Source organism: Zingiber officinale, chromosome 6A (genome assembly GCF_018446385.1).
Source record: "Zingiber officinale cultivar Zhangliang chromosome 6A, Zo_v1.1, whole genome shotgun sequence".
NCBI classification, from domain to species: domain Eukaryota; kingdom Viridiplantae; phylum Streptophyta; class Magnoliopsida; order Zingiberales; family Zingiberaceae; genus Zingiber; species Zingiber officinale.
In genome coordinates, this window is record NC_055997.1 from 149632172 (window position 1) to 149693607 (window position 61436).

General features: G+C 43.0%; 3 protein-coding genes across 4 annotated transcripts; all 3 read right to left on the reverse strand.

The window, feature by feature from the left end:
- Window positions 1-1775: 1775 nt before the first annotated feature.
- LOC121998724 (pentatricopeptide repeat-containing protein At2g34400-like) lies at window positions 1776-5057 on the reverse strand. Of its 2 annotated transcripts, none has more exons than XM_042553758.1 (3): window positions 4064-5057; window positions 2292-3725; window positions 1776-2198 (listed from the first exon to the last, which is right to left on the reverse strand). In XM_042553758.1, the coding sequence occupies exons 1-2, from the start codon at window positions 4948-4950 to the stop codon at window positions 2780-2782; spliced, it is 1833 nt and encodes a 610-aa protein (XP_042409692.1). In that variant the 5' UTR covers window positions 4951-5057; the 3' UTR covers window positions 1776-2198; window positions 2292-2779. The 2 variants fall into 2 exon arrangements, with proteins under 2 accessions (XP_042409692.1, XP_042409691.1); XM_042553757.1 differs by having other exon boundaries at window positions 1776-2201.
- Window positions 5058-26184: 21127 nt separating this feature from the next.
- LOC121995494 (disease resistance protein RPS2-like) lies at window positions 26185-28796 on the reverse strand. Its single transcript, XM_042549222.1, has 2 exons — window positions 26976-28796; window positions 26185-26535 (listed from the first exon to the last, which is right to left on the reverse strand). Exons 1-2 carry the CDS (start codon window positions 28794-28796, stop codon window positions 26185-26187), a joined length of 2172 nt encoding a protein of 723 aa, XP_042405156.1.
- LOC121995495 (disease resistance protein SUMM2-like) lies at window positions 28793-29671 on the reverse strand. Its single transcript, XM_042549223.1, has one exon. It carries the CDS (start codon window positions 29669-29671, stop codon window positions 28793-28795), a length of 879 nt encoding a protein of 292 aa, XP_042405157.1.
- Between the last annotated feature and the right edge of the window lie 31765 nt (window positions 29672-61436).

A 61436-nucleotide genomic window follows, 5' to 3' on the forward strand; every position in this document is an offset into this window, starting at 1 on the left:
CTAATACTTGACTCAATTATGAAATTCAAATCTAAAAATAAAAAATCTAATATAAAGAACTAACACCAGGAGTTAATGGCTTTTTTCACTCTATCTTGCCCTTACTAAAATCAAATATAGTTTTTCCTCCCAAAAGTCTTTTTTTTTACTTAATTTATTCATTTAATAGTGAGAGAAATTAAATACTGTTTTAATTATTCTTCCCTACGCTTGAGCACTTCTTCCCCGTCTAATATTTTCATTTTGAAAATCATTCTTCTGTTTGAGTTGCATATGTTAAGCATATAGCAAAGTTGATCTTTTGATCTGAAATTGAAGTCCTTATCCTATCTTAAGTGTACTTAAGAGTTTTTTGGAAAATGTCTTAGGCAACCGTTTACCTGTTTTACTGGACCTCGGTCCACTCATGGCTAAGTTTCTTTGGGCGACATTTTTTCGATGGACATTTCAGGAAAGATCCGAGGAGATGAAAGGAGTCCTCATTTCATCTTCATCTATTACCAGTCAGATTCTGATTAGTTGGCAATCTTTTGAATGAGAGGAATAATGAAAACTGAAATTCATTTTTTTTAATATCCGCCTTATACTCTTACTGCTCTAGGACAGTACGGGGATTCAAGGAAGACTTCCTCTAATAAAGGGGGAAAGGGAAGATATTCATTAAACCAAAAGCCAACCAAAGAACCGGAGCCGATACAGTTACGGTCAAGGTACCGAGACCAAGACAGTCATTAAAGCAGTAAGAATCGAACCGACCGGACAGAGATTGTCTTTTCCACAGACCAGAAAGCCAGGAATTGCTTCCATCACAGACCAGAGAAGGTCACCAACCTCAAAGCCGATAAGACCCCAAGACGCGACAACAACAAAAGGCATTTTCTTTCAAAGAATCCCTTATTAACTTGAAAATGACACCCTTCTCTTCTTACCTACGCTATTTAGCCCGATTCCCAATGTTATTTTTTAAAAATTTAATAAATATGTAGCTATTATATGCTAACCATAATTTGAAACATAAAACATTTACTTTAACTATTTGGCTAAACTGAGTAAATTTTTATCTTCTTCTCAAAGGCTAATGGAATCCTATCTTTTTTTCAACTGGACTTGTGATATTTTTCCTAATGCAAGTCTACAAGTAGAATCAAAGCTGTAAAATAGCACAGCTAAGTGCAACAAATACTTTTTGCATATATGATTATATGAGTGTCTACTACATGGATAATATATTGTACACAAACAATTTACAACTGGAATCAAATCAGTGGGCATGGCATGGAGCCCCAGATGCTGTCACGTCGATATCGACATGGTATTGGCCAGCATATAAAAATAGTATAAAGAGCTTTCTCTTAAAATTGCACCTAAGCCATCTTAACAAATTTCCAAATTTTGTAGCAATAAGCAAAATGATAGCTGCTATATATCAACATGAATATTGTTAAGAATCATATGAAATACAAAGTGGCTTGGGTAGAGTCAATGACAGTATTTAGCCAGATCTAGTGAATCCTAAAATCTATAGTTGCTACTTTTTCCTATCAAATTAGTAAAAATCAAATGCATTTATTAAGGCGCAAGTGAAGTAAATATATTAATATAAAATCACTATTATATCCTTAATAATTTTTAAAAATATATTCTAGAATTTTTTTTAATTAAACATAGACAAATATTCTACAAATCAATTCATTAATTTTTTTTTAAAAAAAAACTAAATCTAAATTCTAGTGCTGTAGTTAAGGTACTGCAAGAATTGTTAGGTTGACCTTTTGGGAAATATCAAGCTCTTATATCAAACAAACTGTACAAGTTTATACCACTGTTAAAGATAAAATGAATACAAATAACTAAAACCAAATGAACAGAAGAAACCAAAATTTATGGCCATGAGAAACCATTCTCTCGCAACATTTGTCTGTGTGAGATTGCTCATACGTTTCCATACTGCTTATAATTTCTTCGGCGGCTGAGGTGGCCGTATCGGTAAGCATGATTGCGGAACTCATGGTTGGTGTCCTTGCGTCTCCAATGAAGTTAGAAATCCCCAGAATTGGAGAGTCACATTGCAGCTTGCTCAGCAAAATGTAGTTAGAGAACTACAAAAACGTAACAGGTGCTTGCTTGATGGCGATAAGTAGATTCTGATTGAAGCGGCATTGTATCAGACAATCTTGGGTTATGTAAGGTTTAGGATCCTTCTAAAAGTATAGGCAATATTGTATCAGTTACGCCATAGACAGCATTTAAAAAAAAGGACTATAATCTCTATTGAGTTTGCACAAAAGTACCTGGGCAAGTAGTGGATCTGATCTCTGAGGCCGCTGAGAATGTGATCACAAATTTGAATTCTGGAAATCACAAGTATGATGTTTATCCAAGTCAAGGAGCAAGGAGATTTTTCTGAATAATCAGCAACAGAAGTTAGAATTTCAAAGGGCATAGTTTTTATTCTCTTATCTCATTGCAGCCATCAGTTTCAAACTTTTCAGGTATGCTTCAATTTTCTTTGATATCAAATGATTAGTAGCATAGCAGCTACCTCTATAATTTACATAACAAGAGTAATTCCACATCAGTTGCTGCTCTACAACTCTTTCAGGCATGCTCACTTTTCATCCTTAATGCTGTAATTGTGAGCCTAGGTTAAATATTAACCCAGTTCAGCTATCAAAATAGATCATATTCCTTCAGATAAAAATTTCTAGGATGGCTAAAACCTGAGGATTACCCTTCGCTAAAGAGCAATTACTACATGCATTGGTCTATACCAGCTAATTTAGTCAATCTTTGGAGGGTAACCTTCCATCTTCATCTCATCAACTACTAAGTCAATCATATCAAAAATCTCTGTAGCTCTGAGATGCATCCTGTCACCTGCATGGAATTCATGGACTTGGTCACTGACCTCGATCCAGCTGCAACCAGGAGTCTTCGCTACGCCCCTCTCCCTCATGAGCCCTATCATCCTGGCTGAATCCTTCCATCTCTTTGAGCCTGCAAACATTTTAGAAGAAATGACATAGTTTGCTGAGTTTGAAGGCTCCAATTCAAGGATCCTCTTTGCAATTTTCTCTCCTATTTTCGCATTCTTGTGATAGCGACAAGCACTAAGCATAGCTCCTAAGGCAACTGCATCAGGTTTTTGAGGCATTTTCTCCAGGAACTCCCATGCTTCTTCCAATAGTCCAGCACGTGCAAAAAGGTCGACCATGCAGGAATAATGCTCAATCTTTGGAACAATTCCATACGTTGACTGCATGAGACCAAACCAACGACGGCCTTCATCAACTAAGCCTGAGTGTACACATGCCGAAAGTAAACCTATGAACGTAATATCATCAGGTAGAAGCCCTTGCTTATCAGCAAGCATCTGGGAGAACAACGAAATAGACTCTTCGCCTTGCCCATTGAAAGCAAAAGCGGAGATGATAGCATTCCATGTGAATAGGTTCCTGTGAGGCAAGTTTTCGAAGACTTCCATAGCTCGAACTAAATTTCCACATTTTGCATACATGTCAACCAAAGCTGTTCCGACATAAACATTATTATATAGGCCATTTCTTGACGCATATGCATCAAGGGACATGCCTAGCTCTAGTGCCCCAACCGAAGCGCAAGCTGATAGAACACCTACAATTGTGATTTTGTCAGGTTCAATCCCTTTCTTCCTCATGGTGTGAAATAATTTAATGGCTTCATTCGATAGACCATTCTGAGCATACCTGTGTAGTTTTGACAAGCCAAACAATCAATCCAAGATTCTATATGCCACAATCTAACAAAAAAAAAAGTGTTTGTCTCCATTTACTAACCGTATAAAATGAACCAACAGAATTAACAAAAGTTTGCCTAGTTTATCAAAAAGGACATCATAATGTAATGCACAAGGATCTAATGAATACTTCTTTTCTGTTGATTGGATATTAGTTAAACCAATATAGAAAGGAGCAAGTCTTTGTTACTATGGCACCAAAGGTTTACCACAGTCAAATATTGTAATGAACTAGAGCAACAGCTATGGAATTTGGAAAGTGAGTTTCGAAAAAGGAATGATATGTACCCTGTGATCATTGCGTTCCATGCAACCAAATCCTTCTTTGCCAGTCGATCAAAAACCCTCCTTGCTGAGTCCAAATCCCCGCATTTACCATACATATCAATCATTGACGACCCAAGAAACGAGTTCAGGACCAATCCATACTCCCCCACCAGCTCCTCCAACCACATGCCCAAGCTCACGTCCCCCAAGTCCCCGCACGCCGCCAAGACACTCACCAGAGTGACCTCGTCCGGCTCGACCAGTCCTTCTGATCGCATCCTCCGGAACAGCTCCACCGCCTCCCCGGCGCAACCCATCTTCGCGTACCCTGAAAGCATCGAATTCCAGGAGACCGAATCTCTCACGGCGATTTCATCGAACAGCTTGCGGGCGAGGCCCACCTGGCCGCACCGCGCGTACATGGTGAGCAGAGAGTGCTGGACGTGGTCGACGTCTTGAAGGGCGAGCTTGACGATGGAGGCGTGGGCGGCGAGGCCGTGGTACAAGGACTGGAGGTTGGCGGCGGCGAGGAGAACGAAGGGGAAGGTGTAGTGGTCGGGCCGTAGGCCGGAGCGGAGCATGCGGAGGTAGAACTCGAGGGCGAGAGGAAAGCGTGAGTAGAGAGTGACAAGGGCGCGGATCACGAGGTTGAAGGAAAAGTCGTTGGGGCGGGGGTTCTGGGAAAAAAGGAGGAGGGAGTAGGGTAGGTCGCCGAGGAGGAGGAGCCTGGCGAGGAGGTCGTTGGGCTTGCGGACGGCGAGGGTGAGCATGTGGGCGTGGATCTGCTTGAAGCATCGGAGGGTGGTGCATTGCTTGAGCAGAGAGAGGATACGGTGGTGCCGGTGGCGAGAAGGAGAAGCATAGGAAGGCGGCGGCGGCGGCGGCTTTAGGAGTTTGGATTTGAGCATGGGCTTGGGCGAACATTCGACTCGCCCAACGAAAATAGCACAGCTGATACGTTTACTTGGGCAACCTTTTGACACAAACAACCAAACTTGTGATATTTTTGAAGTGTTTTACCGTTTAAGGATGGTCCGGTTGTACGAAGCTGCCACCGGTACATATTTATCACATTAGGTATCTTCTTGTTTTACATTTTATATGAAACACTATTTTCACGGCTCCAAACCGTGACCTAAGGTCACATACCTTTTAAATTTATAATTAAAAAAACTTAGGTGTCTAAATTTCCTCCAATTAATTTAGAAAGATAGACATGTTGAAAATATAAATCAGAATTAAAGTTATTTAATATTATGTGTATGAATATTGGAGGATTCATGAATGACTCTTTGGATGATGCATGTACATTATTTAATATTGGTTCATGTATTTATATAGATACATCTTGAGGTACTCCCTATAAATACCTTGTGTGTTTAACAATTTAGATATAAAGAAAATAAGAAGAATTAATTTCCTCTCATCTTTAGTGTTATAAACTTTTTTTTATGCTCTTCATCTGCTAACAAATTGGTATCAGAGTTGTCATTTGTGTTTGGAGATAAAGCTTGAAGGAAAATGTCGAATGGAACCTCATTTGTTGTTCCATCTCTTACCAAGGAAAATTATGATAATTGGTGCATAAGAATGAAGGCTTTGCTTGGATCATATGTAGTTTGGGATCCTGTGGAGAATGACGTTGATGAAAATGTGGTATCCATCAAGAAGAAGGACCAAAAGGCGCTCACTTTCATCCATTGAAGTTTGGATGAAAAGATGTTAGAAAGTTGCTACGGTAACTACTTCCAAGCAAGCATGGGAAACTCTTCAAGTTTCATTTAAAGGTGTTGATAAAATGAAGAAGGTACGTCTCCAAACATTGAGAGGAGAGTTTGAATCTCTACGCATGAAGGATTCCGAATTCATTTCGGATTATTTCTTAAGAGTATTGGCTGTCACAAATCAATTGAAAAGATATGGAGATGATATGAAAGATGATCGAATTGTTGGAAAATTTTTGAGATTTTTGGATCCAAGATTTAATTATATTGTGATTGTCATCGAAGAGTCTAAAGATCTAGACACCATGACCGTTGATGAACTTGTCGGATCTTTACAAGCACACGAAGAAAGATTGATAAAACCGGTTCAAGAATCAGTTGAACAAGCTTTGAAAGTAAAGCTATCATTGAAGGACACAAACTAAGGCACATCCCAAAGGGTTGTGGACGTGGAGGATCTCGAGGGCAGGGCCAAGGTTGAGGTCGTGGTCATGCAAGAGGTGGACGAGGTGACAAAAACACCGCATATAATAATGAGAGGAGTCAAAACTTCAATCAAAGAAGTCGTGGAAGAGGTAGAAGTCGTGGAGGCCATCAAATGAGGTATGATAAATTTGAAGTTGAGTGCTTTACTTGTCATCGTCTTGGCCACTATTCTTGGGAATGTAGAAATAATATGGAAGAGACAAACAATTTTGCGGAAACCAATGATGCAAAAGAAGATTTGGGCCTACTTTGCTTCTAGCTTGCAAAAATGATCAAGATGAGAATGAGAGTACATGGTATCTTGATTCTGGCGCAAGTAGCCACATTTACGGAAGGAGAAATTTATTCGTGGAACTTGATGAATCAACCGATGGAGATATAACTTTTGGCGACTCTTCGAAAGTTCAAGTGAAATAAAAATGTACGATTTTGATTCATTCAAAATATGGGAGTCATCAATTAATTTCCAATGTGTTTTATGTGTCGGCCATGAAAGTAACATTTTAAGTTTGGGCCAATTATTGGAAAAGAATTATGATATTCACCTAAAAGATAAATACTTGACGCTGAAAGATGATAGTGGAAGATTGCTTGCTAAGGTGCCCATGAAAAAGAACCAAATGTTTTTGCTAAATATTCAAAGTGATGTTCCTATGTGTTTGAAATCTTGTTTCAAAGATTCATCTTGGCTATGACACATGAGATTTGGGCATTTGAACTTTGATGAGCTGAAAATGATGAGCAAAGGAAGAATGGTGAAAGGGTTGCCTTTCATAAACCATCCTAATCAACTTTGTGAAGGATGTATTCTTGGCAAGCAAGCAAGAAAAAGTTTTCCCAAGGAGTCTTTAACAAGGGCTCAACATCCATTGGAGTTGATACACTCGGATGTGTGTGGACCAATCAAGCCATCATAACTTTGTGAGAATAATTACTGTTGGTTAGTCCTAGGAAAACGTACCGGTTCCACTGTACAAAAATTTTTTTTACAAGTGTCGAACCTTTCCTTAAATAACCTATTGTGTTCTTTAGAAGTTAAATTAGGAATCGCATACGGAACTTAACATTATTGATTCCAAATTTAACTTATCTGTTCTTAATGGTTTAGATTTGAATCGCAAGCGGAACTTAACACTATTGATTCAAATCTACCTAAGTTATTAATTCCATAAATATTAATTTTCAAAATTGGCTTCCAGGACTGCATGGCGAGGCACATGGCCTTCTTGGATATGGGAGCAACCACCACCGCCTAGGCAAAGCCTTTTAAGGAAAGTTAATATTTATTTCCTTAAATAACTCTAGGTTAACCAAAAAGAACAATCGAATCACAAATTCGAAAAAGAAGAAAACACAAACTCGAAAAAAAAACTATTTCAAAAACTCTAGAATCATATGCCTCTTGTGTTTGGTATTTCCATAAATAACTATACAAAGAAAACTAGTATGATGCGGAAAACAATTACTAGTTATACCTTTCTTTGTAATCAAAATAACCTCTTGATCTTCTACCGTATTCCTCTTCTTATCTCGGACGTTGTGTGGGCAACAATCTTCCGAGACGAGAGCCACCAAGCTCCTTCTTCTCCAAGCTAGATTAGGCCACCATTAATTCTCCATGAGAAGTAAAGGTCCAGCCACCACCACCAAGTTCCAAGGGATGTTAGAAACAACATCTTCTTTCTCCCCTTCTTCTCCTAGCTAGAACCGACCACCATGGACTTCCTTTATGTTGATGTCGCCGGCCACAAAGGAGGAAGAGAAAAGAAGGAGAAGAGGAGACCCTAGGGCGGGCCACACCAAGGAAGAAAAGAGAGGAAGAAAAGAATAGAGTTGTTAGCCATTAAGGCACCCCTACCCCCTCTTTTATAATCCTTGGTCTTGGCAAATAAGGAAATTTTAATAAAAACTTCCTTAATTCTTTTGCCATGAAAAAGAAAAAATTAATTAATTAAAATCAATTTTCTTTTTCCAATTACTTGGTCGGCCACTTTCTTCCCAAAACAAGGAAAGTTTTAATTAAAACAAGAATTAAAACTTCCTAATTTGTTTCCGAAAATTTATAAAAATTTCTCCAATAATTTTTCCCTTCATGGTGATTTGTAAAAGAAAATTTTATAAATTAAAATCTTTCTTTTAAACATTGTGGATAATTTCCAAAAAGGAAAGTTATCTTTAAAAATTAAAATCTCTTTTCAATTTATAAATAAGGAAAGATATCAAATCTTTTCTTAATTTTTGTAGAAACTAATAAAAGAGAATATTTAATTTTAAACTCTCTTTTAAATCATGAACATGGTTAAAAAAAGAAAGTTTTCTCAAAATTAAAATTTCCTTTCAATCTACAAATAAGGAAAGATTTTAAATCTTTTCTTAATCTTTTGTAGAAAGCTATAAAAGGAAAGATTTAAATTTTAAACTCTCTTTTAAAACCATAATATCCACATAAGAAATAATTTTAATAAAAATTCCTTTTAATTTTCTAGTGGCCGACCACCTAAGCTTGGGACCCAAGCTTTGACCGACCACCAACTTGGCTCATCCACTTGGTCTTGGCCGGCCCTAGCTTGGGTTCCAAGCTAGCTTGGCCGACCCCATTAGGATGGGTAAGAAGGTGGGTATGTGGTAGGTATAAATCTCTATATACACGAGGCTACGAGAGGGACCGAGAGGAGGAATTGGTTTTGGTCTCCCGATGAAATTAAGCTTCCCGTGTTCGCCCCGAACACACAACTTAACTTCATCAATAATAATTCATACCACTAAAGAATTATTATTGAACTACCGCACCAATCCCAAATTACATTTTTGGACTCCTTCTTATTATGAGTGTGTTAGTCTCCCTGTGTTTAAGATGTCGAATGCCCATTAATTAAGTGAGTCACTAACAACTCATTTAATTAATATCTTAGTCCAAGAGTAGTACCACTCAACCTTATCGTCATGTCGGACTAAGTCCACCTGCAGGGTTTAACATGACAATCTTTATGAGCTCCTCTTGGGGACATTATCAACCTAGATTACTAGGATACAGTTTCCTTCTATAATCAACAAGTCACACTATAAGTAACATCATTCCCCAACTTATCGGGCATTTTGATTTATCGAGCTAAATCTCACCCTTTGATAAGTCAAAGAAATAAATATTAAATATATGTGCTTGTTATTATATTAGGATTAAGAGCACACACTTCCATAATAACTAATGTCTAGTTCTTTTATTAAATCAGTATAAAAAGAACTTACCTTAAATGGTCCTGTTCAATACACTTAGAGTGTACTAGTGTAATCTATTAGTCAAGATAAACTAATACCTAATTACACTACGACTATTCCAATGGTTTGTTCCTTTCCATCTTAGTCGTGAGCTACTGTTTATAATTTATAAAGAACCGATAACACGATCTTCTGTGTGTGACACCACACACTATGTTATCTACAATATAAATTAATTGAACATCTACATTTGGTATATATAAATGTAGACACTTGACCAATGTGATTCTTATAAATGTTTATACAAAAGCTAGGCTTTTAGTATACACTCCAACAATTACTTTGTGCTTTTCATTGATGACTATTCTCGAAAAACTTGGGTGTACTTTTTAAAGGCAAAATCTGAGGTGTTTAGAACCGTCAAAAGGTTCAAATTAATGGTGGAGAAACATAGTGGCTATCAAATCAAAGCTCTTCGGTCCGATAGAGGTGGAGAATTCACATCTAATAAATTCAAGATTTTCTGTGAAGAAAATGACATTCATCATCCCATGATGACTCCATACTCACCACAACAAAATAGAGTGGCAAAAAAGAAGAACCGAACTATTCTCAACATGGTGAGGAGTATGTTAGAGAGCAAGAATATGCCGAATAAATATTGGGCTGAAGCTGTCTCTTGTTCAGTATACTTGATAAATCAGTGTCACACCAAAAGTGTTCATGGTATGACATCTCAAAAAGCTTGGAGTGGATACAAGCCAAGTGTTTCACACTTGAGGGTTTTTGGAAGCATTGCCTACACGCATGTTCATGATGAGAAAAAAACAAAGCTTGATGATAAAAGTGCAAAGTATCTCTTCATCGACTATGATCAAAGCTCTAAAGGGTACAAGTTGTATAATCCAAGCAATGGGAAGATTGTCATAAGAAGAGATGTGGAGTTCGATGAAGTAGGTGCTTGGGAGTGGAGTACTACAAAGAAAGAGAGGGGATATAGTTCTTTCCTTGATGATGATGAGGGGGAAGAAGGCATGGCACCGCCTAATACTCCACCACCAACACCACCACCACAAGATTCACAAACAAATGAAGCAAGCTCGAGTGAAGGGTCTCGAAGATTCAAAAATTTGAGTGACATTTATAATGCCATTGAAGAGGTAAATTTTAATGATTTTACTCAATTTTGCTTACTAGCAGAAACTGAGCTTGTAAGTTATGACGATGTCGCTGATAATAACAAATAGAGAAATGCCATGAATGAAGAAATCAAGGCAATCACAAAGAATGATACATGGGAGCTAGTATCATTACCGAATGGCAAGAACACAATTGGTGTGAAGTGGGTGTACAAAATAAAGAGAAATGAGCAAGGCGCGGTTGAAAAATACAAAACAATATTGGTTGCTAAGGGGTACAAGCAAAAGGTCAGAATTGACTATAATGAGGTATTTGCACCTGTTTCTCATCTTGAAACAATTCGATTGATCATTTCTATTGTAGCTCAAAACTGTTGGAGAATCTAGCAAATGGATGTAAAATCTGTATTTTTGAATGGAGACTTGGAGAAAGAAGTCTATATTGATCAAACTTTGGGTTATGTAGTGCCTAATGAAGAAAATAAAGTGCTAAAATTGAAGAAGACTCTCTATGGCTTGAAGCAAGCCCCGCGTGCTTGGAATAGCAGAATTGGTAAATATTTTCGAGCAAATGGTTTTATCAAGTGTCCACATGAGCATGCTCTCTATGCAAGGAATGATAAAAATGGTGATATGTTACTTGTTTGCTTGTATGTGGATGAATTAATTTTTACAGAGAATAATCCAAAGATGTTTGAAGATTTCAAGAGAGTTATGACAAAGGTGTTTGAGATGACGGATATTGGCATAATATCTTACTATCTTGTAATTGAAGTGAAACAACGAGATGATGACATATTTATTTCTCAAGAATGATATGCTAAAGAAATTCTCAAGAAGTTTGATATAAAAAATTGCAAGTCGGTCAATACACCCGTGGAGTGTGGAATCAAGCCATACATGAATCAAGATGGTGAAAAAGTTGATCCAACTTTATTCAAGAGTCTTGTTGGAAGCTTGAGGTATCTAACTTGTACTAGACCGGATATTCTTTTTTGTGTTGGACTTGTGAGTCGTTACATGGAAGCTCCTACTACTTCACATTTGAAAATTGCCAAAAGAATTCTTCGCTACATCAAAGGTACAATTAATTATGGTATCTTGTATGCTTTCTTGGACGACTTTATGCTTGTTGGCTATTGTGATAGTAATTGGGCCGGTGATATTGATAGTCTAAAAAGTACTACTTGGTTTGTTTTTCTTTATGGGAAATTCAACTTTTACTTGGAATTCTAAGAAGCAACCTATTGTGACTCTTTCTACTTGTGAGACGGAGTATGTAGCTGCTACTTCTTGTGTTTACCATGCTATTTGGCTAAGGAGTTTGTTGAAAGAATTGAATCTATCACAAGAAGATCCGATGGAGATTTATGTTGATAATAAATCTGCAATTGCATTGGCCAAGAATCCGGTGTTTTATGAAAGAAGCAAGAAAATTGATACAAGATATCATTTTATTCGAGATTGTATATCGAAGGAAGAAGTGAAGCTTGAATACGTGAAGTCACAAGATCAAGTTGCCGATATCTTCACAAAACCATTGAAATTTGATGTTTTCAAGAAACTTCATTTTTTACTTGGAGTAATGAATCTGGTTTAAGAGGGGGTGTTGAAAATATAAACCAGAATTAAAGTTATTTAATATTATGTGCATGAATATTGGAGGATTCATGAACGACTCTTTGGATGATGCATGTATATCATTTAATATTGGTTCATGTATTTATATAGATAGATCTGGGGCACTCCCTATAAATACCCTATGTGTTTAACAATTTAGATATGAAGAAAATAAGAAGAAGTAGTTTCCTCCCATCTTGAGTGTTATATATTTTTTTTATACTCTTCATCTGCTAACAAGACTACTATTTCTCTCATTCATCTGCCAAGTAATTTGAAGTCTAATTCTTAGCTTATCCATATTAGCTATCCTATTTAAAAATTTTGTCCTGAATTTTAAATAAGGTAGTTAAAAAATGTTTACATTAATTACCTTATCTATTTAATACAAAGAGAAGAACTAGCCATTGGCAGTAAACTCCTGTGGAGCTAGCTCCGGCAACCACAATGGATCCACTCGTATCACATTACGAATGTAATTTTGATTTGTTCGAACTAGTTCGTTGAAGATGAGACAATCTGCCTTTGTGCGGAACAACACAGAAGAAGGATTCACCTGCACGATCTGACCGCTAGCTAAAGTTCTACGGCAACAAAGGAAGAATCAATTTTGCTGCAATAGGAAACAATGAGATAGTACAATCAAGAGTATCTTTAGATTGTGCACTAAAAGATAAATTGCAATATCTTCAAACTTGTGAATGTCCCGTGCGTGTCGAAGAGACCGATAATTGATGAAGTCTGCCTGCACCATTTATTTAACTTTTTCTCCAATGTTTTCTCTTTGACATTTGCAATTTTGTTCTTCTCCAAGATTTCTGCAGATGTGCGGTACACATTCAACATATTTATGTGGTCTCCTTCAGGGCTTGAAAAACTCTTTCTGGCAGCTCTTGCCTATGAAAGGAAACAAACTGAAATGAACAATTCATCTTCTAAGAGCTTAAAATTTTTTAAGTCGAGTGCTATAAGACCTTTGTTAGACTCTCACCCTAATAGAAACCTTGCACGTGCTAAACAAGCAAAAATATACCAATTGACTTTGACCTCCGATCGGTGTATGACTCACCCGACCGGCCAACCTCGTCCACCTGTTGACTTTCTTGACTTTGACCTCTACCGTGGCAGTAGAGTGGGGCCCCTCCTAATCACCACATCACTATGTATTAGAGAATATTCTTCTAGAATCTTCTTCAAGACCATCTTGTCCTCCGTCAGCCGACCATTTATAATAGCATATTCTTTCATTAGCCTCAGCAATAACAGAAGCTATAAACGACAAAAGAGATATAGATATGGGTAAAAGGAAGATTCTGTTGGTGCAATCGACCTATGCTTGATCGGTATGATCATGATTTTGATGTGTGTGTCAAAGAGTTTAAGTTAGGCTTTCATATATGTTTGATATGTGTGTTTGGGTCTTACAAGACTTGGTGAAACACACATGAAAAGCTTGGTGCAGCTAAGCTTGGGAAACTCATCCTAGGGCTCAGATCCTTGAGTCGGTGAAGAATGGTGTGGAAGACATCCGAGGGACCGCCGGACGAGGAGCAACGGAGTGGAGCCTAGGAAAGCGGACTTCAAGGCAACATGAAGGATGGAACGGAGAGGAGCCGCGGGCTCGGGTGCATCTGAGGAACGAAGGCCAAGGAAGAGAACTTCAAGGGCAACTTCGGAGAGGATGAGTGTGAGTGTATAACAAGGTGCAGTCTAGTCGATTGCAACTTTTAGCAGTCAACTGCACAGTCGACTGCATGTTTTAGCAGTCGACTGCATATTTTAGTAGTCGACTGGCAGCGAACAGAAGCATTCTGTTCGCTCAGTCGACAGTGACCAGTCGACTGCTAAAACTAGCAGTCGACTAGTAAATGACCATTGGCAGACCGTTGGTGCTGCAAAGTAGTCGTTGGCTACCTCCAACGGTAGCACCAGTCGACTGATGGTTTTGACAGTCGACTGGTACCGAGATGAGTTGATATGATAATCAACTCTCTCCTCTTATTTATAGGAAGCTTTGGGGCTTGAAGAAGGTTACTCATACTTGTTGAATAACTCCTTAGTAATTGTCCAAAGCTTCCAAGTCATTCTCTTCCTCCTAATCTAAGTCTTCATCTTGTAAGAGGAAGAGAGCTTTGTGAGAGGTTGTATTCCACCGAGAAGGAGTAAGAGCTAGCCGGAGATTGCCGGGGATTGATCCACCGAAGGATCAAGGGTTCGTCCACCTCAAGGACACACCGTAGAGTAGGAGCAAGTAATCTCCGAACCACGTAAACGATCGTGTTAGCGTTTGTGCTCTTACTCATTTTCATTGCTTTAGTTTTCGTATTCCGCTTGCGTAACTATCCTTGTATAGAAGAATCGAAATTGGGGGTGCCGTCTATCCAATCCCCCTTCAAGTCGGCCACCGATCTCCTTACAGATTCCTCGGATAATTACTGTGCATTACCTAACTAACTCTAACATACTTTGCCACCTCATGATTGCGGAGATTCTAAAAGGTGGTATATAAAGGGGGAGTTCTCTCCATGGTGAAGGTACGTTCTCTGAACATCGACAACTTATTCTCGCGCGCATGTTCCATATTGTTCTCGACTGGACTTGTACTGACTTGAGCATCAGAGGGTCTTCGCTAGAGACTCCCCTAGTTTCGGGACGCTGACATTTTGTTGGCTTGTCTTCGTATGTACAGGAGAATAAGGCAGCTATTTTATGGAGCAAAAGGTCTCAATCCAAATCATTCATCTCAAAATTGATAGCTCATGAGGATGACTAAATTGATAAATCCGTTAGGAGTGGCTCAAGAGAGTCGCTGAGAAGCATGTTGGAGGACCTTAAATGGTTGTGAGGTACGCTAAGCATCTGGAGTTCTTCGTAGAGCTATGTTTAAACCCTTCGCTATTCCTCGATGATTCTTAGGTGACTCGGCCAATCAAGTTCTATCGTCTCTATGGATCGTGATCATATCTAAAAGCTGGGAGATGGCGCGCTAGCAATGACGATGGCTTGGTTGTTGACCAAAGCTAGACTTGTACGGGCCAAGAAGAGCTCTCCTTCTAATCCTACGCACAATCTGATAATCCAACATAATGTTAGTGACCAAGATCGGGGTGGGAATCCCTGGCAAGGTCCTCTGATGCTCAAATTAGTACTGATCTGAAGAAGAAGAAGAAGAAGAACAGTGGTAAAGGTGCTTGCGCGAAAGTGGAGTCCAGATGTAGAAGTTTGCATACCCCTGTCAACGAAGAAGATTCCCCATTTTATGTCATCTCACTTAACATCCATGATCGTGAGGTGGTCCCCAGGTACCTGCGAGTTTGTTAGAAGATGAAAGAAGTACAACCTGGGCATCGTGCGATAATTCTCCGAAAAATCTTTTTTCTACTCCAAATGTACCTTCCTTGTCGTTAGGGATGGCAATTTTCCCCGCGGGTTTGGGGCCCCGCGGGGAAAACCCGAAATGGGGATGGGGATCCCCGATTTTTCGGGGATGGGGCGGGTATGGGAATACTATCCCCATCCCCGAACCCGCCCCGAATATTATTATTATTAATATTAATAAATAATAATATGATTTTTAAAAAAAATATTAATAATAGTGTTAATATTAATATTAAAATTTTTGAAAATATTATTAATAATAATATTATTGATATTGATATTAATATTAATATTATCATTAATAATTATTATTAAATAATAATAATAATAATATAAATTAATTTACAAATGGGGCGGGGATGGGGAATCCCCGAACCCGTGGGTTCGGGTTAGGGGAATCCCCGAACCCGAAAAAATGGAAACGGGGCGGGGATGGGAATGGCAAACCCGACCCCGCCCCGCCCCGTTGCCATCCCTACTTGTCGTTTATGAAAGAAATGTGCTGTTATAACCGATCAATTAACAAAGAAGCTTTGAAGGAATATTCGCCAACAAACTTGCCAAGCTGGTAAGATATTGTCTGTTGTTTGTCTATCCTATATGTCTCGAACGGTCACTGAGCCGACCGAACTCATTAATAAATATACCTTGAATATCAACCAGATGCTTACAATTCCTCCTGTTGAACATATTTCGATCGGTTATTGAGCCAATCGAACATTGACAATGCCCCCTTTAGACTTGCCTGGGCTTCGCCCAATTGAGTATACATGGAGCCTTTTATTCGATCGGCCTTTGCTTGGGAAATCGTATGCTAAAAACTTTAGATGAAGTTAAATGTCTTTAAGCTCATCCGGGCTTTGTCCGGTCAAGCGTATACCAAGAGTCTTCTATTCAGTCGGCTTTCGCTCGACCGATCATATGTTAAGTGCTATGTATAAGGCTGAGTGCCCTTAAACTCGTTCGGGTTGTCCTTGGTCGAGCGTGTACAAAGAGCCTTCTATTCATTCGGCCTTCGTCCGACCAATCATGTGTTAATCGCTGTGCATAAGGCGGAGTGCCCTTAAGCTCGTTCGGGTTGTACCCGGTCGAGCGTGTACAAAGAGTCGTATATTCGTTCGACCTTCGTCCGACCAATCATGTGTTAATAGCTGTGCATAAGACTGAGTGTGCTTAATCTCGTCCGGGCTTTGCCCGGTCGAGCATGTACAAAAGAACCTTCTATTCGTTCGGCCTTCGTCTGACCGATCATATGTTAAGAGTTATGCATAAGGCTCTCGCGCCCAACAACCTCCGGGTCGGATTCCAGACTCTCGCCCTTGTGCGAGTTATAAGTTGCTCTTTTTCTCGAGGCCAATAGGACGAAAGAAACGGTTACACTTTCGACGGTCTGGGAAAATAAATAGCATTTATAATCACGAGGGAGAAGTAAATAAGACTAGAGCTTGGGTCTAGTCAGTCGGACTAGAGCCTCCTTCGACTAGATTTGGAGAGGAGGTTTGTGATACGGTGCATAAATGAGGGGCTCGATAATGCCAGAAAGTCAATAGTCAAGGGGACGTGGCAGGTCAATAGTCAAGGGGACGTGGCAGGTCAATAGTCAAAGGAGTGTGACAGTCAATGGTCAAAAGGACACAGCAGTCAACAGTCAAGGGAAGGGAATGATTCGGCTTCCCCGCTTTACTGTATGAATCCTTGGTCGACCCTAGACAGGTCGGGTCTCCGGAGCTAATCCCCGACCGAGGGTTTTTTTATTAACTCCCGACCAACTTTCTACCGGCTAGCGGCCTGGTCATGCAGGTTTCCTTTAGGGTTATAGTGCCAGATAATCCCTGGTCGATTCTATGCAGTTCAGTCTCCTCAGCCCGCTCGGGCATCAGCTCGGATCCTCTGGACCAAATATCTCTGGACCATCCCTGGAACATAAAATCAACATAAAAAGGTCCTCACGTGCGCTCCACGTGCACGTTGGAAACCAACTCACGCGGAAACGCAAGATAAGCCCTAGCCGCATGCCATCGTTCCCGCATCTGTGATCATCCACCGGCGCCATCTTCCACTTCGCCCTTTCCTCTCGCCGTCATCCGTCGGCGCCAACTTCCACCTCGCCCGAGCCCTAACCTCTCACCGTCATCCACCGACGCCATCTTCCACCTCGCCCAAGCCCTAACCTCTCACTGTCATCCACCTCCACTGTCCGCCGCCACCATCGTCCGCCTCGCCCACAAATTTCAAATCCCTTGCCCCTCCTCGACGGCCTCCAGCGTTCCCGACGGCACCATCTTCCAGCCCCGCGACCGACGACGGCCCAAGTTCTGACTTCGTTTTTGTGTGAGTTTTCTGTTGATTTGTGTGCATGAAATCTGTTCCAATCTGTTCAACTTTGTTCCAATCTTATAACAGAATAACATATTCTAATACTTTGAAATTATACTATTGATTTGAGTTTAACTGTTGATTTGAGTTTAACTGTTAATTGCTTAGGCATAATAACAAATTTCAACTTTGAAGTTAGTTATAAATAAGCTTATTTCTTTGATGTTGATGTTGAAGTTATAAGAGCATATTGCAACTTGATGAATCTGTTAGAATTCAGAGTGCATTAAGATTGGAAATAATTTGTATTCAGAGTGCAACACTAGTTCGTCTCTGTGAACTGTTGATTTATTAATTCAATGTAATACTTTTCACTGAATTCATTCTTTCATTCAGTTTGTGGTTGTTTGTGTGGCTGTTTTTTTTTTTTGCCCTAAATTGATCTTTTTTTTTTTTACAGAATTGTAGTATTACATTCTGATGATACTACAGGATTTTTTTTTACAGGATTGTAGTTTTACAGGGCCTTTTTTTTTGCCCTAAATTCAATAAAAAGGCCCTAAATTGTAGTATTACATTCTGATGATTGTAATACTTTTGTTTTATTGGAACTTGATGTTGAATAAATAAGCTTATTTCTTTGATGTTGATGTTGAAGTTATAAGAATAGATTGAAACTTGATGTTGAATAAATAAGCTTATTATAACTTTGAGCTTATTTATTTATTTTTAATTTATTTTGCAGAACATTAAAAAATATTTGAACTTAAGTAATTCTTATTTGCTTAATAGGTTGGTATTTCATGGCATCATCAAGTTACAACTCCATCGACAATACAAAATTTGAACATGTATCATGCAAGGACTGCGGGTGAAGAACATTGGTATGCGTTTCTAGATCGAGCAAAAATCCCGGAAGGAGGTATTATCGATGTGGCCAGCATGGCTGGCAAAAGTGGGTGGTAGCCGATACTTTGTCTGACGAAGACAACAGTGAAATATGTCGTGGAAGGTTAGGAAAAATAGAGTCAAGGTTAGGTAATGAACTCATTGCTTCTCATGGGCATAATCTAGGAAATTCAAATGTACCATCAGTTGTCTGGATATTAATTATAGTGAATCTGACTATTTTGGTCGTTTACCTTATTACTTTGTTTGTTTGGTCTTGTTAATTAGTATTAATTCAATGTTGTTGTTGTAATATGACAAATTAACTGTTTGTAAGAACCAGTTGACTATTATTTATATGAATAGTTTTGTGTTGTTGTGATTTGCACTGTAATCTTCTGTGGTCGAATGTTGTATATCTGTGGTCGTAGGACTAGGAATATATAGTGGTAAATTTTGACTATCAATATTAATGGTCATTTATTTTTTACCTCATTCACCTATTGTAAGCTATATTGTTCACAAGGAGATTTATGATTGATTTTGATTTTGGGTTTTTAATGAATAATACATCTGAATTGTTCATTTTGATAATGATTTGATCTATGAATTAAAATTCTGTACAAATTACAAAGGTCCTTAGAAGTTTCATATATCACATTTTTATCATTACATATTCAAGATGATGTTTTAGTTGAATTTCTATTACATACATATTTGTTGCAATATAAATGATCTTTTTCATTGATAGAGTTTGACTGTGAAGGTCATTGCGTTAGTCATATATCAATTTAGCACTTCTGAAGCTTGTGTTTTCATTAATAAATCAGTAAACATCTTTAAATTAATCACACAACAACAAAACTCATTCAAAATATCGAGCAGTCCATTAGTTCTGTGCTGGTCCAAATTATATAGCATAACAGAAAATCAATAATGTGCATCTTTAACATCTTTAACATCAGCTGGGTTGAACTTAGGCCAAAGCTAATATAACATCTTTAACATCAGGTAACATTGACCTTGTGTTCAAACAAATAATAAAAACAACTTCATTGCCAAAAAGAGGACCTATAGTAACAAGCATGAGGACCTCAACCGGTCCTCATAACCAGAATTTTTCAAGCAAGATGTCTGGAACACCAGTGAAGATGCTGATAGCTCAAGCGATGTCAACAGACATAAAGTCTAAGCAGAAACCACTCAATGTTGTTGCTCGATTGATGGGTCTTGATGATGAGCTAAAACCTCAGTCGTGCCCAGAAGATAGCCAAAATAAGTCCCAAGAAGGCCATAATCAAGCTTATTTTGCAGCACATACAGATTGCCATCAACAAGATATATTAATTAACAAGGCAGTTCCTTCTCAGACTCATCAATCTGATCGTCAAAAGGAACAAGGAGGTGCAAATGAAGTTTGGCATAAATCAACTCAAAAGAGGGGAAGCTGTGAAGGTAATCAAAACGAGATAAAAATGATGCTTGCCCGTCAAAAGTTCATGGAGGCAAAGAAATTATTTCTCAAATTTCTTGATGAACCAAACTCCCTGTTCACAAAGCAACTAAACAATAGATTAGTTGGAACTTAAAGCATTTAGAACATGTCAGGAAAAGAAATCATATCAATAAATTAACTACTATTTCAAGTGCACATATAAATAGACATAGACACATACAAAATCGTTGATGTCTAAGGGGAGGAGGCCGCGGGAGGTGGTCCAGCAAACTGCACAAATGGGAATTGCACCTATAACAGTAAATAACTGTAAACTATTAGTAAGCCGAAACAATAAAGGAAGCCGAAATAATAGAATATACATCCAAGCACCAAACAAGGTTATCAATAGAATTGCAGGTCCTTGCAACATCACAAGGGGAACAACACGTTGAATAAATTGTAGCATTTAACTTTATACAAGGCCAAAGCATCGGTAGCAAGGTAATTCAATTCTACAATAAAAAAAAAATTGAGAACTTATACATCACAACTTTGCAGTGTGAAAAAGGATTAGAAGCACTACCAGAAAAAAAAATCCTGGACAAATTTTGAAAGAAAGAATTATAAAATTATGAGATAGAAGTTCAGTTAATAAGAATAATCTGTCAAGAAAAGCAAAAGTACAATGTAGGTCAAATTTGCTCAGAAAGTTCATACAGACTGAAACAACAAGATTCAGACAGATATTATAAATTTCAATCAGACTTAAAGAAACTTATGATAACTAAGATGTATATATACCTGAGAAAGTTGTGATGCCAATAATGGTGGAAATTGAGTCTCAGTCATATTGAAACTACCAACAGAGCTACCAATTGTTGGCACAGAATTTATAGACTAAAACAAAAAAATAAAATACAATCTTAGATAGTTATAACATAAATTATCTTAAATTAACATAAGTAAAACAAATACCAACTTGATGATTGATTTGGTCACATTGTACGCTAGCCACGTTGGAAATAGTTTGATATATACCCTGTGTTAAAAAAAATAAAATGATTTCAGTTATTCAAATTTAACAACAAATAATACCAAATAAACAAAATTTGTGAAGTTATGGAATAGAAACCATTACAATTGTTGAAGCTTGGTTTATTTTCCTCGTTGCTTTTCTTTTCCTTGAAATCTTCTCTAACCCACCTTTCAACCTCTTACCTGACACCGTTTTTTTCTTCATTTTAATCCCTTTTACTCTAGTAGAGTTCCCTTCACCATAATCAAATTCCCAGGAGGCTTGGCTCACATTTGATTGTTGAACATTTGATTCATTAACTTGTAACTTATTATCCATCATCTTACACAAGCTCAACATAGCATCTTTAACAAACATGTAAGTGCCATCCCTTTCTGCTGCCTTGGTAACCAATTGAACATTCAACCCACACAACTCTTTATAACACATGTTTTGAAGTACTTTTGGATCCAAACTAGTATTGTTGGCCATTAAATCATTAACTTCAAAATATCCAATTTTTGTTTTTCTTGTCCACCTTTTCAATACATAATCACTTGGGATCTTCATGATATTTTTCCAAGTAAATATTTTCAAAATATGAGAACACAAAATTCCAGCAAATTCATATTTTTTACAAATACACTCAATCTTTTCACACTTCTTATCAAGTGTAACTATATGATGGTTTCTCTTTTTGTGAGGAGTAACTTTATATTTTGTAAATGTATCAACATCCTCACAAATTTCTAGATTAGAATCATGAGATAAGCATCACTCATGTTAAAAACACTTGTATACCTCAGGAATATAAATTTCACTAGCATGCTTTAAAATCTCAATTGAAAACATTAAATAGGGAACAGTTGTATTTGATTTGAAATCAGCTTTTAATTCCTCATATCGACGATCATCAAGGAGTCTTTGGAAGTGACTGAAGAAGTCTAAAAACTTATGTTTATAAGTGACATACTTTTTCACAATACTATTCATGCTCTCACTTCTTTGAGTTGTAGTCATATCCGCACAAAACATTTGTCGTCCATATACTAAAGCCCATTTTTCCTTGATGTTGTACATGCGCCTCAACCAATCATTGTCTTCAAGTGCATACTTGCCTAACATCATGTTCCATGCTGAAATAAAATCTTCCTCTTCATCAAAATCATATATACATGAGGCAAAATCTTTAGCAAAGTCTCTAAATATAGAAAAAACTCCACTCAAATGATGTGTTTCAGGTCATCTAGAAGCTAACGCCTTTGTCATTGCTACATCTTGATCTGTAAGAATAGTAGTTGACTTTTCCTCACCCATAGCTCTAGTTAATGTATCAAATAACCACTCAAAAGTCAAACTGGTTTCATCATATAATAAAGCGGCACCAAAAAGTATGGATTATTTATGATGATTAACACCTACAAATAATGCAATTGGCCGACCTTCATTGTTCTTTCTGTAAGTTGTGTCAAAGCAAACAACATCTCCAAAATTAGCACAATCAGCTCTCATCTTAGCATCAGACCAAAAAATATTAGTAATCAAATCATCTTCATCAACTTGGATAGCATAAAAAAAATTAGGATCATCGAACTGTATTTTTTGCAGATATTCCAATACACCCCCTGTATCCCCAACTCTCATATTTATTGTTCTTTTGGATCGCAAGTAATTTTTATAATCCTCATGAATAAATCCTAAATTCTCCCTCCCACCTACTAGTCTCACCATAAGATCATAAGATGCTTTTGGGGGGATTCCCACATCACTTGCCATCTCAATCTGTATTGCTGCAGAAGAAGAAATCTTCCTATGACTTCTATAGAGGTGTGTTTTGCTTGGACTTGAGAGATAATAATTATGCACTTTAACAAACTGCACCACAGTAAACTTGCTTTTTTTTCCGATTACAAATCTTCATTTTAGCCTCACAACCAAATCTTGTTTCATCACGACTTGCTTTGACATAAAGATCTCGTTTGTCTTTTCCTCTTTTACCTTGGGCATAACAATAAAAAACCCTATCAAGTAATTTACCCGATTCATCCTTGTGGATTCTACCTCTCCTTACGTCAAACCCAACCTTTTTAGCATATGTCAAATAAAATTGATATGCATCTTCTTCTATTTCAAATTCCAATCTCAATTGTGGTATATCCAAATCTGTTTCAATGTTCAACCCTATACAATCAAACAAACAAAGCAAGATGGCTAAAAAGGAAAATTTGATATAATTAAGCTCAATACAATTCTAATATGAGTCTTATTACCTTCATCAATAGCATCAATGTCACCTTCCTGACTATCTTCATTTCCTTCAAAATTCAAACGACGACAACTTGTAGATTCACCCTCCATGATAATTAATTTGATCCTATAAAAAAAATCAATTTAGGGCAAAAAGAAACAGCCACAAACTGAATGAAAGAATGAATTCAGTGAAAAGTATTATATTGAATTAATAAATCAACAGTTCACAGAGACGAACTAGTGTTGCACTCTGAATACAAATTATTTCCAATCTTAATGCACTCTGAATTCTAACAGATTCATCAAGTTCCAATCTGTTCTTATAACTTCAACATCAACATCAAAGAAATAAGCTTATTTATAACTAACTTCAAAGTTGAAATATGTTATTATGCCTAAGCAATTAACAGTTAAACTCAAATCAACAGTATAACTTCAAAGTATTAGAATATGCTATTCTGTTATAAGATTGGAACAGAGTTGAACAGATTGGAACAGATTTCATGCACACAAATCAACAGAAAACTCACACAGAAACGACGTCAGAACTTGGGTCGTCGCCGGTCGCGGGGCTGGAAGACGGCGCCGTCGGGAACGCTGGAGGCCGTCGAGGAGGGGCAAGGGATTTGAAATTTGTGGGCGAGGCGGACGATGGCGGCGGCGGACAACGGAGGTGGATGATGGTGAGAGGTTAGGGCTTGGGCGAGGTGGAAGATGGCGCCGGCGGATGACGGCGAGAGGAAAGGGCGAAGTGGAAGATGGCACCGGCGGATGATCGCAGATGCGGGAACGATGGCCTGCAGCTAGGGCTCAGCTTGCGTTTCTGCGTGAGTTGGTTTCCAACGTGCACGTGGAGTGCACGTGGAGCGCACGTGAGGACCTTTTTATGTTGATTTTGTGGTCCAGGGATGGTCCAAAGATATTTGGTCCAAAGGATCCGAGCTGCTCGGGCATCATCCCCTCATAGCCCCTGGCTGGCTGCGCACGGGCCAGGACGCATTTGCTAGACGGTCCCCGACCAGTTCTTCATAGCTCATTGTCTTCATTCTTGTTCAAGATGGATAACGCTAAGTGACAACAGTGTCAGAGAATCGTAACCTCTTGTCAGAACATAATAGTAGTATATCAAGGAATATTCCAAGGTTCTGTCACACACTAAGAATAGAGCCTGCGGGTCATTGGACGCCCTCTCTTTCACTTAACACAACCTGACACCTGACATTCTCTGGCAATGAACAGACTCAAAAGACAAGCAGAGTCATATAAAAAGGGAGGTTCTCTTCATTGGCCAGGTACGCGCACATCCGCACGCATCTTGAGCAGTTCCTTTTTTCCTCCCTTCGTACACTGCTTCGCCGGAAAAAGGACCTGGCTTGATCATCGGAGGACCTGTGCTAAGGACCTCTTCCCTGATTTTTGATCTCTAACACTCCGTATGCTTGTTTGAGTGTGTGCAAGGCCTAAGTACCACCGATTTCATTACTACTGGCCTGGAGTCCCACTTTGGGGGGGGGGGGGGGGGTCTGAGCTTCCATCGAGCATGTATAGGTTGTGGCAAAGTCGTCGCTTCGTCAACACCAATGCCACCTCTGACTCAGATTCCAGACTGGATTAGTCCTCTTCCTATTCTTTGTCTTACACTGGGAAACATATATAAGTTTGGTTCATCACGGAACGAGGGCGTAGTCCATTATGAGTGACTTGAGGGAGTCGCTGAGAAGCACATTGGAGGACTTTAAATGGTCGTGAGATACGCTAAGTGAGCATTTGGAGTTCTTCGTAGAGCTAGGTAGTTTAAGCCCTTCGTTATTCCTTGAACGATCCTCAAGCGACTGGGCCAATCGAGTTCTGTCAACTTTGTGGATCGAGTACCTGAATATAATTCACGAAATTAGTAGAAAATAGTGATGCACGTTGATGATGATGTTGAGGTTGATTTTACCACAGAGTGCAATCAGGAATGGCGAGGCTCCTGTTGGGGACATATATAGTCTGCAACCAGCAGCTTCTCGCCCTTCCTATAGTAATAAGCCAACATTAATGGCATGCAGCAAGTTGGGGTGCGACAGCCTTCCCTGCCTTCTCATATGCTCCTCGAAGTCCTCCTTCCCCACCCTGTTCATGTCCTTGTACCTCGTTACTACCACTAAGTGATTGCATGCTTTCACCTCAACATCCTTCCTTCCTTCATCCCGGAGCTGCGTACAAAACACGCTCCCGTCCTGGATCAACCCAAAGCCCCGAAACAACCTGCCCCACATTAAAAAAAAAGAATTACTAATTTCACCATTAATTTCGCTTAATTGGTTCAAAATGAAATTGTCTTTTTTCAATTTGGTCCTCTTCTTTCACATGCAAACAGAGCAGCGTCCAGGCTTATGAGGCCGGCCAAAATCGACCCTTCCAAGCGATTGTTCGATAGATATATGAGCATTGCACTCCACGATTAGAGAAGCTTCAATCGGAAGGCCCTGCCTGCGAGGGATTTGGGGATCTGATTGAAGGCCCTGCCTGCGAGGGATTTGGGGATCTGATTGAAGGCCCTGCCTGCGAGGGATTTGGGGATCTGATTGAAGGTAGAGCTTCTTGAGCCAGCTCATACCCTCGAAGGCTCCGTCGGATATCTCTTCGGAGAACTTGTTCCTCGACAGGTTTAGATTTGGTTGATAGATTCATTTCGAGTCATAAGTTATATTGCTACTTGACTTCAGCGCCTGCATGAACCAATCCTCATCAGTTATAGTGCTAGTTGACTCCATCATCGGCATTGACTCCATTGCCTGTTCCGCATAGGTTATGCTGCTAGTTGACTTCAGCACATGCGTGAACCAATCCTGTTCCGCATCAGTTATAGTGCTAGTTGACTCCATCGCTTGTTCCGCATAAGTTATGCTGCTAGTTGACTTCAGCGCCAGTTCCGCATCAGTTATAGTGCTAGTTGATTCCATCGCCTGCATTGACTCCATCGCCTGTTCCGCATAAGTTATGGTGACAGTGGACTCCAACGCCTCCATGAACCAATCCTGTTCCGCATGAAAAATAAGAATTATTTCACTAGTGGTTTGGGTTAAATAGAGTAAAGTTCCCTAACAGTTTAATATTTTGGAACAAATATATACTCTCCAGTTGCTAATATATAAGAACAAAGAGAACTTAGAGAGGAAAATGAACTGTTCTTTAAGATTACTTGAACCACTTTCTTCATCATAATGTGAAGTAAAATCAACTATGTTAGCATGGATTTGAATAGTTATAGATTCTGTCTTCTTGTTTATTTAAAAGTTTTTCCTTACATGGTTTTTTTTCACAAATTAATAATCATGCTCTTTTGTAAAACAAATTAGTCATGCCATAAGGAAGCATTTTCAGACATAAAGATAGCAATTTTCAAAATATGTTGATTTTTACTTAAAAGTATATATGGAAAAAACAAAGAAAGATTCGCATGACAAAAATTACTTACAGATTTGAAATAGACGTCGAGAGAATTCTTGTCATTGACATCTTCCCACTGGGTATTTTCCCACCAATCCACTTCACCAACTATACTTTTCAATTTATTTTGACAGATTTCAGCTCCAAACGAAAGCTTTCTGAGTTTATGGCATGAGATTACATGCATCCACTCCAAGTAGGGGAAGTTTAGTGGCTGCCGTGAGATACAATTCAATTTGGGCAATCCAACTAAAGTCAGTAAGCGTAAGCCAACGCTAGAGTTGGCAAAACTTTCAACACAACTTATCAATTCTTCCATCTCACCACAATTTGATACTGTCAAGACACTGAGGTTTGGTAGCTGAAGAACCCAGGTGATATTTCTCAATATTTTGCAATTATCAATGGTCAATTCGTGAAGATTAGGAAATACCGTTTGAGGCTTGACTGCTTTCCAAGTGATTTTCTGCCAATAGACATTTATAAGCGCCATGTACCTCAAACTTTCAAGGCCGTCCGTACTATCCTTGTTGCTCCGAGCAATAATTAATTCACCACTTGTCAGGACATTTGCAATCTCTAGGCGTTCTAGGTCCTGCCTTGTGTTGTGACTACTCATGATATTCTCAAATAGTTGGCTTGAATAAGCCAAGCCTCTCATGTTTTGTAGTTGGAGTTTCCATGAAGATAATTGTGATAGAGAACCCAACCGTTCAAGGTCTGTCATTGAGTGCAGGGTAATTCCAATGTTTTTCCTACATCCTTGACATCTCTCTAGCTCATCCAAGTTAGAATACTTGCTCTTGTATAAATTCAACAATTTGAGCAAAGGTAAGTTGAATATTGTTCCCATGGGTACTTGGACAAGACTATGAGTTCCTTCCAGAAGCAAGTACTTGAGTTTAGCAAGGTTACTCAATTCTATTCGCAGTGCTTCAATTGGGGTGAAATTCAAGTTTAAATGTTGGAGCTCAGATAACATAATGATTTCCCTCGGAAGCTCTCTGATCATTGTATACGAGAGATCCAAGAATGTCAAAACAGGCAAAGACCGGAAAAATGACTTAGGAATTAAGTGTAGAAATATGTTCTGTTGGAGCATAAGCACTGAAAGTTTGGGAAAAGTTGCAGTCTGCCCTGGCAAACAAGTTAATTCATTATGCATGAATGATGCTCGCTCTACCACTTGCCATTCCTCATTCTTTTGTTCCAACTGTCTCAATCCAGCATGTGCAACAACAATCCATTTATGTTGATTGGATCCACAATCCGAGGATATCCATAAAGCCATGTCCCGGATCACATCATGCATCTTGACCATTATTGTAGTCTCTTCATCAATAAGCTCTAACAAGGATGCAGATGCCAAAGTCTCGATATGGGAATGCCCTCGATCGAATGCTTCATTGATCGAATCAAACTCATCAATCAGACCAAGGCCTATCCAACACTGAATTAGTTCATCTTTATGAATTTCAAAATCTTCGGGCCACAAAGAGCAACACAACAGGCGAGCTCTCATATTGTCATCTTCCAGATTATCATAGCTAAGTTTAAAGGCGGCTAACATAGGATCTCGTTCTTTCATACCCGTGACTTTCGGCAGATGTGATTTCTTCAGTTGCTTGAGAACATCATTCCAAGCTTCTATTGACCTCTTTGCGGACACGACTTTGCCCACTGTGATGAGAGCAAGGGGCACACCGGCACACTCTTCGGCAATTTGTTTTGCTAGTCGAGTAATTCCTGGCTCTGAGTTGATTACATTTTCACCTGCATTTTTAAGAAAGAGTTCCCATGCTTGATCATATGGCAAGCCTTCCATTTTTTTTATCACGTCAGCCCTCATTTCAGTGCATACTTGCTCGCTGCGCGTCGTGAAACTACCACCTTGCGCTTCTGCTCCTTGCCATTCTCAGCAGGTACTTGTTCCATCCCTAACTTATAAAGTTCATAGGATTCCCAAATATCATCAAGAAACAGCAAACAATTTTTTTCCTTTAAGAAGTTGCAGAGCTTAGAAGCACGATCATCTTCACTCTCATCGTCTTCAAGATTCAGTCTTACCTTCTTAGCCAGGTCCGTCTGAAGTTTTTGTAATTTGCATCCTTTGGAGGCTACAATCCAGACGACATGCTGGAACTTGAGCTTGGAGATCTCTTCATGGTTGTGGATGAGCTTCAAAAGCGTCGTCTTTCCTATACCCCCCATGCCGTAGATCCCTATAACACTGGCATTTTCATCCCTAATCTGGTTCACAATCTGGATCAGATTCGATTGCATCCCGACGACATTTTTTGAAATGGGAAGCTCCACGGAAGCCGGCGGCAGCAGCAGCTGCGTCACGGTAACCCTAGAAACATCCACTTGGCTAATCAACTCCTTCACCTCCTTCAGCTTCTTGGTTACTATTCGGTTGATGGAGACGCAATTCCACGACCAGCCTCCGAGGCACCGCATCGCCCTGTAGTCCCGTTGGATGGCGTCGTCGACCTCCTCAGATACAAACGTCTCGGCCCGGCGCTTCCACAGTTGAGTTTCTTTAGTGACGGTTTTCCCGTTGCGCACAGCCTCATCGATGGCCCCGTTGAAGTCGACCAATTTGGCCTTCAATAGCTCTGCGTCTCTGTGCAAGTCTACGACGCGAGATCGAGGCCTGGCGAGGTAGATCGAAGCTGCATCCCATATCCTGTCGAGTAATTTCCCGAAGTCGAAGGTGGCCATGGCGATCGAGACGAAACAGCGAAGAATGTGTTGGTTCAGAATCTAAGAGCAGCACCCCGACAATACACACATAAACACTAAAGAAGATAAAAAAACAAAACAAAAAGGAACGGAGTAGCTTGGGAAAAATTAATCTTGCCGTGCTGCTGTTTCCATTCACATTTGTGTTGTATATATACACCACAAGTGATAAGATCTTACATCACTTAAACCATAGAAATAATGCCACGTAAGCTATAAACTAGGAAAGGCTAAGTTATCAAAAATATTAAACGAAACGTTATAACTAAAACTTATCATGTCCGATTTATTTGAATTTATCCGGATTATTTGCTCACATTACTCCCCCTAATCCGGACATGACTGTAAATCATAGATGCCAAGTAATTGTCGCATAGCAGCTAACTTTACTCCTGGTAGTGCTTTAGTTAATACATCGGCTCGTTGTTCTCCGGTGTTGACGAACTCAACCACAATCTGTCCTTTCTCAACACATTCTCTGATAAAATGAAACCTTGTATCTATATGCTTACTTCGACCATGAAATACCGGATTCTTCATGAGAGCTATGGCGGATTTGTTGTCGACAAACAAAGTCACCGGTTTTGGCTCTTCACCGGTTAATTCACTGACAAGGCTTCTTAACCACAAAGCTTGACAGGCTGCAGTTGTGGCTGCCATGAATTCTGCCTCACAAGATGAAAGCGCCACTGTCTTCTGCTTCTGTGAGTTCCAGGACACCAGATTTTCATTAAAATAGAAAGCCATTCCACTTGTGCTTTTCCTCCCGTCGAGATCGCCGGCTAAATCGCTGTCTGAGTAGCCGAATATACTAATTTCCTGGGGTCCCTTTGTGTAAGCAAGTCCAAAATAGATTGTACCTTTTAAATACCTGAGGATCTGTTTGACCACCTTATGATGCATGCTTGTAGGCTTTTCCATGTATCTGCTCGCCATGCCGACAGAATATGATAGGTCTGGCCGTGTGTGTAACAGATATCTTAGACAGCCAATGACGCGCCTGTACTCCGTGGCATCAATTGGAGTCCCTTCCAGGTCTTTATGCAGTTGTGTCTTGGGTTCCATCGGCTGCTTTGTGGCATTACAGTCTGCCATCTGGAATTGAGATAGAATTTTCTTGGCATAGGCTGATTGTCTAAGTAAAATTCGGCTCTTCTGTTGTTCCACTTCAATTCCTAAGTAGTAGGAGAGAAGACCCAAATCACTCATCTCAAATTCTGTCATCATTTGTTGTTTGAACTTGTTTATTCCTTCTGTGCTCCTTCCTGTCACGATGAGATCGTCAACATACACTCCAACAAGTATACTAGCTTCTCTTTTACCTCTTGTATATACTGCATGTTCTTGATTGCATTTTTTGAAGCCGAGCTCTTTCAGACTCCTGTTCAGCCGCATGTTCCAAGCTCGTGGAGCCTGCCGCAGTCCATAGAGGGCCTTGGATAACTTGTACACCTTGTGTTTCTGATTTTGTATTTCAAATCCTTCTGGTTGAGTGACATATATTTCTTCTTCCAGCTCTCCGTTCAGAAATGCCGACTTCACGTCTAGATGGTGTACCTCCCAGCCTTGATTTGCTGCAAGTGCAAGAATGACTCGAATAGTATCAAGTCTAGCGACAGGTGCAAATACCTCTTCAAAGTCGATGCCTTGTTTTTGCACATAGCCTTTAGCAACTAATCTTGCTTTATGCTTGACCACTTTTCCAGCTGAATCTTTCTTCAGTTTGAACACCCATTTTAGGCCGATAGGTTTGTGGCCTAATGGGAGCTCAGTTAGGGTCCAGGTCTTGTTCATCTCAATAGTCTTCAGTTCTTCCTCCATTGCTTCGTACCAGCAAGCCTCGGTTGCAGCTTCTTGGTAACAGGTCGGCTCTTCTGACATCATCAGCATTACCTCATTCTCCTCTTCATCAATACCAACTATTTCCTCAGTGTTGGCATAGATATCGGCAATGGACCTATAACGGACTGACCCTTCATGAGACTCGGGTGAGGTAGTTGCTTGGGTGCTCGATGATGGTGTAGACGGACTTGATGCTCTTGTTGAAGATGGGGTAGATAGACTTGATGATGGTGTGACATCTTCCGCCGCTGCCTCAATATCTGCAGTAACAATCACCTCGTCGGTGTTGAATGCATTCACCACCACAAACTCAGGTAAGTCTTCTTTATCAGCACCTGCGTTCCATGTCCATTTACTATTTTCTTGAAATATTACATCTCTACTTACTTGTAGCTTGTTATGCCTTGGATCAAATAGACGATGAGCTTTGCAGCCTTCTTCGACTCCTAAGTATACCATAGGTGAGCTTCTGTCGTCAAGTTTCTTAAGGTGAGGGGTTGTATTTTTTGCATAGGCAATACAACCAAACACCTTCAAGTGGGCAAGATGTGGCTTTCTCCCCATCCAAGCTTCAAATGGAGTACGTTCTCCTAGCGCTTTAGTTGGGAGACGGTTTAGCAGATAGACAGCATGCCTAACCGCCTCTCCCCAGAACCTTGCCGGCATATGTGTACCCTTGAGGAGAGATCTTGCCATAGCCATCACTGTGCGGTTACGACGCTCCACAACGCCATTCTGTTGGGGTGTGTAGGGAGCCGAAAGGTGCCTCTCAATTCCTTCATTTTCACAGAATCGAGTGAACTCCGTGGATAGAAACTCACCGCCACGGTCTGTCCGAAGTGTCTTGATCTTGTACTCAGTCGTGTTCTCCGTCACGGACTTGAACTTCTTGAATGCTTGGAATGCATCTTTCTTTGCTGTCAAGACAAATACCCACATCCACCTTGTGCAATCATCAACAATCAAAAAGAAATACTTGTTACCAGCAAGTGTACTTGGTGAAATTGGCCCGCAGATATCAGCATGGAGAAGTTCCAACGGCTTCGTCGCTCTAAAGTTTGCTTGGTGCGGGAATGACGATCTTGCATGTTTGGAGATCACACACACCTCGCAAAGCTTGTTCGTCTGGGGCAATAGTGGCACACCAACCGCCAATTTCTTCTCCCCCAACAGCTTCAAGTCATGAAAGTTTACATGTCCGAGCCTTGCATGCCATAACCAGGTGGGGTCTTCTAGGCTTGCTTGGAGGCAGACTTGCTTGAATGTCTTCAAGGTTATCTTGTACAAGCGATTTTGCGTTCGCTTTACCAGCATCAAGAGCTTCCCGCTCCTATCAATCACCTTCATGGTATCTCCTTCCATGTGCACCTCGTTCCCAGCTTCTGTCAACTGACCAAGGCTTATGATATTACTACAAAGTTTCGGAATGTAGTATACCTCGTGGAGGGTCTTCTGATCGCCGTTCTTGCATTCGAACACAGCCGTCCCCTTGCCCATGATCTCAATGGTTGATCCATCGCCAAACCTCACCCTCCCGGTGATAGTTTCATCTAGTTCTTGAAACTTCTCGCGATGTCCAGTCATGTGATTGCTGGCACCATTGTCAAGGTACCAAACGTCTTTGTCTTCACCTTTCTTGACGCCCCGGTACACCTCCGGTAGCAACCTCTCTTCACTGAGCAGAATGGTATCCTGCCGCTGAGATTCTTCGTGGAACATGGTCATCATTAGTGCTGGCTCTTCATCGGTGGCGCAAGTGAGGTGAGCCTCATCTCCACGACACTTGCTGTAGCATTCAGACGCATAATGGCCCATTTTCTCACAATTGAAGCATTTTATGTGTCTCTTGTCATGAGTGCCACTGTTGTTGCCGCTCGTGCCTCCTGCACTATCTTGGCGCTGTGTACCACGACCACGACCGCGCCCTTGGCCACACCCACGCCCACGCCCTTTGCCACGATTAGAGCTGTTGGACCCACGTTCCTTGCCTCCTGACGAAGTGTCCACGCTACTCCCCTTTTGTCGCATTTGCCATTCGGCATGAGTAAATAGGAGCTCTCCTTCAGTGCCGTTGGTGTTGCTGCGTAATCGAAGCGTTCGTTCCTCGTACGCCTTCAGTCGCCCTATAGCCTCCTCAAATGGTATAGACTCAAGGTCGTAGAACTGCTCAATGCCGGCAACAATAGGGAAGAATTTATCAGGAACAGAATCGAGCAATTTTTTTACCAACGAGGAATCTTCAAGTGTGGCTCCAAGGGTGGAGAATTTGCTGCTTAGGGCGCTGAGTTTGCCAGCAAACTCATCAATCGTCTCGGTCTCTTTCATCCGGAGAGCGTCAAACTCGCTCTTCAATGTTTGTACACGTGCCTTCTTCACCCGATCACTACCAAGATATCTCGTCTTCAGGCTGTTCCAGACATCTTTCGCCGTCTTCTTTGTTGCAATTTGGAGAAGGATGTCTTCGGGGACACACTGCAAGATGTATGCGCGTGCCTTTTTGTCCTTCTTTGCATCCACCTGGGCTCCTTCCGCTGGCTCCACCGCCTCCCAGACTCCCTGGGCATCAAGGATCGCCTCTGTCTTTATTGTCCACACAGTATAATTGTGAGGACTTAGCATCGGATAGGGAAATGGCACTCCGCCGTTCTCCTTCACAGCAGCTTGTGGGATGCCCGACATTTTGGTGGAATTGTAGATTCTTGGGTGTCTTATACTACCAAGGCTCTGATACCAATTGTTGGTTCAGAATCTAAGAGCAGCACCCCGACAATACACACATAAACACTAAAGAAGATAAAAAAACAAAACAAAAAGGAACGGAGTAGCTTGGGAAAAATTAATCTTGTCGTGCTGCTGTTTCCATTCACATTTGTGTTGTATATATACACCACAAGTGATAAGATCTTACATCACTTAAACAATAGAAATAATGTCACGTAAGCTATAAACTAGGAAAGGCTAAGTTATCAAAAATATTAAACGAAACATTATAACTAAAACTTATCATATCCGATTTATTTGAATTTATCCGGATTATTTACTCACAGAATGCTTAGATCACAATCAGTGGAGAAAGGAATTGGAAAGAGGGAGATTACTGAAACTCCAGCAATCGAGAAGCGAATTAGATAATTAAGGGAATCAGGTAGTAGACTTGAAGTCAACAGATAGTTATTGTGTGAGCAATTATTGGAGCCGACATGCTGAGCTATAGTGTCAGTGGTCATGTGTTATTTTTCAGTATTTTATTTGTTTCAAATAATTTACACAATTATTAAAAGAACATTTTTATAAAAAAATGATCAGAAAACAGCCGAGCATATTTCTTATATTGTTTTACCGAAAATATCTATAAAAATAAATTAATTCTATTTAATAAATAAATATACATAAAATACTTTTATAACTGATCCGGCGGTAAAAAGCCGGAACCCCACAAGGAGTCAACGTTGAGGGGAGGTCAAAGGGTCCAGTGGCTCACCCGAAAGGGGCGAGCCGACCGGACTCGGAAAAAAGGGCAATCTGATAGTAAAAAGACACCCTGGTAGGGACCAGGGTTCCGACGCTCAAATGAAGCAGTGCACAATGACCGAGCGGAAGGAAGCACCCCCCGGACGGCGCAAAGAATCAGGGCCGTCCGGACGACTTTCACCGCGTCCGGACTTTCACCGCCCGCCCGGTGGGCCGGGCTCCCCAGACAGGTGGTGGGTAAAAGATGGGAACATTTTCTGACAGCCGTCAAGTCGTATGACTATGCCATACTTCTAGCCTGACAACGGGGGTCCTGCCGTCCCATCAAAGAACATTCTCTCACTGTAGCAGTATGGGATCAGGTAAGCTCTCTGACAAGTGCATACCATGGTATGGGTTGCTGACACGTACGCATCTCGATGGGCGTGCATCAATTCTTTCTCCGTCCTATATAAAGAGGCTATTACTTCGCCAAAGGTACGCATGATACAGATTTGGCAGCCACTTTCTCCATAGCCTACCTGACTTGAGCGTCGGAGGACCGTCGCCGGGAACCTCTCCCGGCCCGGTTTGTTGCAAGTTCGCCGGAGCACTCGAAGATCCAGCAGAGAGCGCCACGTGCCCAGCGTCCGCTGACTCTTGGTTCGGACAGGATCAAATTGGCGCCGTCTGTGGGAACGCTCCCATGGACGAGGCTGGACGATAACACACGGTGACGCTTTCAAGGGAGGAACTCGGCGCTCTGGTCGAGATAAGGGCCGCCAAACTCGTGGAGCAAAACAAAAAGCATCCGTCGGCGGGCGGAGCAAGCAACATCTCGTGTCGGTGGCGGCGGAAGCACCTCCGACCGTCGCATTCCATCGGGCCTTATTCGCACCCTAGAGCCACGCCAGCCGAAGAGATATAGGATCTTCCTCGGATGAAATGCCAAGGCGGGATGACAGGAAGGGAAAGCTCCCGGACTCCTCCCCCGAGCGGATCAATCGCCAATTCTCGGAGGCTATACTCGGGACCCTCTGCCCAAGCACTACGTGCCTCCGGCAATCGGCGAGTACAATGGAACAACGGACCGGATGATCATCCGGTAAGTTTGATAACATGACCACGCTCCATCAATACACCGATGGAGTGAAGTGTGAAGTCTTTCTTACCACTCTCTCTGGATCGCTCAACGGTGGTTCCGGAGGTTGCGGACGGATCCATCACGAGCTTCAAGGAATTCGAACGGCCTTCCTCCACCACCCGCGATGGTCGGCGTTATCAAAGACAAGTGTCGACATTCGCCATCAAGCAAGAGCCGAGAGAATCGCTTCGAGCTTACATTCAGCGGTTCAACCAAGTGGCGATGGACATCCCAACGGCCACCTCGGAGACGATGATGAACGCCTTCACGCAAGGCCTAGCGGATGGAGACTTCTTCCGGTCGCTCATCCGAAAGCCGCCCCGAGATTATGATCACATGCTACATCGAGCCAACGAATATATAAATGTGGAAGAAGCGCAAGCCGCTCGGAAAAAGGAAGCTCCTGCCGAGCGGGCACATACTCACGCCGAGCGGAAACAGCAAGCCGCTCAGCAGCCGCCCAGAGGACCGAGGGCCGATGCAATCCGACCCCCCCAGGCCAGATCTCACGTACAAGAGGTGGCTGCCAAGCCAAAGAGGAGGTGGACCCCTATGTTCCTTCCACCAGACGGATACACACAACACGAGGGATTGCCGAAGTTTCCCTTGTGTCCAATCCGTTCCCTGGAAAGCCGAACGACGGTCTCCTCCCATCGACGGAGACATAGGACTCATGAAGCTGACCGGACCCACACCGAGAGGCGACATCAGCAGACACCCGATCGGCACCGATCTCCGAGGCAGGGGAAGCCGTGCCGAGCAAAGAAGGTCATACGCTCGGGAGGAGGAAAACGGAACAATACTTCCCGGGCGAGATCAGCGTTATTGCCGTGGACCGAGGAGGAGACTCAATCGAGCGAAAGGCGGGCGTCCGATGCAGGATCCACGGTCGGTGTAGTCAAGAACGGCAAGTGGACCGAAATCACTTCGGACCGGGTGTTGATCTGATCGACCGGATGTTGTTTTGATGTTGACACGATTTAAGTTTCAATCGATATTGAATTGACTCGGACAAATCAGGGTTGACTTGGTTGACCTGATTAATCTGATTGGGAAAAGTCCGAGCAAGGAGCTTGGCACGGAGAAGTCTGGTGAGTGAAGCGAGGCAATTGGAGAAGTCCGGTGAGTGAAGCCGGGCAATTGGAGAAGTCACGGTGAGTGAAGCGAGCAATTGGAGAAGTCCGGTGAGTGAAGCGAGGCAATGGAAAAGTCTGGTGAGTGAAGCCGGGCAATTGGAAAGTCTGGTGAGTGAAGCCGGCAGGGAAAATCCAGATGGATCAAGGGTGATCGGACATCTGGTGTTGGGAAGTCAAGTATGGAAACTTGGCATGTATAGTCGGAGAAGAGCTCGGTAGCTCGGTCTCCGACTGTCAGGATTAAGGGTAGCAAGCTTGGAAGCTTGCCTCTTAAATCACGACCTTGGATCGGTGGGCCGATCCGATGCTAAGTGGCACGGGTGATCGGTCGGCGGACGATCCGGTGACTAAGTGTGTCTGATCGGTCTGGACCGATCGGTAAACACTCGATAGCATCTTGTGTTATTCTTGATCGGTCCGCCGACCGTCGGTGAGAACTCGATAGAATACTCGATATGCTCTTGTATCGATCTTGGCCGGTCTCGGGACGGTCGATTGATCTGATCGGTCGGAGACCGATCGGGCTTGTCTTGTGACACGATCGGCGAGGACCGATCAGGTTAATTCTGATCGGTCCGCAGACCGATCGAGCATGGCAAAAGAGATTAGCGTATGGATCGGTCTGCGGACCGATCCATACTATATCTCGCTTCATGCACTTTCTCCGATTCTTTCGATTCAAAGTTGCTTTTGCCTAAATATTTCTAACCATCTGCTGCAAGATTTTGAGGTGCAGGTTACTGGTAATTTGCAATTGGTTGATTTCAAATTGAGCTTCATTAGTAGAGGATACCAGAGAGACTTTTGCTATGTTCCACTGTAAACCTGTTAAAGCAGCAAAATCGTGGCTGCGATCTGGCGGTGATCTGGCATCGATCAGCTCAACTCATGGTGATTGGGTGGAGCTCAGAGACACCAGTGAAGACCAGAATTCCATTGGTGTGAGCTCAGATGATCAGATGAGAAAGAAGCGTGATTGGCGATGCTATGGCTGGATGCAGAGATTTGCTGCAGTTTGGCAGGGATCCGTTGCGGGCGAAAGGCAGAGATGGCAGAGACATAAAAGGCTGGTTGAAGAGAGGGTTAACAAGAAGTTTCTTTGGGAAGAAAAAGAAAAACTCTCTGTCGATCGGTGAAAAAGCTTTGACGCTCGGGGCTGAGAAGCGGCTGTCTCGACTTGCTCTCTGTTTCATGACCTTCGCGTGACTGTAAGCTTAATTTTCATTCTCCTAAGTCACCAAGCTCAGTAAGTCTTGTGCTATATTCTACATACCTGTTGAGATTTTGTTGAGAGGTCACTCCACCGAGAAGGAGAAAGTTCATAGCGGGGTGTTCACCGGGGTTGATCTACCGAAGATCGGCTTGTCCACCTTACGGACACCGAGGAGTAGGGGCAAGTTATCCCCGAACCTCGTAAACACTTGAGTCACTGTGGTTTGCTTTGTTTCTTCCCTTATTCTTATTCTGTTCTTAACTGGTTTTCCGCTGCGCTAACCACTCGTGTGAGTTTTATCTTTAAGTTTTAGCTTTTGAAGAGGCTATTCACCCCCCTCTAGCCATCCAAGATCCTAACAAGTGGTATCAGAGCTTGGAGCTCTTCATCCGGCTTAACAACCTAAGAGCAAAGAGATGGCCATGAGGGAAGGTTTTAGCACAAATCGACCACCTTACTTTGAAGGGGCAGATTTCCAGTACTGGAAGGGACGCATGGAGTATTACCTAAAGACGGACATTGCCATGTGGTTCTCAGTCAAGGAAGGCTACACACCACCAAGAGATGAGGAAGGTAAGGAGCTCGAATCGTCAAGGTGGTCTACCGAACAACTCCGCAAAGCACAAGCCGATGCCAAGGCCATGGTCACCTTGCAATGTGGAATCGCCAAGGACCAACTAGTCAAGGTAGGTCCTTTTACTAGTGCAAGAGATCTATGGAACAAGCTCATTGAGCTTCAAGAAGGAACTCGGGACTCTCGAATTGCCAAGAGAGACTTGTTCCTCAACCAACTCCAGAACCTCACCATGAAGGAAAATGAGAATGTAAGTGAACTTCATGGTAGGTTTAAAGAGATCATTAACGGTCTCCATTCCATAGATGAACATGTAGAAAACCGCGATCTTGTAAGGTATGCACTTAAAGCTTTTCCTAGGAATGCCTTGTGGTCATCTATGGTAGATGCCTACAAGGTATCCAAGGATCTTTCAATTGTCAAGTTAGATGAATTTTTCTGTGAAATGGAATTACATGAACTTGCTAACAAAGGCCAAAAGGAGAAAGGTATTGCTCTTGTTGCAGGAGAAAGGAGCAAGGATGGGAGAAGGAAGAAGGAAAAGAAGAAAGAAAAGGAGATCTCCTCATCCACCTCTTCCTCCGAGTCCGATGACGAAGGCGAATCATCGTCATCAAGCGAAATGGCGAATTTCGTGAGGAGGATCATGAGAAGAAGCCGAAGATACAAAGGTAAACCTAATGATCCGAACATAGATAAATCTAACGTTACGTGCTATGAATGTAGTAAGAAAGGGCACTACCGAAGTGAGTGTCCTAAGCTCAAGAAGGAAGAACGAGCCAAGAAGAAGGAAGAACGAGCCAAGAAGAAAGAAGAAAGAAGCAAAAAGAAGAAGGCCCTTAAGGCCACTTGGGATGAGTCATCTTCAAGCTCATCCGAGGAAGAAGAGAAGAAGGAGAAGAGCACTCGCCATTTAGCACTCATGGCAAGGGAGGACTCCGGAAGCGATGGCAACTCAAGTGATGCTTCAAACGCGGCCTCATCATCCTCGGATGATGAAGAGGTAACCTCTTCTCATGTAGAAAAATGTTATAAGACTATTACTCATTTATCTACATTGCTTAAAAAGTCGAAAACAGAAAATAAATTGTTAAAAGAAGAAGTAGAAATGCTAAAGGCTCTTAGGGAAGATGAGGTTGATGACCTTCATCTAGAGCTTCTTGAAGATGAGAACAAGGCTTTGAAGAGTGAGGTTGAGAAGCTCAAGAAAATGCTTGAGAAATTCTCAACTAGCTCTAAGACATTAGACATGATCTTAAATGCCCAAAGGGCAGTCTACAACAAAGCCGGGATAGGTTATCAACCCAAAGAATCGAGTTTTATCTCATTAGTGTCTAGGACCCAATACCATAGATCAAATGATTCTAGGGTTCATGGAACTAGGAAGGGTATGACCAAAGCATGGGTTCCTAGGTCACTTCTTGTAGATGCATTAGGTCCCAAGATTTGGGTACCTAAAACATCTATCTTTCGTATCTTGTAGGCATTGATCGAGGGGGAGCACCTATCAACTTGGTTTGTTGATAGTGGATGCTCCAAGCACATGACCAGGGACAAATCTCTATTTGCTTCTCTTCAAAACAAAAGTAGAGGTAATGTGTCCTTTGGTAACAATGGTAGTCTTAAGGTAATAGGAGTTGGAGACATTCATATATCCGAATGCCTTCATATCAAGAATGTCCTTCTAGTCAAGGGAATGACTTTTAATCTCCTAAGTGTCAGTCAATTGTGTGATACGGGTTACACAATTGAATTTCATTCAAGTCAATGTTTGGTTAAAAACATTGACACACTTGACACAGTACTAGTAGGCACAAGGGTAGACAATATTTATCAAGTATCATTTAAAAGTGCTACTAATGCTTTGATTAAGTGTTTCATGTCAAAAGAAGAAGAGTCTTGGCTATGGCATAGAAGGTTGGCACATGTAAACATGAAGAACATCCGGAAGCTAGCAAACAAAGGATTAGTGCGAGGCTTACCAAGCATCAAATATCAAAAGAACAAACTATGTGATGCATGTCAAAAGGGTAAGCAAACAAAAGCGGTTCATAAAGGTAAAAGCATTGTAAGTACTTCTACTCCGTTAGACTTATTGCACATGGACCTATTTGATTGCAGTAGTGTAATATCTTTGAATGGAAGTAGATATTGTCTTGTGATTATTGATGATTTCACTAGATATACTTGGACCTTCTTTTTGAAACATAAGGACCAAACCATAGATATTTTCATTTCTTTTTGTAGAAGAACGGAAAATGAAAAATCAACCACAATTAAAACCATTAGGAGTGATCATGGTGGTGAATTCCAAAACCATAGGTTTTAGAGTTTTGTCAAGAGAAGGGTTATAGACATGAGTTCTCTACTCCAAGGACCCCACAGCAAAATGGGGTTGTGGAGAGAAAGAACCGAGTCCTACAAGCATGCTTCATGAGTACTCTTTGCCGAGCTACTTATGGGCCGAAGCTGTGAGTACAGCTTGCTATGTGCAAAATCGAGTCCTAATACACAGATTTTTAGGAAAGACCCCTCATGAACTTTGGTTTGGGAAACCACCTACAATTAAACATCTTAGGGTGTTTGGTTGTAAGGTGTTTATCTTGAACACAAAGGATCATCTTGGGAAGTTCACGGCTAAGGCTGATGAAGGGATACTGGTCGGGTATTCACTCACCAGCAAAGCCTATCGAGTCTACAACAGTAGGACTAAATTGATTGAAGAGTCCTCTGATGTAGCTTTTGAAGAAATCCCTAATTTAAATGATCAATCAAGGGATGTAGAACAAATTCAATTCGAACTTAGAAGGCGAAGTTTGAATGACCAAAACATCGAAAGAGTCGAAATTGACTCTGATAATGATGAGCAAGGACAACAAAGAACTCAGGTGGATCCATTGTCTGATATTGAGTCCTTGTCTGTGCCAAGTGAGACCACTCATGAGGCACCATCAGCACCAAGGCAGTCTAGGTTAGACACTAGTCACCCCCAAGACCAGATTGTGGGAGACATCCATCAAGGGGTTAGGACTAGGTCATTCTTTAGAAATGAGTCCAATGAGGTCGCCTTGATCTCAGAAATTGAACCTAGATTAATTGATGAGGCATTGCATGATCCTGAGTGGATCATAGCTATGCAAGACGAATTAGGTCAATTTGAAAGGAGCCAAGTATGGGACTTGGTTCCCAGACCTAAGAAGACCACCATTATTGGAACCAAATGGGTCTTCAAGAACAAATTGAACCAAAAGGGAGAGGTAGTTAGAAACAAGGCAAGACTTGTAGCCAAGGGCTATAGTCAAGTTGAAGGCCTTGATTATGATGAGACATATGCTCCAGTGGCCCGATTAGAGTCCATTCGCTTAATGCTAGCTTTTGCTGCACATAGAGGTTTCAAGCTCTATCAAATGGATGTAAAATCGGCCTTCTTAAATGGTCTCATTAAGGAAGAAGTTTATGTTGAACAACCACCGGGATTTGTGAATACCGAATCTCCAAATCACGTGTACAAGCTCAAGAAAGCACTTTATGGGCTTAAACAAGCACCACGAGCTTGGTACGAAAGGTTGTCAACATATCTACTAGAGAAGGGCTTTGTTAGAGGACAAATAGACCCAACACTATTTCTACGTAGAGATGGTGAAAATATTTTTGTAGCCCAAGTATATGTCGATGACATAATTTGTGGCTCAAACAACAAGGGCTATTTAAATGAGTTCATCACTCACATGGAGAGTGAGTTTGAGATGAGTCTAGTGGGAGAATTGACTTTCTTCCTTGGACTCGAAATCAAACAAACTAGAGATGGTATTTATGTCCATCAAGCAAAATACACTCAAGAGATGCTCAGAAAATTCAATATGAGTGACTCTAAGGAAGTGTCCACTCCAATGGCGACAAACACTCGCCTTGACAATGATGAGAGTGGAAAACCAGTTGATCTAACGCAATATAGAAGCATGATCGGTAGTCTTCTATATCTGACGGCCAGAGACCCGATATACTTTTTGCTGTGGGCATGTGCGCTAGGTATCAAGTCTGTGCAAAGGAATCTCATTTAATTGCAGTTAAAAGAATTTTGAGATATCTTAAGGGCACAATAAGAGTAGGTCTTTGGTATCCTCGTACCGAGTCTTTTGACTTGATAGGTTATACCGATTCCGATTATGCTGGGTGCAAATTGGATCGGAAAAGTACGAGTGGGGGTTGCCAATTTTTAGGGTCATCTTTAGTTAGTTGGTCAAGTCGGAAGCAACATTGTGTTGCTCTCTCCACGACCGAGGTCGAATATATTGCCATGGGAGAGAGTGTATCGCAATTGTTGTGGATGATACACACCTTAGAGGATTATGGATTTTCTTACAAGGGTGTACAAGTGCTATGTGATAACATTAGCACGATTAACCTAACTAAAAATCCAGTCCATCATTCAAGGACAAAACACATTGAAGTGCGTCATCACTTCATTAGAGATCATGTAGCTAGGGGAGACATTGCACTCACATATGTTGAGTCAAAGTCAAACCTAGCTGATATTTTCACCAAACCCCTTCTGGAAAATGAATTTAGTCATTTAAGGAGGGAGTTGGGAATGTGTTTGGCTCCTTAGGTCATTAGAGTTTCACCATGATCAATAAGGACTATTAAGATGACAAGAGTAATTGGGACAAAAATTTGGGCAACTTGGGAACATCTCACATACACTATAAGGTTTAACAAAATGTTTTTGTTTGCTAGAAATGGGGTGAGATGCTAGGATCAACCAAATTATTCAAAATGTATCATGCATCCCTTGAATAATTAGGTTGAAGAGACATTAATTGAGTTTGGGGAACACCATTACACAATTCATGTGTATTTGGTTCCTAGATCTTACTCATACATTCCAACCAAGGAATCTTGGTTGGACTTTTGTCTAGAAATTGTCTAACATAGTTAATGTGTTTGGTTGATACTTTTTGCTTGATACATTTCATGACTTTGATTGATGTTAGGACAAGTTGATAAAGAAGTATTAGGAACTAAGACTTATTTTGACAAACTTGAAACTAATCATAGAGAGGACGAATTTTGGAATAGGTTATAGGTAGCCTATGTCAGTTTTGGGACTTTGCTTCACTACAGATTGTAGTTTCAGCAATTTCCTAAGTTTGTGGAGATTCACTGATTTTGAAGCTAAGAATCGAGAAGGTTTAAATTTTGAATTTCTAAGCCTTGAATGAGTTCAATTCTTGAGAGCAAATCATTAGGAATTATCCATCTGATATCACTAACTATAATCTATGGGCTTCTAGGATCCTAGGAAGTTGTTGGAACAAAATTTAGGACTTTTGATACGAGTTTCAGATATCAGAAGTCTGAAGTATCAGACACTGATCGGTCGCTGGACCGGTCAGGAGACTCCCTGATCGGTCCACAGTCCGGTCAGGGGCTCTCTTGCGACAATCATATCTGAACGGTCTGCAGACCGTTCAGATATCGAACAGAGAGTTTGCGGACCGATCAGGAGTTTCGGTCTGCCGACCGATCGGGAAATTTCGATAGGTTCCATTCGCGTTTTGAACGGTCCGGAGACCGATCTGAAGGATGCCTGATCGGTCCAGGGACCGATCCGCTATCTCCGATCCAAGGATCTGATCGTTCAATCCTTCTCCTGATCGGACGGCCGTCCGATCGGGTTGGTCACCTACCCTCTTAAAACCTCCCATTCTTTGGCGTCTCACGCGAACCCTACCTCTCCGCTTCTCTCGTTTCTTCTTCCCAGCGCCGGCCGACCCTCGTTTCTTTCTCCGACGAACGAAGTAATGCCTCCAAGGTAACTTCCTCTTCCCATTCTATTCATCCTGAGCATTTTTTTTTTTTTTTTTAATTTAGTTCTCACTGCATTTGCGTTTTTGGGTCGGTACTCATCTGTTGTGGTCTTGTGCTCCCATGTGTACCCCGGTCATGTCCCATTTCCCATCCTTAGGAAGAAATCTACAGGGGAGGGTACCTCTAAGTCGGATAAGTCCAAATCTAAGGTTCCTACCTCTTCCCGACCTCAACCATCCAGTTCGGGGAGATTCCCGAACCAACAGTTTGAGAAAAACTTTAAGGACAGGACTTTCAAATTACTCCCTTGTCGATCTGTTGATAAGAAGTTCATGCAGGAATCTTGTCCCTCTATTTTAGAAACCATTGCCTACTACAAGCTCGATTCTTTGGTTTTTCTAGAAAGGGACATCAACTTCGATCTTGTATCTGAATTCTATAACAACCTTCATCCGACTCCTGATGGTAGTTATAGAACAAGAGTGGCTAAGCAAAACATTGATCTCGACATAATTGCCTTCTTTGGGTATTTAGGTTGTCGTTTGTGTTCGGGGACGGTGTTCTCCATCTATCCTGTTTTGCCTGAACCCGTACCTCATCCTCTTAATGTCTCTTCTGACTCAATCTATGAGTACTTCTTTGGTCATCCGAGACTGGATGGTTTAGATGAGTTAGATGACGACTTTCCTACATTTGCAGCCCTTAGACTCTCTGCTCCTGACTACATTCTTTTCAAAATTGTCACACAATGTCTTCTACCTATCACCTCTAAACCGTTGGCAGAAATTCGACCATATCACTGTCTGATGCTTTATGGGTTACGTCGACGTCTAGATTTTGATATTATGTCGAGTGTCTATATGTCTATCATTTCCCATAGCGAACCGAGCGGCGACAACATCTATATGCCTTTTGGGCATATAATTACTGATTGGCTCGAGTCCATGGGTATTGACGTCTCTAGGGGGAGGATAGTGAAGATGGTCAGGCAGGATTGTCGACTTGGGAAACGTGCGTTTTCCAAGTCCGGAATCCTAAGTCAGGATGGGACGGTTAGGTGGAAGGATGGGAGGGCACTGGGTGAGCTACCACTTCCACGACAGGTTGCTCGTCCTCCTGCTGCTGCTGCATATGGCGAGGAGGATCCAGATCTGCGCTGGCAGATCGCTGAGCTGGAGAGCCGGTTTGACCGCCACGAGGAGATGGTGGCTGCAGAGTTCGATGGCCTGCGCCTCCAGATTGATCAGCGCTTCGATACTCTACAGAGACAGCAGTTGGCGACACATCAGGCATTTCTAGGATGGATGGCCAGCCACCCACCACCTCAGCCTTCTACAGACGATCCATCTTCAGGCAGCGGCGTACCCCCTCAGGGATTCTCTTATCCTGTTGCTGATGACACTGCTCCTCATGATGAGGATGCGAGTTGATTTTGATTATGTGATTGATTGTTGATTGTGCTACTTTGTTCTAGATACGATGTTGATTGCCTGTCCTGGATGGTTGCTATTTTAGACATTATGTTTATTTTCATGCGTTTTGTACTCCTATGATATCTTTTTCATGCTATGTATATGACATTGCTTGAGTTCTATCATATCTTACTTCTTTTTGTGGATTATGATATGGGTTTAAGGGGGAGGTGTTTGTCAGTCCTCATATTTTTTATATCTACCTTTTCGGTGTTTGACAAAGGGGAGAGAGTATTTGAAGTTTAGAGACGAATTGTAAACTCAATATGAAAAAGGGGAGAAGATATTTGAGATATATCCGTCTTAGGGAGGGTCCCGATTTCCCTAAAATTATGGATATGAAAGCATTTCGATCTAAACTTAAATCGTGTTGTCAAACAAAAAAGGGGAGATTGTTGATGATCGACCGGATGTTGTTTTGATGTTGACACGATTTAAGTTTCAATCAGATATTGAATTGACTCGGACAAATCGGGTTGACTTGGTTGACTGATTAATCGATTGGGAAAAGTCAGCAAGGAGCTTGGCACGGAGAAGTCCCGTGAGTGAAGCCGGGCAATTGGAGAAGTCCGGTGAGTGAAGCCGTGCAATTGGAGAAGTCCGGTGAGTGAAGCCGAGAGTGAGTGAAGTGAGTGAAGCTGGCAATGGAAAAGTCCGGTGAGTGAAGCAGGCAATTGGAAAGTCTGGTGAGTGAAGCCGGGCAATTGGAAAGTCTGGTGAGTGAAGCCAGGCAATTGGAAAGTCCGGTGAGTGAAGCCGGCAGGGAAAATCCAGATGGATCAGGGTGATCGGACATCTGGTGTTGGGAAGTCAAGTATGGAAACTTGGCATGTATAGTCGGAGAAGAGCTCGGTAGCTCGGTCTCTGGACTGTCAGGATTAAGGGTAGCAAGCTTGGAAGCTTGCCTCTTAAATCACAGCCTTGGATCGGTCTGATGACCGATCCAGTGGCACAAGTGGCACGGGTGATCGGTCGGCAGACCGATCCATGACACTAAGTGTGTCCTGATCGGTCTACGGACCGATCAGTAAACACTCAGTAGCATACTGTGTTGTTACTGATCGGTCCGCCGACCGATCAGTGAGAACTCAGTAGAATACTCAGTATGCTACTGTATCGATACTGACCGGTCTCGGGACCGGTCAGATTGATGCCTGATCGGTCCGGAGACCGATCAGGCTTGTGCGCGCGACACCTGATCGGTCTGAGGACCGATCAGGTTAGTTCCTGATCGGTCCGCAGACCGATCAGTAACGATCGAAAAAGAGATTTGAACGTATGGATCGGTCTGCAGACCGATCCATACTATAGTCTGTTTTGCATGCACTTTCTCTGATTCTTTCTGATTCAAAGTTGCTTTTGCCTAAATATTTCTAACCATCTGCTGCAAGATTTTGAGGTGCAGGTTACTGGTAATTTGCAATTGGTTGATTTCAAATTGAGCTTCATTAGTAGAGGATACCAGAGAGACTTTTGCTATGTTCCACTGTAAACCTGTTAAAGCAGCAAAGTCGTGGCTGCGATCTGGCGGTGATCTGGCATCGATCAGCTCAACTCATGGTGATTGGGTGGAGCTCAGAGACACCAGTGAAGACCAGAATTCCATTGGTGTGAGCTCAGATGATCAGATGAGAAAGAAGCGTGATTGGCGATGCTATGGCTGGATGCAGAGATTTGCTGCAGTTTGGCAGGGATCCGTTGCGGGCGAAAGGCAGAGATGGCAGAGACATAAAAGGCTGGTTGAAGAGAGGGTTAACAAGAAGTTTCTTTGGGAAGAAAAAGAAAAACTCTCTGTCGATCGGTGAAAAAGCTTTGACGCTCGGGGCTGAGAAGCGGCTGTCTCGACTTGCTCTCTGTTTCACTGACCTTCGCGTGACTGTAAGCTTAATTTTCATTCTCCTAAGTCACCAAGCTCAGTAAGTCTTGTGCTATATTCTACATACCTGTTGAGATTTTGTTGAGAGGTCACTCCACCGAGAAGGAGAAAGTTCATAGCCGGGTGTTCACCGGGGTTGATCTACCGAAGATCGGCTTGTCCACCTTACGGACACCGAGGAGTAGGGGCAAGTTATCCCCGAACCTCGTAAACACTTGAGTCACTGTGATTTGCTTTGTTTCTTCTCTTATTCTTATTCTGTTCTTAACTTGTTTTCCGCTGCGCTAACCACTCGTGTGAGTTTTATCTTTAAGTTTTAGCTTTTGAAGAGGCTATTCACCCCCCTCTAGCCATCCAAGATCCTAACACCGGGGACTTAGAAGGAGTAGAAGTGCCCCACGACGACGCGCTGCTCGTTAAAGCGGTAATAGCAAATTACACCATTCACCGCATATTTGTTGACACAGGGAGCTCGGTCAACATCATATTCAAGAAGGCGTTCGACCGGTAAATTGATCGAGCCGGCTTTGCCCATGTGACCCGCTCTCACGGGTTTACAGCAGAAGTTCACGGTCGGACAAATCCGACAGCCACCTCATTGGGAGAAGAGCCGCTCAGAGGACCAGGACAATCAACTTCGTGGTGGTCGACTCTCCATCATCCCATTTTGGGACGACCGGGGCTCGGCGAATTCCGAGCGGTTGTCTCAACCTTCCACCAAAAGATAAAGTTCCAGTGGAAGACAAAGTAGGAGAAGTGCGGGAGATCAGCTAGCAGCTCGTCTTGCTATATAGAGATGATCCGGGCGGAGGCTGTTCCGCTCGGAAGGCACCTCGAATCGAGCCATAACCGAGAAACCTCCTGCTTTAATTTATGATGAAAGGAGGAAGTCCAGATCCATCCAACCCGATCGGAGGCCACGACTTTTATCGCCTCGAATCTGGAAGAAGAGGAGAAGCTGATCCAATGCCTCCAACGAAATTATGATGTCTTGCGTCGGTCGACACATGAGTTACACGGAATTTCGCCGAGCTGGGCGCATGGTTGCATGTCCGGCCGGACTCGGCCGGTGAGCGGAGAAAAGGGATTTGGTAGGCGAATACTATTATCCAGTATAGAAAAACTTAAGGCCGGCCACATCTGTAGTCACGGTTCCCAAAGGTGGCCAACGTAGTCTTGGTCTCAAGCCGGCGGCAAGTGGAGGTGCTGCATCGACTTCGAGACTTAAACAAAGCATGCCCCAAGGATTTTATCCTCTGCCCCGGATAGATCAGTGGACTCTACGGTCGGCTGTGAATTAATTTGCATGCTTGCCTACCAAGGATATCATCAAGTCCCGCTCCTGGGAAGATCAAGAAAAAGTAAGCTTACTGCCGACGGCACATATTGCTACAATGTGATGCCGTTCGGATTGAAGAATCTTGGGGCCACCTATCAACGCTTGATGAACAAAGTGTTCAGGAGGCAGATCGGGCGGAATAGTTTATGTGGACGACATTCTTATCAAATCCGTCCGGCCGATCTTTTCAAGGATATGGAAGAAACCTTCCGCCACTGCGTAAATATGGAGTCAAGCTAAATCCCGAAGTGCCGGAGCTAAAGGAGGCGTTTCTTGGGGTACATAGTGACCGAGCGGGAATCAAGCAAATCCCAGCATCTGCAAGACATGCCGCCCCAAGAAATACAAGAGAAGTGCAAAGGTTGACCGGTCGGATAATTGCTTTATCCAGATTCATCTCACCGATCGGAGCCTGCCATTCTTCAAAATCCTAGGCTACTAAGTTCCAATGGGATGAAGAGTGTGACCGAGCATTTGAAGAATTGAAGACATATCTAAATTCTCTGCTGTCTGGCCAAGCCGATCGGGGTGATCCTTTGTATATGTATCGTCAAATCCGAGCATCTTGTAGGCTCGGCCCTTGTGAGGCGGCGAAGCGGCAGTGTATTTTCTAAGTCACATTTTAAAGATGCTGAATTTCGTTACACTGGGCTCGAGAAGTTGGCTTTAGCTTTGGTTTTAGCCGCTCGGCGCCTTCGACCGTATTTCTTGGCTCACACCATCATTGTCCGGACGAACAGTCCACTCGGAAGAGTGCTGTTGAATCCAGAAGCGTCCGGACGGCTTATCAAGTGGACGACAGAATTAAGTGAATTTGACATCCAATATCAGCCCCGCTCGGCGATTAAAGCCCAATCTTTGGCTGATTTTGTGACCGAAGTGCAAAGACCAGAGCCGGAAGCTATGTGGAGAATATATGTGGATGGATCCTCCACTCGGCTCGGAAGTGGGATCGGAATATTACTACTCTCACCTCAGGAAGAAAAGATGCACCTATCCGTCAGGCTAGACTACAAAGCTACTAACAATGAAGCAGAGTATGAGGCCCTCATAGCCGGATTGCAGGCAGCATGGCATGTGGGAGCCGGGTGGCACTCTATTCGATTCACAGTTGGCCGCTCAGCAACTTTCCGGCACCTTTGAAATCAACTGTGTTCGGCTCAAACTCTACGCCGAGGCTTTTGAAAAACTCAAAGCTGCTTTCCGAGAGGTGCTTATTCAGAAGATTCCCGAACGAAGAACCGGGAGGCCGATGAGTTAGCCAAACTCGTGAGCTCAATAACGCCGGTCGCCGTTCAGCAACCAATTGAAAAAACGCTGCTGGTGGCGCATGTCGACCGGATGCAAGGCCTCGCGTTTTCAAATGACCGGAGGACACCTATTATAGAATTCCTCCGTTCGGCACCACACCATCGATGAATATGCAGCCCGGCTCCTCGGAAGAAGAGCGTCGGTTTACACCAATCGGAGATCAACTTTACAAGAAAGCTTTCTCGCCCTTTCTGAAATGTGTAGCTCGGAGGACTCAACACATCCTCAGGAAGTACATCAAGGATCATGCGGAGGTCATCCAGGCGGGCGCTCGTTGGCCAAGAAGATTCTCTTGGCCGGATACTTTGGCCAACTTTACAAACAGATGCCGCTCGGACAATATCTACATGCCTTCGTGCGGAAGTATCACAACTTCTCCCACCGACCGGAGAGGAGATGAAGGCATCAACCATCTCATGTCCGTTCGATCAATGGGGAATGGATATTGTGGGTCCATTTCCGATGGCGGCCAGAAGAAAGTTTTACTAGTGGCGGTGAACTATTTCTCCAAGTGGGTGGAGGCCGTGCCGCAAAGATCACCGAACAAATGGTTAAAAATTCATCGGCAACACATCATTTGTCGGTTCGGCATCCCTCGCCGACTAGTGTCCGACAACACGGACGGCAGTTCATAGGGAAGATGTTAGAGGATTGGTGCAAAAGCTACGGCATTGAGCAACATTTCACGTCCGTGGCCTATCCTCGAGCAACAGTCATTAGCCAACCGGGAAATTCTTCGTATTTTGCGCTCGGCTCGACCATATGGGAGGAAGTTGGCCGGATGAAGTGTCAGGCGTCTTGTGGGCCATCCGAACGACGCAGAAGGGACAGAGTCACACCGTTCCATTTGGTATATGGCGGTGAGGTTGTCATTCCGGTCGAAGTCTTGAGTCAGCCCGGATCCAGAGCTATGGTGATGGCAATGCCGAACGAAGAAACATGGAGCTGGACTTGGTAGAAGAGGAAAGGGCAAAGGCGTCCGTTCGGCTATATCGTCAGTGGATGAGGCAAAACTACAACCGACGCGTCATTCTTCGTTCGGTCGCCTGATCTTGCGGAAGAAAGTGAAGCCGGTCGGCGATGTCGCAAGCTTGAAGCTCCATGGGCGGGTCCTTCAAAGTCATCGAAGCTCAGCTCGGCAGATTATTTGGAAGGCGAGGACGGTGGCGGCTAGATAGACCGTGGGCGCGAACCACCTCCAACCTTATCGGTCGGGGTGAAAGGTGTATCACCGTAAATCACCCTGTACTTCATTTTCGACTAAATACTTGAAATGCTGAGATGAAAAGTCAAAGCAGTGAATATAAGGCATTATCATCGTGTCCCGAAGGCCCCGCCGATCGGTCGGGAGGTTTATGTCCGAACCGGGAGCTCGAACTCGAAGACCCCGGTATTCGGTAGGGCTGCATACTAGTGTGGCGGAAGAACCAAAACCTGCTGATCAGGATGATAGGGAGATTATTGCACAGGCGAAGGCTGAGTCGTTCGGCTAGGTACATTTTAGCCGAGACTACCTCGGGGATGATTATATACAAGCCAAGCGCTCGACGACGAAGGCCCCGAGCTGCTAAACATCCGCGCCGACGAGCTCCGTCGTTAAAATCAAGAGCCGTGCCGACATAAAACCGTCGAGCTCCGACGATAAATATCGAGAGACACCGGCGTCTTTAAATAATCCGAGCGGATGCGCCGACGAGCTCCGTCGTTAAAATCAAGAGTCGCCGACCGGCTATAAAAACCGCGCCGTCGAGCTCCGGCGATAGAGACGAGCCGGCGTCTTTAAATAATCCGGGCGGACGCGGCTCCGTCGTTAAAATCAAGAGCCGCGCCGATCGGCTATAAAAACGGCCGTCGAGCTCCGACGATAAATATCGAGAGACGAGCGGCGTCTTTAAATAATCCGAAGGACGCCCGACGAGCTCCGTCGTTAAAATCAAGAGCCGCGACCGACTATAAAACCGCGCCGTCGAGCTCCGGCGATAAATATCGAGAGCAGGCGGCGTCTTTAAATAATCCGCGCCGGCGAGCTCCGTCGTTAAAATCAAGAGCCGCGCCGAGGCTATAAAAAGCGTCGAGCTCCGACGATAAATATCGAGGCGAGCCGGCGTCTTTAAATAATCCGAGCGGACGCGACGAGCTCCGTCGTTAAAATCAAAACGCGCCGACGGCTATAAAAGCTGCCGTCGAGCTCGACGATAAATATCGAGAGCAGGCGTTTTTAAATAATCCGGACGCGCCAAACTCCGTCGTTAAAATCAAACGCCGGCTATAAAAACTGCTACGTCGAGCTCCGGCGATAAATATCGAGAGACGAGCGGCGCCTTTAAATAATCCGAGCGGGACGGCGAGCTCCGTCGTTAAAAATCAAGAGCCGAGCCGTAAAAAACCGTGCCGTCGAGCTCGACGATAAATATCGAGAGCGGGCGTCTTTAAATAATCCGGCGGGCCAGACGAAGCTCCGTCGTTAAAAATCAAGAGCGGCGCCGGCTATAAAAACCGCCGTCGAGCTCCGACGATAAATATCGAGAGAGCAGCGTCTTTAAATAATCGAAGCGGACGGCAAACTCCGTCGTTAAAATCGAGAGCCGCCGGCTATAAAAACCGCGTCGACGAGCCCCGTCTATACGCCTGAGCTGGAGGTCTTGCGAAAATCCAGCAAAAACCCCTTTGGAGACGAGGATTTCTAGCTAAAATAGAAGCTAAAATAGAGAGGAACAGAAGATTATCTAATATGCAAGTCAAAAAAGTCATTACATAAGCCGGGCCGAACGGCGGGAATTCAAAAAAGCTTACAAAAACGCTCTTCACACATCAAAATCAAAAAGAGCGTCGGGGATGGCATCCATCACGCTCGCTAAGTCCTCGGGGGGGATGGTCAGCTCGGCAGACAGGTGACCTTTGGTCTTCAAGTAGCCCACCGCCGCCTTGATTGCCTCCTCGAACGTGAGGGATATCTTGTCGGTAAACTTCTCTCCGAAGCCTTCCGAGCGGAGGAACGCCTTCCTCACTTCCTCCGAGCGGGCCGACTCTCCCTCTTGATATTCCTTGAGCGCGGCATGGGCAGCGTCGCTAGCGGCTTGGAGATCCTTCAAGTCTCCATCGAATCTTTGGAGATCAGCCGAGCGGCTCTCTTTTCGGTGGCGAGCATCCAGGTCCTTAATGCGTTGCTCCAGCCCGGATCTCCACCTTCATGTGGTCCATATCATTGATGGCCTGTTGCTTCCGAGTGGTCGCCGTCTGGATCTCCTTGTCTCGTTGTTTAATCATTGTTTCAAGCCGAACGACCTTGCTCGCTTGGTCGTGACTCGTTCCTTCGACTTCTAGTGATTTTTGGCCTTCTCGGGCCGATCGTACTGGCGTCCCAATGTTTTTGTTTCTTGTTCCTCCTCCACGGCCAATCGATCGCTAATGGCGATCTGCTCCACCTAGCAAACACGAGCAGGTTAAAAACTTCAAATAGGAGAAAAAGAGGAAGGGCCATACCGGTGGCGATTGAAGGTTCTTGTCGAGCCGGGAGTCAATTTGGCTATCGACTCGAGCATCTATCCAAGCTTGTGCGAGAGGACCCGTCGGGTGATCATCTGCTAAATACTGGCCGATCGGCGACCATGTACGCCTCGAAGGGAGGCGCGGGGCGATTTAAGTAGATTCGGCGCTCGGCCCGCTCTGAGATGGCCCACCAGCAGAAGAGGAGGGTAGCTCGCCTAAACGCTTGAGACGTCGTCGAGTCCTCGAAGGGCTGGACGGCGGAACTTCCGAGCTGGCCCTCGGAGAATCCTGAGGGGTAGGGGTACTCTCGACGGAAACTGTTCCGGACAGCACCGGCGCACCTACACCCTGCTCAGGTTGTGGCTCATCAAGTGTAGAGGCAGGTGCGGATTCCGGTCGCCGGCGTTTCCGAGTGCGCAGCGGCGCATCATCGGCCGAACGGGCCTCCACTTCAGCTTCACTTCCATGTTCTATATTGCCCGTGGCCTCATCAGGAGGGGCAGGGGCGTCCGGGGCTTCTGGGACCGTTGGCGTCCCCTCACCTTCTTCGCCGGCCGGGTCAGCCGGAGCCAGGCCCCGTTCGGCGGCCTCCTTGCTCGTCACCGCCTCAATCTGAGCGGCTTTCAGTTTGAGCTTCTCGGTAGCTCTGGCTCTCCACATGACCTCAGCTGCAGAAGCAGAGAATAAATCAGTTAGAACAAAATAAAGGAGGAGATAGGGAAGCTTACTCATGCTACAAGGCAGATCGGCTGGTGCAGAAGACAAGCCGAATATATGCATTACTCCTGGGAGAAGCATCTTGTCAATGTGATAGCGCTGACCGACTAGCCGTTCGGCTGCATGGAGATAGTCTGCGTCACCTCTAAACTTGCCGAGTTCCGGTTGCGCAGGCATAGCTGTCTGCCACTTAGTGCGGAAAGTAGGCCGCTCGGGAAAACGAATATAGAAAAAATGCTCCTTCCAGTGTTTGTTGGAGCTCGGCATATTATCGAAAAGGACGAAGCCTATCCTAGATTGGAAAACAAAGGTACCCCACTCGGCTTGCTTGGGATAGTAGAAGTAGTGGAAGATTTTCGGGTTTAAGGGAATGCCGTTCAGTTTGAACAAAACTATCACTCCGCTCAGCAATCTAATAGAATTGGGAACTACTTGGCCGAGCGGAATGCGGAAATAGTTGCAAACTTCTAAGAAAAACTTGTGAGGAGGAAAACGTAGGCCGGCCAGGAATTGATCACGGAAGAAGACAACAGTGCCGGACGGAGGATCGTTAGGCCGATCGGAAGGCGTGGCTAACACTATTTCGTGGTCGGTCGGTAGGTCATATGCTCGAATAAGGCGCATGGCGTCTTCCTCGTCGAACCGACTTTCCATGTTCGAGTACCAAAGACCCGGAGCACCGCCGGTTGACTGCGAGGTACTGGTCATGATCGAAAGGCCAGAATGCGGGATAGAAGAGGATGGTTCAAGCAAAGGAAGAAAACCGACTGACGAGGATGATTAACAGAAAGAAGAACGCGTCTCGAGCGAGAAAAAGGATCTTACAAGCGAGGGAGATGATCGGAAGTTGCCGTGTGATCGTCGGGAAGTCTGAGCACAAGGTCGCCGGCGAAAGGAGGAGCGACAGGAATCTGGAAATGAAGAAGATGAAATGCGGCGGAAACGGAGTCAAGGGCTTTATATCGCCGCCCGGAAGCGATCTCCACCGTCCGATCCAGGTCGTCGATATCGAGGTTGTCATCTGATCGTCCGTTTCAAACGGCGGCTGTCCCATCGGAAGTGACGCAACCGCCATACTCTGACAAATGCACGATCGCCACGTGTCAGCCGGTTACTAGCCGCATTTAATGAACTCCCCTTACCGTGCGCAGAGCACGTGATGGGAGGTGTGGGAGAACAACGGACGTCGATTCCAAGAAAATACAAGGCATGGACAAAGTATCGCCGAACGGACAGATATCGCCGCATGGATGAGCAGCCGTATGTCGCGCCGAGCGGCCTAATGCAATAATCATTGTTCGGCAGATCGGCAGTCCAGTCAGTCGGACTTTGCCTCCTTCGACTAGACTCGAGAGGAAGGCAAGTGATCCGGCGGTAAAAACCCTCAACGCTGAGGGGAGGTCAAAGGGTCCAGTGGCTCACCCGAAAGGGGCGAGCCGACCGGACTCGGAAAAAAGGGCAATCTGATAGTAAAAAGACACCCTGGTAGGGACCAGGGTTCCGACGCTCAAATGAAGCAGTGCACAATGACCGAGCGGAAGGAAGCACCCCCCGGACGGCGCAAAGAATCAGGGCCGTCCGGACGACTTTCACCGCGTCCGGACTTTCACCGCCCGCCCGGTGGGCCGGGCTCCCCAGACAGGTGGTGGGTAAAAGATGGGAACATTTTCTGACAGCCGTCAAGTCGTATGGCTATGCCATACTTCTAGCCTGACAACGGGGGTCCTGCCGTCCCATCAAAGAACATTCTCTCACTGTAGCAGTATGGGATCAGGTAAGCTCTCTGACAAGTGCATACCGTGGTATGGGTTGCTGACACGTACGCATCTCGATGGGCGTGCATCAATTCTTTCTCCGTCCTATATAAAGAGGCTATTACTTCGCCAAAGGTACGCATGATACAGATTTGGCAGCCACTTTCTCCATAGCCTACCTGACTTGAGCGTCGGAGGACCGTCGCCGGGAACCTCTCCCGGCCCGGTTTGTTGCAGGTTCGCCGGAGCACTCGAAGATCCAGCAGAGAGCGCCACGTGCCCAGCGTCCGCTGACTCTTGGTTCGGACAGGATCAATAACATTTTTCAATTTAATTAAATTATTTAAAATTGAAAAAAATCACTCTATTATAATTTTACAGTAACTTTTATTATAATAATTTTATGATGATTTTATTAATGTTGAAATATTTTTTAATAATTAAATTTAACTAAATTAGTATATATATATATATATATATATATATATATATATATATATATAAAGCAAAAATCATTGTAATTTTTGCCCAACTCTCTTCTAAGAGACACAACTTCATGTAGTTAGTAAGACCATAACAATAAGGAGCCAAGTCGAATTAAATTTTATAATATCTAAGTTTAGATCAAGTTTCAAATGAATCAATTTATTAAAATAATTGTTCAAACTTAATTTGATTTGTATTTTATAAGTTTGAGCTTAGTTCAAACTTGACTTAAGCATAATTCAAATTTTATCGAGTTCTCAATTCAAATTTATTTAATTGTTTAAATTTTTACATTCTAAACTTCTTTAATTGATTATTTAACTTGATAATACAAATTTATTTTATTTATTTTAAAACTTTCTTTCTTTGTTTAGTATGTTAATAAGAGTTTTATTGGTAAAAATTATTTATAAACATTGTTCATGGACGTTAACGAGCTGAACAAATATATATTCAAACTTATTTGTTTAGTTTAACGAGTTGTTCAAGTTTGTTCGATTAATTGATATCGTGTGTGTTAAACGAACATAGATAAAGTTTTACCAAGTCAAATACCGAACTTGTTCACGAATATTTAGTTCATTTACAACCCTATAGCTGGCTGCTCTAAACTAATGGGAGTTGCTATAAAAGAAAGAATGTTATCTCCTGTCGTCGTTATAACCACAAACCTTCTCTCTCTACCATGGCGATCTCCAATGATCTCTCACCGTCAGTGAAGGAGTAGTCATGATTAGAGCATACCTGATGCAGCGAATAATTATCAGTTCTATTGATTCGGGCACGAATACCAAAAGCAATCTTCTAAACATATTTATTCAAAAAAAATACAAGGAAATATGCATCCAAAACTACACGAAACTTTGGGAAAAAGAAAAACTACGTAAGCGAATTATTAGTTGTTGTTTTGATGTGATCAATCAAGTTAGGTTAGGTCCTGTTTGGTTTTGATCCCTGTATCTAAGTGTGCAGGAGCTTAGGAGCACATGAAGTCAAGCAGAAGACGCAGCTAACGAGAAGAATGGCACGGGAAGGGAGCCGACGGGCTCAGTGAGATGAAAGGGTTGCGGAAGAGTACACCGGTGGATGAGAAGAACGTACGCAACATTCGAATGACGAGAAGCCAGAGCGGAAGCCTGCTCGAGGAGAAGGTCAGAAATTGAATTCGTGTGAGCCCTATTTCAGTTGGCCACAATCATCCAGACGATCGGAGCAGCAGGAGAGCGAAAGGAGCTGAGCAAACATGTTGGAGCCGCCCTCAACAGAGGTTGAAGGCGCCTCCGAGGCGCCCCATGCGCCTCCGCCATCTTCAGGCGGAGGGTGCCCTCCATAAGCAAGGGAGGCGCCCTCCATGTTTATGGGAGGCACCCTCCATGTTTATGGGAGGCGCCCTCGACCTGGCTAAAGTAGTCGTTCGAAGCGGATAAAACTTTATCCGTTGCTGCCTCGCTGGAGGCTCCCTCCAAGTCGTTGGGAGGCGCCCTCAAGCTACGGATAGGATTACCAGGAGCTATAAAAATACCTCTAGAGGTAGGAAATAAAATAACAACTATTGTAATCAATTTCCTAGTCTTTTTTGAGCTTTTCATAGAGTGTAAGAAGCTTCTCTGCCTACACGAATGAGATATTTCTAGTGGAGCTTTACAACCGTCTTGGATTAACAACCACTTAAGTTGTAACCAAGTTAAAACCTGTTAGCCTATTTTAATTGTATTAGTTGTTCATTTGACTTTATAATTATTGTGATGGTGCTACTAATCTTAGTTAGAAAAATAGAGAAAGGTTTTATTTTTTTTAACAAACGCTGCGTCCTCTTACCGGCCCCGCTACGCTAATAAGTGATATCATAGTTCAACCGCCTCAGAAGGACTAACCGCCGACTAAAGCATCAAGATCAAGACGATGACCAGTGCAAACATTCACCCCCCCCCCCCCCCAAATTCGACGAAGACTTCGCACAATGGAAACGTCGGATGGAGGTATTCTTCAAAATATATTTTGAAATTCTATTAATAATGAAATATGGTTTTGTAGTTCCAAAAGACAAAGAAGAATATCAGTGGATAAAGAAGGAACAAGTTGACTTCATGGCGAACGGTAAAGTAGAATTCCATCTGCTCAACCTTCTTCTGCCCTAGGAAGTCAATCGAATTGGCAGCTACGACTCAGCCAAAGAACTATGAGAGAAGTTCCTAGAACTCCATGGAAGTACTTCGGAAGTGAAGTTAGCAAGGTGAGACATCTTTCGAACCTAGTTGACAAATCTGTGGATGAACAATAGAGAAAAGGTAGCGCAACTCCAAGCACGAATCAAGGAACTGATTACTCAGTTAAACAATCTCAGAGAATCGGTAACAAACTGAGATTCAATCGGTATACACTTAACGCCTTCCCGAGAACTTCAGAATGAGCGTCCTTAGTAGATGCATACTATATCTCTAAGGATCTTGAGGTACCTACGCTAGAGAACTTGTTTTCCACTTTTGAACTTCATGAATCTCAAATTATAGATCCTAAAGAAATAGAAAAGATAAATCTCAATGTTACACTAAAAGCAAAGACGGAAGATCAAGACTCCGAAGCATCTATAGATGAAGTCGAAACGGCCCTTATAATAAGAAAGTTCAATAAATTTATTAAATCTAATAAATTTAAATAGTAGACGAGAAAGCATCTTCGAAATAGAAGGACCGTCTGATGCTACAATTGCAACGAAGAAGGGCACATCAAAGATGATTGCCCGAGACTGAAGAACAAAGACAAGGAAAAGAATAAAAAGTCAGCTCGGCCCAAACATAATCTCAAAGCCACGTGGGGCAAATCGTTATCCTCCGAATCTAAAATCGAAGCTTACACCCGACTGTAGGATCGAAAAGGAATTTAGATATCTCCACAATGACATGATATTATCCACTTTGGGCCTAAGCCCTCATGATTTTGCTCTTGGGCTCTACTCAAAAGGCATCATGTCAAATGGAGATATCTTTCTCTTATAAACCCATGATCTTTTCCATGTGTTTTCAATATGGGACTATGTTTGCAACCTTCCAACCCCAACAATCCCCCCCCCTCAAACAAAGGACCATGAGCTTCCCACGTCCGATCCTTGACCCACCAGGTCTTCCTGCCCCTCGGTCTACCCGACCTACTAGAACTTCATTGCCTAGCCGCAACTAGGACTTCCTGCCTGGTGTCTGGTCCTCTTGATCCGAACATAGGAGCCCCCACTTTCTTTGTTCGAGGTCAATATTGTACTCACATGGTTCAATCAGACCATAGCTCTTGTGCACAGTCAGCGGTTAAACCTTCTGGCAGTCCGGACTCTGATACCACTTGTTAGGACCAAAATGTAGCTAGAGGGGGGTGAATAGCTCGTCGCGTGCTCGTGCTTGACGTTACTTGTTTCTTCGAAGATGTGCAGCGGAAATACAAGAAACAAAAACATACAACGCTAACACTTGGGATTTTACTTGGTATCCACCTCACAAGAGGTGACTAGTCCAAGGATCCACGCACACACACACACCTCCACTAATAAACACTCCTTTTCGGTAACTATCGAAGGCGGAGAAGCCCTATAAGTTCACACTACAAGAAGAAAGGGAAAGGATACACAAATACAAGCAAAAGCTTACAATGAGTATAGAAACCCTAACCCTAGCTTTCTTCTTCAGCTGTAGATCCGCCTCTTGACTTGGAAAACCTCCAAGAACCTTCAAGAACTGGCAATCTGATCTTTGCGGAGAAGCTGTGGAAGCGCTGAAGTGATCTGAGATGAATCGGTGAAGTTCTACCGAAGGAATCGCACGCCAACAGCTATATCCTGCGCCAACGGTCGAATTCCGATCGATTGGATTGCTCCCAATCGATCGGGAAGGCTATGGATCGATCAACCGATCGATCCAGAGTGCCTCTGTACTATCTGGAATAGCCTGGATCGATCGGCTGATCGATCCAGGGCTTATCGCCCACAAACAGCAGCTCCCAATCGATCGAAGCGCTGAAGTGATCTGAGATGAATCGGTGAAGTTCTACCGAAGGAATCGCACGCCAACAGCTATATCCTGCGCCAACGGTCGAATTTCGATCGATTAGATTGCTCCCAATCGATCGGGAAGGCTATGGATCGA

Bases quoted from the DNA above. Each gene is read 5' to 3' on its own strand.
- LOC121995495 (XM_042549223.1), bottom strand. From the start codon at position 29,671: ATGGCCACCTTCGACTTCGGGAAATTACTCGACAGGATATGGGATGCA.
- LOC121998724 (XM_042553758.1), bottom strand. From the start codon at position 4,950: ATGCTCAAATCCAAACTCCTAAAGCCGCCGCCGCCGCCGCCTTCCTAT. The intron at 3,726-4,063 runs GTACATATCATT...AAAACTACACAG, and splicing joins TGGAACGCAATGATCACAGG to GTATGCTCAGAATGGTCTAT.
- LOC121995494 (XM_042549222.1), bottom strand. From the start codon at position 28,796: ATGAGGGCTGACGTGATAAAAAAAATGGAAGGCTTGCCATATGATCAA. The intron at 26,536-26,975 runs GTAAGTAATTTT...CATGCGGAACAG, and splicing joins TCGACGTCTATTTCAAATCT to GATTGGTTCATGGAGGCGTT.